Source organism: Micromys minutus (assembly GCF_963924665.1).
Source record: "Micromys minutus genome assembly, chromosome: 21".
In the NCBI taxonomy this organism is placed as follows: domain Eukaryota; kingdom Metazoa; phylum Chordata; class Mammalia; order Rodentia; family Muridae; genus Micromys; species Micromys minutus.
The window spans coordinates 18,273,392-18,345,480 of record NC_137956.1 but is presented as its reverse complement, the minus strand read 5'-3'; the positions used below and the strand labels follow the sequence as shown (position 1 = coordinate 18,345,480).

The 72,089-nt window shown below is 37.1% G+C and overlaps 1 pseudogene across 1 annotated transcript; it reads left to right on the top strand.

The window, feature by feature from the left end:
• The first annotated feature begins 14,325 nt into the window (after positions 1-14,325).
• On the top strand, positions 14,326-44,559 carry LOC308434199 (large ribosomal subunit protein mL40-like; annotated as a pseudogene). Its single transcript has 3 exons — positions 14,326-14,368; positions 15,963-16,039; positions 43,976-44,559. The product of its transcript is annotated as a large ribosomal subunit protein mL40-like (transcript).
• The last annotated feature ends 27,530 nt before the right edge of the window (positions 44,560-72,089 follow it).

The window sequence follows — 72,089 nt, the reverse complement described above, 5'->3', positions numbered from 1 at the left end:
ATCACCTAATTCTCACACTAATGCTGAAAGATAGAGATAACGTACATTGTCTGACAGGTTAAAAATGAGCCCTCTGTTACTGCTGTTGCTGGTCAATGTTATAAAAGTCACCCAACTGCGTCACATATGTTGCTAAGGAGATGTTTGTTATTTTAGTCATGATCCAAGAGCGCCTCTTAGGGAGACAGCTGTCTCTGTTTAGGAAATGATCCAACAGATTGCCTTATGGTAACATGATGGGATTACAAAGACATACTGCAGAAGATAGCAAAACACAGAAGTACTTGAATAGGTCAAGGGCAAATGGGGCTTTGTGGGGTAAGCATGGATTTAAAGTGACCTCGGGCTTCTGAGCAGAGGCTTCTCCAGTGCCCATTAATAAGGCATTGTTTAGCTTCAGGATGTAACTCTGTTGATATTCTTGTCAAATAAGGGTAGGCATTTATATCACCTCAAAATGGCATGCATGGGTGACACTTTGGTTGAAATCAATTGCAAGGGGCGTAGCTGGAAATCCTGATCATCCAGGCAGAAGAACAGCATTAGAAAAGAAAGTACATAAAGGAAGAAAGGAAAAGGTTTGCATCCAGGCCCACTCCCTGCACGTATCTTGTTTCTGCCTAGACACTAACTAGACATGAAGCGATGTTACTGCTGACCATGGATTTTATTCTGAGCCCCCACCCCCCATGTCCAGCCTTCAGATTCTCTCCTTCTCACTTAACTTTCAACTTCCAGTTTCATACTTAGAAACTTTTGGGATGGTGTTCAAATGTTTATCATTTGCAGAGAAATTTTTCATTTGCTGCATGTCTAAAGTTTTAGGCCACTTTTTTTTTAACCATGTTTATACAAATACAGTATGTTTTTCATTAGTAACTATGAAAGATATTCACACGTGCCATTTCTAATCAAGGCTGATTCTCTTGGTATTCTGTGTCATTGAGGTTAACATCAGTACTGTTTCTTCTTCTCAATCAAGAATTCAGACCTCTAGTTTATGCCAAAAGTATTCAAAAATTCTATTCCATTTATGCTTTCTTGGAAGTAGTATTAATTTTAGGAAAACAGTAGCAATTAAAATCTACTGCCCAAGCCAGTTGTTTTATGAAGGTGCATTATGTGATCAAAACTTAATTTTATGCTTGGCAGCTTACGTAATAATCATAAATCTGAATTTGTCAACGTGAATTTTGAGAATCAGTTTGCTCTAATTTCATAACAGGTAAAATAGCTTTCATATCACCATAAACAATATAAAATTAGAACATAGCTCTGCATTCGATATGAGCCCAAGTTTCCTTTTCAGTGAGTGAAAAAAATGAAAATATATTTCTAAAAAACACTGAATTCTACCCCATGTACAAATCAGTCATGGGCATTTCATTCTATGGGAAAGCACTGCATCGTTTATGTTTGTCATGGGAAAGAGAAAACTTCCATGGCACATGCTTCTGTGCACATAGTTTACAATGTGCCCTCTGGGTGGGGAATTTACTTCACAGATGTAGTGTCACAGGGTCAGCACTTGGTGATATGTGCCACTATCTTGGTGGTCTTTGGTCTTCATTAGCTTGCCTCTAGCTCCCTGGTACTCTTTCATTACGAGAGGTGTGTTTGCCTGCCTGCTGTCATGGGTGCTGCAACAGCCTGCCTGTTTCCTCCTGATTCTGTGGCTAATACCTTAGTTCTCAAGAATTACCATCTTCCTTAAACTTAGATAATTTGTAGAAACATGGAATATCTTGTGGAGCTGCTTAATAGCTGGTCAAGGCTGCCTAATAACGGATTAGAAACCCCCAGATTCCTGATCTTGGAGCCATGGTGTAAAATACTAGCTTCAACTGTCAACTGGCTACAAGTTACATGTGACCATCAGTTTTACATAAAATTTTAATATCTGGAAGACATATATTTAACCAAGAAATCAAATAGGCATGCACTATAAATAGCTTTAGACTCACACTGTGGCTACTGGGGCCTCTTCTTGATTCTAGCCTGAGACAGCAGGTGGAAGGCTTGCCCTCCCGTCTCAGATCCACTTCAGGTTTTATTGTTTTATATTAAAGTCGCTCTCCTTTTTGGTTACTCATTTTTGTTAAGAATTTAAGACCAAGTAGATTAGTTAGAGGATTTGACTTTAACATTTGAACAGGAAAAACAAAGCATAAAATAAAATCAGCTCTTCAAAGATAGACCAGCAAACTCTTGTTTACTATTGTATATGATGCAAATGATAATTTATTAATGCTGACTTATGTGACCATGAATGGGCTTGTGAAAAAAATGTTCATTTATAATTAAATATTAGCAATAAACAAGAAAGAAATCTTTATATATGTAGTAAAAATGACCAGAAATAAAAAATATTATTTTAGATGATAATAAAGAGACACGAAAAGATAGCCACAAGTAACAGCCATACAGTCCCTACTGCATGTGGAGATAAAACAGTTCCCCGGGGCACACACTAGTGATGAGTGTGGTAAAAAGGGTTGGGGCACAAAGAGTTAATAAAGGGAGGCTGAATTTGGACAGGCTTCACTTTTTAAATGTGTCGGCAATCATAATAAACTTCTTTAATATATAAAACTTCTACAAAATTAGATTTGATGACTTGTCAAAATTGCCTATGGAAACTAAAATTTTCAGTTTTAATCTATGAAAAAATAGCTAACTGTAGAGTTTATAAATTTATATCTCATTTTCATACAAAATGGTTTAAAAATTACAACCACAGACACCATTATTTCATCTATATCCTCCCCAAACAGAATATTTGGTAGCGATCATACGATTTGAATAATGGGACAGTGCAGGGATCAAAGGACATTTCCTAGTAAGATTTGAAGATTAGAAAGACTCAGATTAAAAACGTAACAATAGATCCTGATGCTTCTTGACTCTGACTGCATCTGCACATACTGAGAGATTCCTGCCTCCATACACATCACACAGAAGGGCCTTTATTTATTTATTGTTTTTCTTAATTGTATTTAGCCTCATAACAAATTCTGCAATTTCAAATATAACGTTGAGAGAAAAAAAAATTTGAACAAAGACATCAGTGAGCCTCGTAGGCTTCCTTCTTGGTGCCTGACTACTTTATTCAGTGTGCCGAAGGTCATTTTGGCATCTAAATCCTCTTTGTTCCTGTGTTTCTTATTCCTCCCTGTACCATTTCAAAGAAAGTTGTCTAATTTCATCCTGTCTGTCCAACTTACAGGGAGATGCTTCCTAGAATGATTTCCCAAGCAGTCAGTTCGTTGTGGTATGGTCCCTTTGGGAAAAGCCCTTTTGAAACTTCCACTAGGAAGAACCCTGTTTCTCTATGACAGGAATAAGAAAGTCAATAAGTAAAGTTCCAAAAAGATTGGTAGTTTCCAAAAGAACAAATAGATAAATTATAAACTTAAGAAAGGAAATGGGGAGGATGATGTGTAAGGAATGGGAACATTTGTCTAGAAGTGCATAAACACAACTTTAGCAATTTTTATCTGAATATATTAAAATGCAGTTCCAAATGTTGTATCCTGACTTTTGCAGTGTTTTTTACTCTCTCTTTTGCTTTACTTCTCAGAGCATAGTGCTATAAATATATCACTCACTAAAACTATTTATATAGAAGATTAGCCTTAATCTTTACATTTGGGGTGAGGATAAGAATGAACCCAATGAACAAATGGGCAGGAATGTTTTTTCTCTGCTAGAATTTAAGAATGGCAAGAATGGTATGAGTTTATATAGCAGATATATTGCAAATACACAAAACAAATATTCTTGTAGAAATTGTACATACATAAATCACAAGTTTCCAGAGATTGTTCCACCTAGGGATCCATCCCATCTGCAGACACTAAACCCAGACACTATTGCTGATACCAAGAAGTGCTTGCAGACAGGAAACTGGTATAGCTGTCCCCTGAGAAGCTCTGCAAGAGTTTGACCAATACATATGTGGATGCTCTCAGCAAACTATCAGACTGAGCTAAAATGAAGGAGATAAAGGACTGAAGGAGCTAAAGGGGTTTGCAACCCCACAGAAAGAACAGTAAAATCAACCAACCAGCCAGAGGGACCCATGGCTCCAGATGCATATTTAGCAGAGGATGGCCTTCTTTGGCATCAATGGGAGGGCAGGCCCTTGGTCCTGCAGAGGCTCAATGCTTCAGCATAGGGGAATGCTAGGGTGGTAAAGCAGGACAGGGTCGGTAGAGGAGCACTCTCATAAAAGCAGGAATGTCGATTGTGATAGGGTGTTTGTGGAGGGGAAACTAGAAAGGAAGATAATATTTGAAATGTAAATGAATAAAATAACCAATACAAATGAAGAAAAAAACCCCACAAATTTCTTGAAAGATAAAAATGCCTCAAAATTAACTCAAAAGAAATAGAAAATAAAATCAAAGTAGTAATATCAAATTAAAATGAGTTAAAAGTTGACAAATTATAAACAGTCACCTGTCAACTTCTCAACTGCCTACAAGAGCATGCTTTGTCACTGGATCCAAAACAGAGGCATAGCAATACTCAATTTATTAATTAGCTCTACTTTGTTTGCAGTGATGGGTCCAGGGGAGTTAGTGATGAAATTTTACCTGATGCAAAATGTGGTAAAAGAAAATTTAATTAGATATTAAAGGGCTGAATTTGGCCTGTTCTCCTAAAGGATTCCTCAGCAATACTTACTTCCTGAAAATTTTTAGAAGCAGTGTAAGTGACAATCACTGCTGCTTACATGAGATCTCTTCATGGGTCTCAGTACCATAAAGGAAGTCTGAGCAACACAGACAGTCTTCCACTCTATACACTCACACCACCTTTTTGGGTATTGCTACTTCCCATTCACTGACTTTATGGAACAAGTTTTAGCATTGGGAATATTAAGGACTGGAAGGAACCTATAGGTTTCTGAGTTGGAATGAGTAGAAGCTACAGAATTACTGCTCAATCCCATGTAAACACTTAACGGATCTTCAATGGGAATATATCTTTACCAACTATAACTCACGCAGGGGGTTAATAATTAGAATGTACCAAGAACTGCAGAATTTAAATACCAAAAAAATAAAACTGCTAATTGATAAACAGGCTGTTGAAATAAACAGCTTTCAAAGAAGAAGCACAAATACCCAATAACTAGTTTAAAATTGTTGAACATCCTTCAACATTAAGGACATTCTCATTAAAAATATCTTGAGATACAATCCCACTATGGTCAAATGGCTATCATCAAGAAATCTGACAATGATTATAGAGGGTGTGGGAAAACGAAAACTCTATCTTCTACTGGTAGGAAAACAAATTAATGCAAACATCATAGAAATCAACTTGAAGGTTCCTTAAAAATTAAAGAAATTATCATCTGACTAATTTTACTCCTTGAATATACCTAGGAATAACATATTTTACCATAAATATATTTGCACATTCATGATTATTATTGCTTTATTTAAATAAAATGGATCCAATATAAGTGTCATAAGCTCATAAGTAGACTATGTGTGTATGCATATATATATGTATATGTATATGTATATATATATATATATATATATATATATCCTATAGATTCTAGTCTATAGTATATACATTGATATATGTAAAATTGTGTGTATTCAGAATAACCCTTAAAAGGAAGACAACAAAGGATGATTTTAAATGAGGAAAAATTAATGAATGTAAGTTACAGGACACACACATCATAAAAGGGATTAAGAGCTATATTTGATTTTTCTAGTTTCATCTCTGTCCAAGATTTTCTTCTCTCTTTTGTGGTTTTTCAGCTTGTCATCTGGGAAGAGGAGACACTGAAACTTCCTCCATTAAATTACCTGTGAAAAAAATCTCTGAGACATTTTCTTGAATAATTAAGGTTGGAGGGCCCAGCCTACTGTGGATGGTAACAACCTTAGGGAGGTGGTACTTTTTTTTGTCACAAAAGCAAGCTGAGCAAGTCATGGAGAGCAAGCCAAAATGTAGCATTCCTCCATTGTCTCTGACACACCTTTCTGTCTTCAGGTTCTTCTTTTGAGTTTATGTTGACATCCTTGAATGATGCCTTTTAACCTGTAAGAGAAATAAACTAGGACAATATGTATAAATGAAATTAACTGATAGTGAAAATGAGCACACTGAATGGAGCTTCCTAGCTTTGAAAGGCCGGACTCCAGAGTCGAGGTTCCTCTGACTCTCAAAGTACGGGTTCTCTGCACCTCCCAGAAAAGGTGACACCCCAAATTACTTATGAGAAACGATCTTGATGAAAACTGCAAGAGGAGTTTTATTCCGAGCATGCTTGGGTCCCAGAATCTGCATGCCATGTTGGTGTAGAGGGCCGTGGACCCTCTCCTACCTCTCCCCAGGCATACAAGCAGCTTAGAAGCAAGGGCAAGAGCAGCTTCCATTCCCAACTTCCACAGGCCCCTTGCTCCTACACTGGCTGGAGTTTCTTGTGGAAGATAGAATTTAGTTGGGGTAACTAATCTCCCCAGTTGTTCTCACTTTTGTCCCAAACCATGTTAGATTTTTTAAAGAAAGGAATACACGTGGACTTTAGCCTATGTTTACCTGATTTAAAAAGCCAGGCAAGCAAATTTGAATTGCAGAGAAGAAGCAGAGGTGTTTATGTTGCCTCAAAAATGTCCCTCCTTTCTGTTTTTCTCCCTCTTTCCCTTCCTTCTCTCCAGTATAGTTTGCAGAAGCCAGATAAGTGGTTAAATCATCTTATCTCCTGTTAACTTACTAGGCCCTGCTCGAGTATCCAAGGGCCTGTCCTACACCCTTTTACCCAGTTTCATACAGAAAGCAGGCTCTGAAACAGCAAGGAGTATGACCTATCTGCTTACTGGCAGAGAGCAGGGTCTGAAATTTGAGTTATTTAGGGGTTCTTAGGGTTAAGGCTCCTTTATCTTGGGGTCCTTGGAGGGGTTAGACTATGTATTTTATCCTTTGAGCTTCAGAATGGCAGCTTTTACTGCAGAAAAATTCACAGAGATGTAATGTCTAGGACTGGGGAAGTGTTTGAGTGGCTATCTTAATCTAAATATGTGGGATTCTATTTAGGAGTTTATTAAAATAGGGCAATTTTGGCAAAAAAAGGAGAAAAAAACAAAAGAAGAGGAGAAAGAAAGTAGAGAAAAAATGCTTTGTGGTATTTATAGAACTGTCACTCCCAGCAGCTTGGTGACCTTGATTGACTTGTAATAAGGATTTGGACGGAATGTGGGTGTTGGGAAGGGTGACTCAGTCTCATGTAACATCAGCTTAGCCAAAAAACCCAAAGAAAGGATGAAGGGAATGCCCACTGTGTCCCAGGATTTTGAGTTTGAATGACCATAGGTCAGAAGGTGATCTACTCAGATGGACATCCTCTGTAAGTAAGTCATTTGATTCATGGTATTTCTTTGATTTTGAAGTCCAAATTGGCATTAGCTTTATCGAATAAAGCAGTAAAACTAATTTTAAACATTTTCCCCAATTGTACAAAATTCCCAGCTCAATCTTTCAAACATTTTTCGTTCATATTTTGAAGCTATAACCCTTTTGGCAATTTTAATTTAATTTAATTTTTGTTTAAAAGTTTATTTATACTCAATCTTCTAACCGTTTCAACAGACTATATTTTACCAAAGACAGAGAGATGCTAAACAGTGCTATTGAAGTTGAAATGTCAAGAAGAAAGTTTTCACACACATTGTAATTCAAGTTAATATCTACGTTGCATCTGAATATTTTGGTTGACATGGGCTATAGTACATCCTGTGACAGGTTACAAAGGGAGGTCCAGCTGGATTTCGTGTCTCATTTGGCTTTGGTCTTTGATTAACATACTTTGAATTAATTGCCCACTTCAGAGAATACATGGTTCTCAAAGTAGCAGGGTGATATGCAGACATTCTTGGAGAGTTTTTGTAGTACAGTAGAATGTTATTTTACATTATATTCTTGTAAAGTTGGATAGTTATGGCATATTCATTCTTTCCATCTTGATATGTAAGTAGACATATTTCCTCAAAGGTATATCATACTAACATTAATAACTTTAAAAAATTTTGATTTATTCACTTTACATCCCAGTATAAACCCTCTCCTTCCAATACCCTTCACACAAGTCCTCCCTTACCATCACACCTCTCTCTTCTTTTTTGAGAAGGGGAAGCCCCCTGGGCATCATCCCCTCAGTCCACCCCCTGCTGCACATCAAATTGTGGTGGGACTATGCACACTCTCTTTCAATGTCCTCTGAAACTAGGAAAAACATGAAGCTCTGAACTAACCAATGAGATATAAACAGAAAGTCCCTGAAAATCTCATGAAAGAAATCTGTGTTTAGGTTAGTTTTCTTAGTCTACTGTCTTCGGAGGGTAGAATATGGCAGACACAATTGCATATTGCCTGAATCATGACAATAAAAGTTTGTTTTTGTTTGGTTTTGTCTTTTTGTCAATGGAGCCTTGCAAGTTACATGAGAAATACTTTAAGTGTATTTTCTACTGTGTATAGTCAAGCATTCTAAATATGGAGTCGAATTTCTCAAGAGAGGTGAAGTTCTACAATAATAAATAGTAAACTGCCACCATTACATAGTTTAGGTACTAGATAATGAGAAGTAAGCTGTGGTCCAGAGGGTGATGTACCATATTCCTTGCTACAATGTGTAGAAAGAGATACCACACACTCAGAAGCTGAACATCCAGAGGGTGATGTATCATATTCTGTGGTACAATGCATAGGGACAGTGCCATGCAATTCAGAAGCTGAGCATCTTGACTTTTATTTGGTGTATTTAAAGATGTTTTAAGGTAGAACACACATGGAAATCCAAAAGTGTGGTTTGAACTCGCCATTCTCTGATGCATAGAAGTGTCAAACTTTCTTTTTCATGTAGTTGTAAGCTGTTTGTATGTCTTCTTTTGGAAAGCTGAACATTAAGTTCATTTGCTCATTGACTAGTTGGATGGGTTGATTTCTCCATCACTCTTTCCCTACTACTTTAATGATTCAAAAGCCCCACGTTCATATACTAGTCCTTTGTGAACCATACAAAATAACTTAAAACTCTAGTCTTTAACTTTCCTACCTATATATTTACAAACACATTTCTTCAGTTTCCTCTTTTGTTTACAAACCTTACAAAGGGGGAATGTTTTTCCTCCACAGGCTTTCTAAGGTATTAAGCAAATTTAATGTTCTCACCCTTCATATTTCCTTGACAAATTGCACATCTTCAGTAATATTATTGTCAATTAAATTGTGGGTTTCATGATATCATACAAAGCAGTGTGACAAAAATATATGTATATGAATTCGGTACATATTTTCCAAGTGACTAATAAATGTGTACCCTTAAAAAGTTATTTGTTATAAACACATTTGTAAAATAGAAGTAAAGTAATCCAAAGTGACAATAGTAACCCCCTTTTTCTTTTCTGTTGTAAAGAAATCTTTGAAGGATCCTAGATTGCTTGGGCAGTTACAACATTTTGTAAGACAACAAGTAACCTTCATTTTAATCTATTATTTCACAATGGCAAATAGAGCTCCAGCCACCCTCTATGCTGATGAACCACATAACAAGAGTTACATCAAACTCAGGATCCCCAAAGTCCACACATAGTATGTTTTTTCTGTACTAATATTGAGAATTTAGTAACATGATTACAAATCAGAAAGCGTATTTGCTATAGCATCATGCTTTGGAAGCTATTTATCAGATAAAATTTAAGGTTCTATAATTAGCAACATGATAAGATTGAATACCAGATATAACTAGACATCTTCCCAATTCTTCCCATTTTTTTAATGTGTGCAGATGTTTTGCCTATACGTGTGCCTAAGCACCATGTGAACGTGTGAAAGCAACAAAGGCCAAAAGAGTGCACGGATCCCTTGGAACTGGAGTTATGATAGTTGTGAGCCATCTTGTAGGTGCTTGGAATTGAACTCATGTCCTTTGGAAAACTAGTCAGTTCTCTAGACTTCTGAGCACTCTATTTCCTCAATCCCAGTGGAATAGAGCTATCAAGGTAAAAAAACAAAACAAAACAAAATAAAATAAAATAAACAAACCAACAAACAAAAAGAGATAAGCTGAACCCAGGATCAGTTTTTATGATTGACAGTAACTGGCAGACATTATAGTCTACTCACATAAGAACCTTGGATGGGAGCAAAGAATGTGTATTAGTGTCCAACCTCTTTCCAGCTCCGTTAGCTAGGGTTTCTTTCCACTCTGTGGCATGGACCCTCCATTAGTCTCTACTTTATTCTTGTGACCATTCCCCTCCATCCTTTTCCCATGCAGCAAACCAGAAAGGGACCCAGAAGAACCATCAAGCCTTCACTTACACATTTTCCTCCTTCCTCTCTTCAAGCCTGGCTCTTGCTTCTCAACTGGGAGGAGGCAGCAGAAGGAAGAAATTACATTAGATTGGCTGGACTGGATGCCACTTACTGTGTCTCTGGTCTTTAGACATCTTTACTCAGGTTCTGTTTTCTAAGTGAAGGCAATTGAAAAACAAGCCCTGAACTCTCAGGATAATTAAATAAGAATTGGAATCTCTAAGCACTTCGTTTGCATTTGCACTTACAAGATATTTAAATAAGTGTATTAAGGAATTACAGTTCGTTCCACAAGGTTGAACCTGTCATGTACTGTGTACCAGCCATCCTAATTAGTTTGTGTATAAAGAATTTAATCTTCCTTGCATCTTAATAAAATAGCAATATTGTTCTGACTTTGTAGATCAATGCACTGACATTAGGAGATGTTTTGCTGTTCATTCAAGATAAAGTATAACATCCTCAGAGCCAAAGTCCTCTGAAGGATACTGAGTTTCTGACTACTGTTTTTTTGCTCTTTTGGGTCTCTCCAGCATAGGACATACACAAACACAAACACATACACAGTACAAGAACATCTCTACTTGTCAGTCATGGTAAGAATTTAGTGTTGTCAGAACATGTCATAGTTTCTTCTATGCTGTTGTATAAGGCACTATGACTAAAAACAATCAGAAGGGAAGGGTTTGTTTCATCTTAAAACTGGCAAACCACACACCCTATCACTAAGGGAAGTCAAGGGAGGAACCCAAGGCAGGAACAGAAATGAAGCCATAGAGAAATATTGCTTATTAGCTAATTCTTATGGTTTGCCCAACAGATTTTTTTTTAAATAACCCAGTATCTAGGGGTGGCTCAGGATGCCAACCCAGACTGGGCACTTCCCCATAATTATTCCTTAGGAAACTACCCTTTAGACAATCTGATGAAGACTCTTTCTCAAGTAGGCGTAACTCTACTATGTGTTACTGACAAACAAATAAAAAACCCCAAAACCAAACAAACTAACAAAAACAACAACTAAGAAACACACACACACACAAAAAAAAAAACTGGCAAAAACATAGCATAGCACATTCTTGTTTCTTGGAAGTATTCAAATATTTAGAATTTTATCACAAACAAACTTAATAATTTTTTTTTTCTTGTAATAGGACAGAGATTCAAATTTGATATCTGTATGTCTGGACACACAGTTTAGTGTACTTGCAAGGTAAGTTGGCCTTACATATGGCCATGTGAATGAGTTCTGGTAAGTGAAGACAGGATCCAGAGCTACGCTGTAAGGGTACCCCTGTGTCTGCTTTTTCCTTCTTGGGCTGGGCATGTGGATGTGGGCTATCACACCCTACTTGTGATGATCCTAAAAGCCCCATTTGTGGATGGTGAAGAGCCTGGCAGCCTAGATCTCAATGGGCAATAGAAAGGAGTTGTATCTCTCATTGGAATGAAAAACACTGGATAAAATAAGCAAGCAAGAAAAGTCTACCACTTTAACGCACTGAAATGCTATGGTCTACTTTAGTTTTAGACAGTTTGTTATAGCTCAAATATTTGAAGTGACATGCATTTATACTAATATGACTAATAGCATATTATTCTTCTGAACATTCTTGGCATTTTCTGGAGTTTAATATGTTGTTTCAAATCTTTATGAACCCTAAAGTAAGTCATTAACATGAAGAGATGCATGCAATTTAAAAAATTAAGTTTCTACTACTCCAGGATTTCTCAAATAATTATAACCTTTTTTCCCTCTGAAGTTATTAAGTAGAGGAGACAAAATACAATCAATCTGATTGCTCCTTGCTTATATCCATAAAACAACAGATGAGTTGATGAATTCCTGATGGTTCTAATTTTCCTAAGCAAAGTCTTCAGAGACTTTGATACCATGTTAAGGTTTTCCTCCTCAAAACTTAGATTCTTTGTTCATTTTCTTATATATATATATATATATATATATATATATATATATATATATATATATATATATATATTATTTTTTAAAAATACATTTTTGTTACATTGTGTGTGTGTGTGTGTGTGTGTGTGTGTGTGTAAGTACATTCATGCAGGCATACTATTTATATGGAGGTCAGAGTTCAGCTCAGAGAATCAGTTCAATCTTGATACCACCCTTGGCCCAGGCACTGAAGTCAGGTGCTTAGGCTTGGTGGTAATTTTACCTTCATTAAATACTTCACCAGTCCTGTTATTCCTCTTCTGGTTGTTTAAATAGAAGGAGTTTAATTTTATGTTCAGTTTTAATAATTTCTTTAAATAATCTTAGAACACATATCTACAATTTTATCCCAGGAAAGCAGGCAAGTGCCCTTTCATTTTATGTGCCTACTCTAAATCAATAGCAATAAACCTGCAGTAAATATTTCTGGCAGATAAGGTGATAACTTAAGATATATAATATTTTCTGAAAGTAATAAGGGCGATCATTTTACATATTTTAGAAAATATTTTTCTCCTTCTTTACCTTTTCCTTCTCCTCCTCCTCCATCTTCTATTCCTACTCCTTTTCTTTTACTTATCCTCTTCCTCCTTTTTGAAATTATATTTTTGACAGGGTCTCATTGCATAGTTCTTGCTGTCTTGGGACTTACTATGTAGATGAGCCTGGTCTTGAACTCACAGATTCAATTCTCCCTTGAGTGGTGGGATCAAAGGCCTGTGCCCCCTCCCCAATCCAGCTCCAAAATAATCTATAAATGAACATTTTCTCAGTTGTTAATCTTATCAGCACGACATAAACATGTTCTAATGTTAAGCATATATTTCATTATTCTTTTAGAGCACCTGTTATTGTTGATTTGAAGAATCTAACATTGTATTGCTGCTGATTTTACAAACTGGAGAAGCTTCTGTGCCTAAGGGGTCATCCCATTAATGATTGACTTAAGCAGGGAATTATTTCTGTGCAGCTGGGAGAAGGCAGTGATTCCTTCCAGAGACACTGTAGTGCACATGCCTGTTCTTAATCTAAACTGAAATGTTAGAACTGTAGTGACAAAATCTGGGCCTTTTCCAATCTGGATATCATTTGGAATTGATTTAAACTTAACACATGCAAACAGATTTCTTGTTTTAATTTCCACTTGACAGCTGCAGATGCTTTGGAGATCATTGTACCACAAAATAAAGAACCTCCCCTTTTTTCCTTATTTCTCCCCCAGTGAATATGGATATTTATTGGGAAACTGGCCTTCAAGAACATTACTCTTCAACCCACTTGGCAGGACATGCAAACTATCTCACAGAGTGTACAAGTTTTCTTTGTGTACAAGTCATTGGAGAGTTTTAAACAGCACCTGCATTCATGGTTCAAGTAGTTATTCTCTTACTTTTGCTGTGCTATGTCCTTACAGTTCTCATCCATAAATCATTTTTACAGAATGAATGAACAACTTCTTTCATTGACCAAGTATGAACTCACTGCCTTGGTTACATTATAGCTAAAGCAACATATTGATAGGGTCTTGCAGAAAGGAAATGAATGCTGGTCTGTGCCTGGAAAAAAATGGAGTTTATTAAAGAACAAGCTAAATAAGACCCCAAATTCAAGCCTATTGACCTTTGATTAATAGTTATTTAAGAAGTTTACTAATAGTTTTTGTCAGATGTTATAGACAGTGGCTAATTATTGATGAACATGAAATAAGCCACTTTAATACTTTGTGGCAGTCACCAAGGTCAGAGAAAATGACCCGCAAAACAAAATCAGAGGTGTTTATTTTTATCTGACATTTAATGTGAGAGTTTATTTTTGAGTAATTAGTACATTACAGCTCCTAATGCTCAGTAAATGCTGTCATTACCACTGCATATAATGAAAGCAAATGCAGGGGAGAAGTACTGAATGGAGTAAAGGGGAGACTTCATAAATGTCCTAAAAGGGCCAGAGACTTTAAAGTCCACCAATGAATTTCTGTGTTGAAAAAGACAGTTGTATGGACATCCATCGTCATAATGACACTGTATGACATGTTCGCAATAGATGCATTTGAAAAAGGTGAGTTATTTGACCAGGCTTCAGTTGCAGAGTCAGAATGGATGTATTATGTTTGATTCTGTGGAGTCCGCAGTCAGACTGCATGGCTCACATTTCTCATGTAGTGATTGAGCTTTGTGTTAATCTATGTAGATGCTAATGTCTTACGTCATTTTCTTATTTAGCTATGTGCTATGACTTCAATTTGAAATGACACTAATGTAATTTTCATATTCAAGTTCCTATATTTTAATAAGGAACTTCTTAGATAATAAAGAGATTACAAAAGTTTCAGTTTCTGCAATGCCTTTTAATATATAATGTAGGAATTATTTGCTGACCTCAAACTATATATATCTTAAAAAACTCTAAATAATGAACTTCTGTAGTTGGAGATTTAACTGTACAATATTTGAATATTTAGCATTAAAGTGTATAAAGCCACTGACCACAAGGCATTTATAATTCCACTGATGAATAATTTGTTCCAAAAAATTTAAATTTATTTCAGTCCCATTATCAATGTAAAAATTGTTTATTAATCCCACCTTTGTAGGTAGACACCTCCCATCATACCTCTTCATCTAATCCCACCCTGGAAATCGCAACCTATCCCATTTAATATTCACTGTCTACTATTTGCCTCTCCTTCCCTCTTCCAACCCCCTCAGCTGTGGTGAGGAGGCTTGCTCATAAAGCCTTTCCCTCAGAGGTAAAACCCACCTTCATTAATCTTAGCATTAGCATTGTAATCTTCTATTTCTCATGGGCTGAGTCATTTTAAAATGAAGTGTTTCTATTTCTAGTTTGAAATGTGTCAAAAAAGATTGTGTAATTCAGTGAAGATAATCATCCACCATCCTCTTCTGCTAATACGCATGGTGGATAAACCCAGTGCCACGACACAATGGAGTCTAATCCACCCATAGCACCAGGAACTGTAGACAATATGGACTGTCTTCCTGGTTCCAGTTCAAAGTGAAACAATTGGGAGCTACCGGACCAGTGCTGCCTTTGAGGCCATTTTCTTGCCTCATCTCCTCTAACAGGTTAGACAAGAGTCATTTCTATTGTTTTCCAGTACAGGGGAGTAATTATGCCAGAAACAACTTTATAATGTGGTTTCAAATAACGAGAGGAATTTCCCAATAGAAAGATGATAAATGCCTGAAGAAATGGAAAAACTAATTACATCATTACACACTGTGCTATCGATCAATTTATTGTACTATATCTCATAAATATGTATAAATATTACACATTCAGTAAATAGAATCCCTTTCATGTTGGCATTCATCAACATCGCATTGTTAAGCCATTTGTAATTTTTAAGAAATTGGCAACAGAATGGAAGATTAGGCATATTCTAATTCAGCAAACAAATTTAGTAATAAATACGCAGAAGGTTAAGTCTGACATTGAGAGAAGCATTTGTCTGACTTGACAAAGAGTAGGGTAGAAAAGTAACTGCAGAGACCCTTTGCCTGGTGTCTGTTTACTTTATATTTTTATTCTTATTACTCTAGAGTTTTTCCAAGTACTACATTTTCCACTTTCTTATTCTCTAATTTCCCTGATCCACGAGGAATTGGATATTTTTTTGCTTTTTTTCTAGAAAATCCTTCTCATGATCGTAGTTACCAATTTCAGATTCCAGGAACATCCATCCATTCCCTAAGCAAGTTGCTCCAGGTTGGGTTGTTCTGGTAAACAGGTCTTCAGAAGTGGCTCAGAAGCTATCCAATAACTCTTCAGCATGAGAACCCTTAACACATTACAAGGTCACACACAGGTCTTCTCTCTGCCAATATGCTCCAATAATGCAAGATTCCAGGTCCTGTCATATAATTCTCATGCAATATGACTTCACAAGAGACAGGGACCTCTTCTGTATGTAGTGTTTTCTGTACATTGCAGATGATGGTGCCAAAACCAGATCAGGGTTCCAAATGTAATCTAATGGACATTTGTAACCTAATAAAACACGTCAATACTTATGCTGCTATAGGAACTCACGAACTTTTCAAGTAGATACATACATGTTTTTATCCATGGGGTGGAGATCAAACTATGTTTTGCTTGTGTTCTGGGAACCTGAATAAGGTTGAATACAAGAGAAAAGGACTAACGAGCTTGTGAAGGAAAATTTTCGGATAGTAAGATACAGGATGTGGTAAGATTGTTGGTTATTTCCCTTATCAAGGTATAAAGTAAATATATATATATATATATATATATATATATATATATATATATATATATATATACATACATACATACACACATGTATATATATATATATATATATAGACAGAGAGAGAAAGAGAGAGAGAGAGAGAGAGAGAGAGAGAGAGAGAGAGAGAGAGAGAGAGAGAGGAGAGAGAGAGGAAGGGAGGGAGAGGAAAAGAGAGAGGACAAGAAGAAGAGCAAAGGAAAAATACACATTTTGATGATGGAATGAATGTGAGAAAATTGAAGAAATATGCTTTTATTTTCTTCATTTTCTCAGTCTATCTGCTTTGAAGAAACATACTTTCCCCAGTGGAATAAACTCTCATTTGTTACAGATGACCATTATGGTCTTTAAAAAGTAACTATTCTTAAGACATTTTTTTCTTAGATTCATAATTGTATTAAAGTAGACTAAGAGTGTGAATTCCTAATACTAGAAGAATCTAAATGCACTTATATGACTTATTCATGCATTTGTGCTTTTAATTTATTAGTTCAGTATAAAAATTTATGAAACAATGAGTAAATTTTGTCCAAAAGTACTGCCTAAAATATATAAATCTTAAATATATGGAACCAAACCATTACCTGAAAAGGACACTGTGAATCTAAGGGCAAAACCTCAACAAATATACAATTTTATCTTTTTTTCTTCAAGGCTTTGCAAAAGCTTTGTTAGGTGATATCCATCTCTGTAAGTAGCATGCTAAAAGTGTAGAAATGTAATGGGGAATCTCACAGCTTCTGTTTCAAATACCAATTATAACTGTATATAATATAACTGTATATAGGTCTACTAAGCTCTACAGACTTTGAGTTTGGCTAATTTTTATGTGTTTGTGGCCTTTTATTCATTTGCAAACTTTTAATAATAAATATTATTTATTAAAATCTTTATAAGTGGTAAATCAACCTTTTGTTTTGCGTGAATAGTCACAGGAAATCAAAATAGACTACAGTCACGTGTCTGATAATGAAACTTAGGTCAGCAGCTGACCAAGTGGGCAACAGCAGTTTCATGAAACTAAAATAAGCTGAAAATTTGCTCCTACCTAATGATGCCATGGCTGTCTTGTTCATAGCACACCTGCCTGTGGCATGCTTTACTTGAGTAGACATTTTTGCTTACATCCATAGAAAAGCATAGCACATGTAACTATGTAAAATCTATGATATTTGATACTATTAATAATACTCTATTACTGTGTTTGTTGTAATAGTATATATTTAATCATTACTTATGAAATACTCTTAGACTTATAAAATAATGTCAGCCTACTTCTAGCAGTTTCTTTAGAAGAGATGCTAGAGGAAAGCCCTGTCCAAGTGAAAGGGGTCAGTACAGGAAGTATAATGATCTTTCTGTGCAGTATCAGCAGTACAAGGATCATCACTGTGCCTTCAAGGATTACAGTGGAGTAAAAACTGTGCTAGGAACACTGGTGCCAATGATCTTAAGCATTTGTAGGCCTACACTAATGTGAATTGCTGTCTTCATTCTTAACAATCCCAAAATCTTAAAATAAAAGAAAGAAGTTTATAAAATTAAAAGTAGAAAATAGTTTGGAGAGTTAGAATATAAGCTAAGAATACTTCTGAACAATTATCAAAATTGTTATTGTTTGTACTGTGTGGGGAGCTGAATGTGGACGCCATTACAAGATGGTGCTGGCTCCCTCACGGCTTGAGGTAAACAACTCCATATATAGTAATGCTCTTGTCAGCTAAGGCACTGCACCCTGCTCATGCGCAGTACATAACCTATCTCCGGCCAATCCCGAGGCCTCTGGTGTCAGCAGTCTGGTGACAACCAATCATGGCAAGCCTGTATGCGCTTCTCCCTATATAAGTGAACAGCTAGGGTAGTTTGGGTCCCTTTGCTTCCTGCTCTCCCCTTCAACCAAGAGGCTCCCACAATAAAGCATGATCTGAGAAGAATCCTCTGGTGGTTGTCGTCTTTCCTCGCTGGTCGAGGAGCGTGCTGCAGTACTGTGCTATGATTTTTAAGTTAATTGAATAAGAAGAGCAGGAGGAAGAGGAAGATCTTTTATAGGGTAAAAATACAAAACAGGGTTAGTTTATTATTGAAAACATTTTAATGAGGTTTGTCCAGCCCAGAGACTCTGTGTTCATAAAGTCTATGGCAGTGGAAAGTAAGGTCCTAGACTTTCCAATGTATCCTGTTCCCAGTCAAAGCAGCCATGAGGCTTGAAAACTTTATTTGTGTAAGTGCATTTATAGATATAGCTATTTTATGTTATATTTTAAACTACTTTTCCAGGCCCAAATAATCTTTATGCATGTAGATGCTCACCATTGTATTATAATCATCTACAGTGTCCATTCAGGTCAGTGATCTAATGCACAGGCTGCATCCTAGAGAACAGGTGAGACCATACAGCCTAGGAATCCAGTAAGTTTAGTTACATTCGTGTACTTCATGCAACCCTGTTAAAATGAAAACAATGAGAAGCTCTCTTAGTGAAATGTTTCTTAGTGCTATTACTTTAATTAGTTTATTTTATATATATTATATATATAATCTCATTCTCTCTTTATTTCTCTCTATATGTATATATTTGCATATATACATATATATACATACATATAGAAATATATAGAGAAATACTAAATATATTACTTTTAAAATTAGAAAAAAAAACACTTATAAATAGTAGTATCTCTAATATTTTCAAATATGTTTTCAAAGTTTGCATCAAATAGAATTTTACTATACATTGCAGAATCAGGATTTCAGAGTTCATGTTTTAAGTATAAAGAGAAATAAAGCAATTGATAAACATTTATATAAACAACGTGAAAGAACACAACCAATAGCAAACCTCACATATCTTATCTTCTTTTAACTTAAAGTGACAATGTCTTCCTTTAATTTATCATTCCCTGACAATTTTTATTCTAATGCCTTGGCTCAGTTCCCTAGGGTTGGGGTGGGATTCGGGAGATAGGACTAAAGCCCTGAAGTCCAGCAGAAAGAATAGAAGCAGGCAACCTTGGGAAGTGGGAAGTGAGAGGACCCTCTAGAATGTACCAGAGACCTGAGAGGCGAGAGACTCTCAGGACTCAAAGGGAGGGACCTTAGATGAAATGTCCTACAGTGGGGAGAACGAACTTGTAGAGCCCACCTCCAATTGTAAGACAGAGCATCAAGTGGATGAATGGGATTGCCATCCCACAGTCAAAAACTGGCCCAGAATTATTCCAGTCTGAAAGAACTACAGGGTCAAAAATGAAGAAGACACTGAGGGAAAGGAGGTCCAGAGACAGGCCCAAATTGGAGTTTAGCTCCAGGGGAAGTCCTAAGGCCTGACACTATTATTGATACGATGGTGGGCTTACAAGCAGGAGCCTATCATGACTGCCCTCCAAAGGTCCCAACAAGCAATTGAAAGAGTCAGATGCAGATATTTACACCCAACTAGTGAACAGAAGCTGCTGACTCCTGTGGTTGAATTAGGGAAAATCTGGAAGAAGCTGAGGAAGAGGGCGACCCTATAGGAAAGACCAGCACTCTTCACTAGCCTGGACACCTAGATTTCTCACACATTGAGCCACCAACAAGACAGCATACACTGCTCATATGAGGCCCCCAACAAATACAGCAGAGGAGTTCTGGGTCTTGACTCAGTGATAGAAGATACATCTAATACTCAAGATACTTGAGGCCCCAGGTAGTGCAGCTGTTTGGTGGGGTGGAGGTGGTGGGTGAGGACATCCTCTTGGGATGGGGAGAGGAGGTATGGGATGTGGAGACATCCTCTTGGAGATGGGGAGAGGAGTTATGGGACGTGGAAAAATCAGAGAGCACATTGGAGGGGATAAAGATCTGACTGTGTAAAAAGAAACCCTAGAACCACCCTCCTCCTCACCCTTGTTCTTTGTTTCCTTTCTAGAAGCTTGGCATGTTTCAACATTTGACTCAGATATAATAAACTGTTTCTTAGTAAGTGTCTGTTGCATGAAGTTCTGCAGTGAGTAATCAGATGAATGTTGTAAGATGTATTAGAAAGTTTTAGAAAACTTAGAGGATGGACAAAGCAAACAGATGGCTGTGAGCTATGTCAGCACTAAATTTCTTTTCCATAGAAACTATTATCCAACATTTAAAGAGGGTTTCTTAAAATATACCTTTGAGAGTTGTTCAAGGTGTAGAATATGGAACTGAAGTGTCTAATTCATGTAATTCTCATTAGAAAACATAAAGTAAGTCTCATATGAGACACTTTTTCATTTCATAATAAATTGGAAGCAGTTTTCCACTAACTCCTGTGGAAGCAACAGTTATTTTGTTGGAGTATGAGATTTTATCATACTGGTGAAGATAGACTTCTGGAGTTTTGATTTATGTCCCAAAGTTTATGAACACAGTCCCTAACAATGAGATGTGCATCTGAAGTTTATTACCTGGTGTTGGTGCTTTTGCTGGTGTCTGAAATTAGTTTCCTGGTATATTTATACATGTATTTTATTTGTAAAATTAAATGAAAATAAATTTTTATGTATTGCTAAGTTGTGTTCATTGTCTGAATTACTTGTGTATTAAGAAAGCCATGGTTGTGACAGCATGTCTCCTAGTATATTTCTATGTGACTCCAAATTTAGCTTATTCTCTTGACTAGACATTATTTCAGAACCATGTCACAGAAGTGGACCTTGCCATCCATTTACAGCACATGGTGCCTTGTGTTGCCTTCTGATGATTGGTTGAGTTTCAGCTCAACTCAGAGCCTGGTTTCTGTGCATACCTCTGCTACTTTCTCAGCGTTAAAAAGCCGCCAGTGGGTGCACTGTTTTTCAAAACAGAAGGACATAAGGATAATTTCATGTGAAAATGTTTTTCCTGCTAGTAAAATTGAAAGTTTGACTGAATCTTTAAATTAATCTCAAAATTTGGAGAGTATGCCTGAGTATGCCTCTTGGTGTCATGTCCCTTCACAAATGTAGAAGAGATTCTTTACAAACATCCATGTAGAACTGTCCCTTTTTAAAACTTAAAATCACCAGCTACTGATCACCACTTGTTATCCAGTTATTTTAAACAGATTTTCAGAACCTTTGGTAGACATTCTCTGAGACAAACACATCTTCAGTGAGAGGCCTGTCTGTATAAGCATCCTGAAGAAAAAGTCAGAATAGGTAACTCGATCACTATGAGGCTAGGGGATGAGCTAAAACATTACTTCCTTGACTACATTGCACAGATGGTAAGTCTTAAGAGATTTTGCATACATCATCTGTAGTTGACTTCGTGTCAATCACAAACTGGATTAATCTTGACAGGTTTGGTATAACCAAAAGTTCTTACTAGATCAACCCACATCACGTATGATGTTTTCCAAGTGTTTTTAAAGAACCAAGATGTCATTCCTTGAGATGCTCTATGAGAAGGCAACATGGCAAAAACCACAGGCATTCACAAAGGTAGGGGTTCACCATTGACAGAAAACTAGCTGTGACATTTCGTACTAGCACATGGACCTGGCTGAATACAGCCAAGCACAGGCTGGACATACCTTGGCTGTAGTTTTAGAAGTTTCTCAGAATGGGGACTATAACTAATTAGTTCTATACTTCAGAATCATGGAAACAACAAAATAATGCACTCTTATTTATTCATTATCAAGTACAGTAAATTAATATAATGTCCTTGTTTCACACTGTGAGATGCATCTATGATTCCATATTAGATATAAAATATATTTGTGTTTGTGTGTTTGTGTGTGTGTGTAAGAGTGTCTGTTGTGTGGCATCGTGTGTGAGTGTACACATATGTATGTATATGTGTGCATGCACACTGATCTATGTTGTTCTTTATTTTGCTCTATTTACATTTTATATCTAATATAACTGTTCACTGCCAAGCTCCCTCTCACCCTCCCCCACAATCCTTTTCCCATCCATTCCTTCTTCTTCTCTGAGCAGGTGGCACCCCCCCTCGAGTATCCCTTCTACCCTGGCACTTCAGGTCTCTGTGAGGCTCGAAATATCCTCTTCCACGGAGGCCAGACAAGGCAGACCAGCTAGTAGAACTTATCCCATGTACCACAAATCATTCTAAATCTGTTTAATTGCTTTCTAGAAAACATGGGGTTTCATGTTCTCAAATTCTATTAAAATTGTGTACTATCCTATTTCCTAAGCATTCTGATGTTGCATGCCCTATTCCCTTCACCATTGCTAATGAAGTAACTGCTTAGATCATTCACTACAGAGCAGCCTGTATTCCTTAGCTTTCTCAGTTTATTCCTCTTTAGCTAAAGGGAGGGTGGTGTTGGGATTAAGTCCATGGTGGACTTACCCCGACTACCTTGTTTTACCATTCTGCTTAGTCATTCATGATCATTGATAGTAGAACCCTATGTGTTTTTCTGGACTTTCTGACCTGTAAGTTGGAATACAGAGTACTAAGGAATACTTATGCAATAAAATATTGTGAGATGACATTGGACACACAGTTGAATGCTTAGATACAATTATTTTTGTGTTCATTCACTCCATAAATTTCCACACAGGCCAGTTTATGCAGTTTTAAATTTTACAGCAACACACCACTTTCTGGTAACGAGCAAAATAAAATTCCTCCTAAAACTTAATGTGTTAATTTCAAAGCGAATCTGTTTGTTATCTGCTGACAAATGTTTCTACTTGAGGGTTTGTTAGGTTCAAAGAAGAATGTGGTAATATGCTATCTATGATATCATTAAACAAACATAATTAACATTCATAAAATTGAGGGCATATTAAAATGGAAGCATATTGCTATGAGTTTAATAGCTCAAACTACAAAATGATATTTTTTTTCCAGCTAAAATAGAGTTCCTATCAATAATCTCCCAGAAACACTAGTTTTAGATACTCCATAATAAGTCTCTAAGACCTAAAACATTTCTCAAGGAAATGACTTTAAATGAAAAGGCTGTGGCAATGGAAAAATGTCTGCATATTAAGGCCAAAACATACTTCCGTGACTTTGGACTTGAGAGGCTGAGATTCCAGCAGGATTAACCAATTGGAGCTTTAAACTTGCTTGGTCATTCTGAGCCAAGTTGGAGTGTTCATTTTATAATCAGTGCCCTAGAATGAGACATGGTTTAATCTGTCAGTCAGTTTCAATTGACAAATCACTTTTTATTGAGACTAGGGCACCTAACAGACTATGGCGCTGTGCCTTTGGCAGGTGAGTAGAATTCCCATGAAGTAGACTTTGTGTGTCTGCATAGTAGAAACTTAACAAGCCTGTCCAGAGAATGTTCACTATGATTCAATCTGCTAATTTTGAACATTAGCTCAAAGTTGCCATTAAACTAAGCAAAAAATACAGTTACTCAATTACGAAAATATCCAGTTTTATGTTTCCAGAAATAAAAAAGGGAGGGAGAAGGTGATTCTTGAGATTTGAGTCAACTATTTTTCAATAGTTCAATAAGGTGAGTTGTATCTTGGATGCACTGAGTTCATTTACATTATTTGGTCTGTGGAGATAATGTGATGACATAAATCAGAAGCATGACAATCTTCAGAGAGAGATGAATGCATGCATGCTTCTTCGCCTCATCCCTCCCTCCCATTCCCCCCCTCTCCCTTTACCATCTCTTTCCTCTTCCCCTTGCTCCTTTCCTTCCTTCTTTCTTTCCTCCCTCCCCTTCCTTCTTCTTTTCCTTTCTCCCTTCCTCCCTCTCTCCTTCCCTGCCTCTCTCATTCCCTTCTTCTCTCCCTCCCTCCCTCCCTTCCTCCTTCTTCCCTCCTTCTTTCCTTCCTTCCTTTCTTTCTTCTCATCTTCTCTGCATTTGTTACTATAACAAACCTAAATCTGAACATACCACACCATAGTAAAGAATGATAGGCCGAGAATGAAGTCACAGATTTCTACAGGATAAAGTATGCCTGAGAACCAGGAACCGACTGGCACAGTGGTAGTGAGTGAGAAGCCTGAGATGGGGGTAGGAGATCCTCCACCCTTTACTTAAATTCATAACCTTAGGATTCATAAATGTGACCTGGGTTTGGCATATTTTCAATTTATTTATCTATTTATTGTGTGTCCATGTATTTGGAGAGGGGCATATTCCACAACACAGGTATGAAGGTCAAGAAACAGATAGGGAAAATTTATTCTTTTCTTCAAGCATATGGGTCCCAGGAGTCAGTATTTAATCAAACTTGCTGGCAAGCTCTTTTATCTGCTGGACCATCTTGCCATACTCAGGTTTGAGACTTAGATATACTGATGTCTAGTATCTTACTTGAGACACAATCTCTCATTTCTGAATTTACTGATATTGCTGATAGAGGTCTTGAGTTCAGTGCCCACACTGGGTAGCTCACAACTGTCTATAATTCCAACTCCAGGGTTGTCCAATGGCTTTGATTTCCTCAGGCACCTGCTCTCATGAACCCATACCTGGACAGAGAATATATACACATACTTAAAAATAATATTAAAAAGTATATTATTTAAAAATAGATATTATAAAATATATAATATGTATTATAAAAATAATATTATAAAAAATTTACAGTTACACTGTGAAGAAAGCACCTTTACTCAACACATGGGATTACCACCACAGGCTGCTTTTATGGGAAGCCCTGTTATAGTTTCATCAGAGTGAAAGTTAAATTTCTACCCTACACAGTAAGGTCCTGTGAGTACAGCTTCTGATGTCTCTAGTCTCTTTCCCATCTCTCTTGCTTTTTAAGTTCCTGTTTGTGATGAGCTGGGTCTAACACATACCTGAGCTACAGGTTTCTTCTGGCCAGAAATGGTTCTGGAGCAGTATTTCCAAGAAAAGGCAGCTACAATGTCACTTAAACAGGCAAGGCAAGTAAAGTCGCCAGGACAATAGTTAACTAATAAAAAAAATCTTTATAATATCTTTGGGAGTTTGTTTACGAATACAAACTTGCTGATAATTTCTATGTCTCTTTTATAACAGTAAATGTCCTTTTACACTCTCAGTCATATCTACTATGCTATGTTATGGATGCTCCCCAGCACCAAGCCTCTAAGGGTGATTCCCCAACAGCAAGCCTCTCCAATCTTCCTCACTCTTACCACTGTCTGCTGCTTCTTTTCCTTATAAACATCTCCACCTTAGTGCAGTTTTGCTAGTTTGGGTTTTGTTTAGTGTCCCAGAGTTTAACCGAGACTATCTATGTGATTGACTGTGAAATAAACCATAAGTCGCTGGAGAGCTAACCAGTGAGCGTGTAACAAGGAACCATGTTTCTCCCTTTTCCCAGAATCCCTTTGTTGTCAATAGATTAGCAGTAAGTATCATGGCCCTGGGAGTTGCTCCCTCTTCCACAGCTCACTGCTAGAAAGATGCAATCTCTGTGACAGGTGCCAGTACACACAGGTGCTGTGAGCACCCTTCTTGCCTAGAGGATGGTATTTAATTTATCTCTCTCCATCTTCTGACACTTGCCTTTTTTTCCTCCCTGAATTATAAGGTTGTGCTGTAAACACCTTGTTAAGGGCTTTCATCTGTCTTTTATTCTAACCACCCTGTAAACTGGCTCATGTTATAAGCCATAAGTATTTATTTCTTAAAGGGTATAGCTGGAGTCCTGTCTTGGTCATCACATTACAGATAACATTATCTTCTAGATTTTGTTTCTTTTGCTGTGGATTAAAGTAAATGTTTGTAAGTAGCAATGACAGGCTAAGAGACTGGAAGTGTTCTATGATAAAGATCATTAGTGGTTTCTAGTTTGATTTTCCTAGTTAGCCTAGAGCTAACCAGGATGATACTTCCATAAAGTCATGGTACTAGAAAGACACCAGATGACTACATCTGAGTTTTATCTGAGGGATTTCCTTTTCATTTAGAGTACCGTTTTGGACTGCAGTTTCCTCAAATGTAACTGGGAATATTATTTTGCTTTTCCTTGTAAAAATGTTATGTTAGTAAATATAAATCAGTATCCTTAGATGTTGCTAGGCAGACATATTGGTTAGAAATGTTAAGAAAAAATGCCCAGGCCCTGTACCTGGGGATTTATTCACCAGATCCAAAGTGAGAACCCTGATGCTGTATCTTAAAGAACTTTCATGTACTGTTGAAGAATCAGTATCTCACTTTGAGAGCCCTGAGCTGGAATATACACCATGTTAACAACAGTCAAACATTAGCGGGTTGTCAAACAGATGAATGTGTGTATGCAGCAAATTGATGTGTTCTCTAGAGAGATACCCCGGGATCCCAGACGTTCTAGCCCCTTCTATGGTCATCACAGAGGAGGAAGAGAACAGGAGAAATCATGAGCTGGCCCTCAGGATTCTCACTGGAAGTGTTCATTTAAAATGGGCTATTATTAGTAAAGTTTTGCGTAATTTCTGATTTCGATAAGACACTGGCTAGGGATAGGCAGCTTTTGAGAGGAGGGACACACTGTGTTCTGACACTTCCTCAAGTGTACATGTGTGGAAGAGAAATCCTGGCAAGGAGAGAAGCATGTTCTCCCCAGTGCCATGTTGTTGTGAAATCAAACTCATCTTGTTTTTCCCCATGGCATCCTTGAGTGACTTCAAACACTTTTCTTTTTACCAAGGATCCTGGCTTTGCATCCTTCCCAGTCTCCACTTCTGGATTCTATTTCTGCCCTCTTGCCTTCTTTGTCAACATGAGAGCTAAGAATGATTGATCTGTGAATTATTTTAACTGTTTGCTCATATTCTTTTCCATAATACGAAAGGCAAAGTTCTCCGGTGTTAGTCCCCTGTCCTCTCTCTATTGTTTGAGTTTCCTTTTGTTCTGAGCCACCCCCCCTTTGCTTTGTATAAGCACTTTATCTTTGATAGCCCAGAGTTCACATTCCATACTCTCTCCTTTGCATAGATCATTTCTGAGAAAGGCTTGTCCAGGGATGATAAAAATGCCAGACTCTGCATTCACCTCAAAGGTATTAGAGAAACATAAGACATTACACTGCGAGTGCTTTCGACTCTACAAAAGCATATCACAACAGAGGATTTATTTTCCTCCATTTTGGCTTTATACAGCCATTATTTCTTTGATGATCTCTTTGTATTTAGAAATTTATAGTGATAACATCAGCCAATTTTCCCTGAGTCTTTGTACCTTGTTTTAAATCACTTTTAGAGAGACAGGAAATTACAGCTGGAAGATCCCTGGCTTCAGGGCCAGGTGAACCTCCATCCAAGTCTCTGCTCTATTCCTTAACTACCTGTGGGACTCAGAGGACACTTGATCTCTCAGGCTTAATTCTTATCTATAAAGTAAGAACAATGGCACAAACCCTCTCAGTTTTGGGTTAAAAAAGAAAGTGCTGCCCTTTTCCTTATTGCAAGAGCCTGTTAGAAATTGAAATAGAAGGTGGCAAGACCAGCAAGAACTGATACAACTGTAATTAATTAATGAGACATGTGGGTCATCTCTAGAGGTTCTTTTGTTGTTGTTTTTCCAGCTCATTTGTGCTGCCAAAAGATGAACTCTCAGTCTCTGGAGGTTAGAATTAAAAGTATGAAGCTCTTGATGTGATCTTTCTTTCTTGGCAGGATCCTTTTCCTTCTCTGTTCAAGTGGTCAAGGTGATCTGTGTAATACTTCCAGATTCTCTTCTATATCTGAGTCTTTGCTTTGTGTGTGTGTGTGTGTGTGTGTGTGTGTGTGTGTATTGCATGGTGCATACTTTAACACACTACTAAGCATATTTATGACTATACCAAACATCAAAGAGCTTGTTTTTGCTGATCAGAAGCTTCTATGATCAGACAGTGCTATTCCAGGAACACTGGGAAAGAATGCATAACTATGTTTTACAGTATCTGGCTGTCTGTAGCCGAGCATCTGCAGTGTGAGAAAGGGATTTTTCTTGTTTTTAGAAATGTATTATAAGGGCACTGCAATGGGAGTGGTGTTATCTGGAAAATGGGGTCTTGGAATGCATGTTTATAAGATAGAGGTGGGGTGAGGTAGATTCCTGGCATGTTACCCGATGAGTCATATTGATGGTCTTATCAGAAGACCCAGCTAAGACAGACAGGAATAAATAACTTTCAGCTCCAGAGCCAGTTTAAAGATTTTTTTTTTTCAAAACACATCACTTTCTCCAATCCATTCTCCACCAGGCTTTCAGAATAACCTTAGAAATTGGAGTCAGTCCCTCACAGGATGTATTTTTTTTTAACTGTGCATTTTTTGTATGAAAAAAGTGTTTATTTATATGAACTTCCTGCATGCAGGGGTCTCCTCATTTGGGAATAGAGATCTTTTGTGGACTCTCAGGCCCAACTTTTATTTTTTTATTTTTTATTATTATTATTTTTTTTGGGGGGTCAGGGAAATTCCAGGGAAGGGTATGTGCCCTTTCACCTGAATTGGCTAGTTGTATCTCTGGGGGTCTGACTGATTCTATAGTTGGTTAGATTCTGGAGACCTCAAGTGGGTTGTTTACTCATTTGCAGCTACCCATTCTTACTTGAGGCCAGATGACGAGGTGTCCACTGATTGGCTACCCCTGGCTCCACTTGGCTGACCACAGGTTCCTGGATCCATGCTCTCATTTCTGGGAAAAAGAAACCTAGACCTAGTCTCCCAAACTGACAATTTTCAGCCTGTCATGAGGTCAGCCTGGCTCTGGCTAACTCAAGTTCTCAGGTAAAAGACATAGAGCTTCTTCATACTCTCTAGTGGACAAAAAGTGTGATGACTTTATGATATTAAAAAAAAAGATATAACATGTTTTCCTTCATTTCTGGCTCTTGGATTTTGCAAGCCTCATAAAATCATATATATACATATATATGTATAATATGAAAATAGAGATAAAATTTTTATAGAATATGACAGAAAATGCTGATTTCTGAAGACATAAAAAATTAAACTGTTTAAATTTTAATATATACACTTATGAAAACGTTTTTGGGGAATTCAGTGCCATGTGCAATAAATAATAATAATAATAATAATAATGATAATAATAATAATAATAACAATAATAATAACAATAAATATTAACTATAACCTGTTTTCATGTAATTAACTGTTAAAAGAATGGTGGTCCAGAGCAGGCACTTAGTGGTCTTTAGAGGGATTTAGAAGTTTCTATCACATTACTTCTTTTTTTAAAAATTATTAATCATTCAATTAATTTACATTTCAACTGATATCCCACTTCACGATTATTCCTCCACAAACCTCCCATCCCACACCTACCGTCTCCCCCTTCCCCTTTGCCTGTATGAGGGTGCTCCCCCACTCACCAACCCTCTCCCACACCATCCCTCCAGCATCTCCCTACTTGTGGGCATCAAACCTCCACAGGGCCAAGAGCCTCTGCTCCCATAATGGCAGACAAGGGCATCCTCTGCTACCTGTGTATCTGGTGTTATAATCCCTCCTTGCACACTCCTTGGTTGGTGCTCTAGTCCCTGGAAGCACTGAGTAGTCCGACCAGCAGACATTGTTCTTCCTATTGGATTGCAATCCTCCTCTGCTCCTCTAGACCTCTGGTAGCTCCCCTATCAGGGTCCCTGAGCTCAGTCTGATGGTTATCTCCAAGTATCCACATCTTCTTTGGTCAGTTGCTGGCAAAATCTCCCTAAGAAGCAGCCACACCAGGTTCCCATCAGTAAGCACCTCTTGGCAATAGCAACAGACATTGTGTATTTTCTTATTAACTATGGACAATGGGTTTATACCTACATACTCTTTTGTCTGTTTTTATTGTCAGTCTTCTATTAGAACAGAAGCTTCCAGGAGTCACTGTTTTATTTCCTTGCCTGAGGTAATCCCCAAATACATTTAATACTGGAAAAGATTAGTGAACAGAGCAGGGCAGTTTCTGATTATTTTGTCAGATGCACAGGGCTCTAAAACAGAGGCATTAGCATCAGCTGCTCGGAGGAAAGCAAAGCACAGCAGTGCATTGCCTTTCTTTCGTCAGAGGCCACATTTTAAGGAATGCTCTTAGTCAAGTGAAGTATTCTCTTCCCCGTGCTCAGGTCTGCATGCGCTTTGTAAAGGGGAAGAACTGGCAGACCTTCCCATTCAGTCTATGTGAGCAGGAGGAGGTAAAATTAAGAAGCCTTTTTCACAAAGGTAAATTTAATACATGTGTTAATATGTATATAAATCATCAATTCTGTCCAGTAAGCGCATATCGTGAAGACAAAATACTGTGGAACAATGGGATTATTTTTCTTCAATAAGATGTTTGGATCACATGGGCTTTAGAGAAAGAGAAAGACATAGGACAAATGCGGGACATAGTGAGCAAATTCTGAGAATGATCAGTAAATGGGACACAAAAACTTTGTTTAAAAAAAGACCAACCAACCAACCAAACAAACAAATGCTAGACATCCCCTACTTTCTGTCCTCTGAGTGCTGGGAGGAGAGTTTGCATACATTAAAGCCACCAGTACATTAAAGTCCTGCAGGCACTGCCAGGGTGGCATATAGAGTTAAGGTTAACTTCTAACAAGCCAGTTGAACAGTGTGTGTGTGTGTGTGTGTGTGTGTGTGTGTGTGTGTGTGTGAGCTTCCTTGATGCAGTATAAATGCAATGTGATTGCTCTTAAAATCGATGGTGTAGTACCTCTATTACAATGTTTATCCTGACGGATGGGTGGGCAACCGTTCAAGTGATCTTCTCCAGCCAATATCTGGTTTATCTGGTGATTCATTCAATGGCCTTCCATTCTTCATTCCCTCAGCGTCTTCGTTAAAAGTGAACCAAATGTCTTTGAAATTGTAAGCACTTGGTTGAGGATTATCCCTGTAACAAAGGGTAATTGTGTCTGTCTTTTAAAAAACTTTCATTTGATTAGCAGATGGGAGGCACTTCAGCCAAATCATGAACACAGACCATTTCTAAGATGAGTTATCTATGATAGAGAGGAGTAATTTATGTGGAAACTATGATAAGTCCTTTGAGCAAAGCAGTGATAGTGCAATATCAATTCATGTAAGTACCTTGGAGAACCAGACCTGATGCAGTGATGGACAAGACCAGAGCTTAATTGAGCATCAATCTTTCTATGTTGCTCTCTTTGTCCCAATTCTATTTAAACATAAAGTTCACACTAGTACCACAAAGATAAAATTGGGGCCACTGGACAACTCTTTCTTCCTCTTCTTAAGGTATTGGAAAAATACATTTCCTTCCCTAGTGTTTACTATTACTCATATCTAGAGCTGGTATGTTGGCCAAGTGTATCTTACTGGCGCAGAGAAATAGAAGCATAGTCTAGAGTCAGTCAGGATTTACTGAGGTTATCAAAAGACGTGGTGCTTGAGTTCATTGAAGTACTGGTGGGATTTCATCAGGGGAAGGCTTTATGTAGAAAAGTATAGGTCGGATTAGTAGGAGGGACCAGTTTAAGAAAGAGAACAAAAAGTATATATATATAACACAAAAGTTCTGAAATGAGTGAATCATAAATCATACTTTAACACATAACAAATACTTTGTAAGGGTTTTGGTAAACTTTTTGGATGTATTCTAAAAAGCATTAGGGATAAATCAATGGTTTCAAGCAGAGACCACCAAGTCAATTTATAGTTGCTTGATACTTTTGGATACTATGTTGATTGCTAGCAATTCTCTTCCTTGTTTTCTGGTCTCTACTTAATCTAACTGCTTTCCTTGTAAAGTAATTAGTTTCAGGTACTTTCTAAATGTAATCTTAATGTTACTTAATTTCTCCTTGACTTTTCTCTCTATCAATGGATCTGTTGTTATATTTTTATCTTTATAGTAAACCAGAGGGATGAGGCTTCTGACAGTAATTACAAGGAAAAATTAACGTGACATTTGTTGGTTGAAAACTCTTTTATTTTTTCCTTCAAATAACATGTATGTCTGTAAGTTTTGCTTAGGCCTTTAACTTCGTCATCTCTCATCCCTGTTTTTGGTATTTAGGACTTCCACCTCTGCCAAGAATAAGCAATCATAATTGGAGCTGTGTTTTGAGGTTTCTACAAATGGCCAAATGATTAACCCACTGTGACCTCCAGGTCTTTTCAGATGACCTATGTAGCCATTCCTTTGAGAATGCAGGCTCACATCTAGAAATGAAAGCAGAGAACCTGGAAATGTTGGCCCTAAAAACTAGAATTCCTTCCCATCCCCTTGAATGTCTGTGCCAGGCCCAATACAAAGCAGGAAGAAAAAAGATATCTTTCAATAGTAAAAAATGGATCTGGATATTTTTGTCAATGAAAAGAGACCCTATGGCATATTTAAAAACTGTTTTTCTCAACTAGAAGAAAGCTAAAAGGCTTTGGCCATAATGGAGATTGTGTTTAAAAAATAGGTATGCCATTTCAGATATACCTGTACTTTGGCCTCTATCATGGGTGGGATAATTCTGAGAATGCCAAAATAGTGAGCAATTAGGACAGAGTTGATTCAAGCCTAAACCTTACTCCACGCTTTACTGCGGGTAATGTTGTGCAACAGCTCTGAAAGCTACCTTTATAGATTAAACTGACCAGCCATCATCCTGAGTAATTAGTACATGAGTTCTATGCTATATTTTGCTTTTTACTTGTTTCTCCCTCCCTCTCTTCTTCCTTCCTGCTTTTTCCCTTTTTCTCTTTTTTTTAATCTGTCTCTATGTGTTTTTCTTTTCCTTCCTCTTCAATACTTATTGTTAATAAGCTATCTATAAGACATGCTTGTAGTTTGAATGCTTGAGAATAACTTATTTAAGCTTTTATGTTTAAATTTGGCCAAAGTACCAATGGCTCCCATATATTTTATGTACTTTAGAAGCTTGGGGTAGTTTTGGTAGATGTTAATAATTAGAGAAGAAACTAAATTTTTTAGTTTTCAGAAATGTAAAATAATGGAAATCTTATTTTAACTTTTAGAAATCAATATGCAGAAATGAAAAAATATATTTAATAAAAGTTAATAAATCTCTAGACAGCAATATTAACAGATTTAATTTGGTACTCATGTATTTACAATGAAAATAAAATAAATGTATAATCAGCATGTAGTTATTATTCAGGTAAAACATCAAATTTCATAAACCCGTAATGGAATATGATTATATTCAGGGGAATACTAAAAAATTAAAACTCTGATGGAATTAGATTTGGGACCTTGTCTAGATACATTTTGTTCCATTGTTGCTTCCCAAAAGAAAAGTAGATTTTGCCTATAGCAGCATGTTAGACAAATTTGGAGAATGTGCATACACTGGCACACAGTCACTGACATTCTGAAATACATACACACACACAGAAACAAACACACACATGTGTACACAGGCACACGAAGGCATACAGACATGCCCCAATTCTCTCTCTCTCTCTCTCTCTCTCTCTCTCTCTCTCAATTTCTCTCTCAAACACACACACACACACACACACACACACACACACACACACACACACAGAGCATGGAACACTTATTTAGCTTCCTTAAGTAGATGAGAGTAAGGAATGTTACATGACCTTTTAGCTTCCCACACAAATGGTTTTGAGGCAAGTAACAATCCCCTTTCACCCATTTTGGAGGCCATATTCTTTAGAGAGATAATTTCACAAAGAATAAAATATTAAATATAAGTTGTCCCAGAGTTCTTAAATATGACTGCAAGCCCAAAGTAATGAAAGATTTAATCTTGAGAAACACATGTTTTTAATGCTTTACTTAGGGGCACAACCCTCCTTCCTCATGCTACAGAATTCAGATACTTTGGGTGTTGAGTACTTGCAGGTGTTCATGCAGACAGCAAGCAGAGGGCTGTGATAGGGTGGCACTATCCTATCACATGCATGCTTCTGAAGCATTATTGACTTAAACTGACTAGCATACACCATTCAAGAACAGAAAGTTAAGTAAATGTACTTCCATATACATTTCCTGTGCTTCATAGGAATCAGAATCCCAGTGTCAAAGATTATGATATACAGACAACATGGGTATGGTTGTGAAAAACATCAAGTTTATTTTGTTTGAGGTTAAGAAACCTTGTTGCAATCAACCTAGGCATACTAAAAAAAATACTAAAAATACAAAAATTTTTACATATTCTTTCTACCTGACCCCAAAGTCTTCTTTCTTGTAAAAAGTTTGCAAAGGTGAGGGAAATTTGTTAGAATTTAGGGACCAGTATTAATATGCACAATTTTATTAATATCTGTGTTCTATATTAGTGGTGATTATATTTACCTGCACTTTGGTTCCTGGTCCTGATGTATATTCATCATTATAATCCATTGCAAAAGTGTTCACTATCCTCAGTAGTGGCTACACTGTGCGTAACCCAGTTCTCTCTGCCTAGACAACTGGAAATCCCTCAAGGTTTCTGCTGTTTCCACACCATTGTCCTTTCAAAACCTGTATTTTTACAGTATGCAGACCTTTTAGGGAGACTTTACTTCATTACATAGAAGCAAATGGATGGGATATTCCTCAGTCACATTACTCTCATCCAGAACAATGATTGCAAATGAAATACATAGAAATATAAACCAGTTTCTTTTCCTAATTCAGCTTGGACATCTTGGTGCCTAAGTTGGCTGATCTGGCATTCTTTCAGACAATACTGCCATTTAAAAAGTTGATATTAACCAAACCCCATTATGTAAAAAAATTACCACTGTGATTATTTTATTCTTAGGATAATTTGATGAAAGGTAGGTATAACATACAACTCATCAAAAGACATTTGGCTTTCAAAACACTTTTCTTCTATAGGACAAGCAGAGCATATAACCAGTGATAGTCATTAAAACTAGAGAAAAATTCTAATACAAATATCTGGTAGAAGATCTTTATACATTTCCCTGCTACATTTAAAAGGAACTGTGTGTGGAAGTTAGTCGTGTACATAAAATACTATATAAATATTTCAACAATTTTATTTTTCTCTATTAAAAATCAAGTACTGGCAGGAAACACTATAATTGAAATCAGTCTTTAAAATGAAAAATAATTAAGGATTTCCCAGATCTTCAGGGTGATGCTTTAATTGAACATTTCTTGATAATTCCTCAGTTCCTTAGAGAACCCCAGAATGCCACCAAGTGGATTCTGGCCATATACACAGTTCTAGACATACTCAACATATTGTTCACAAATGCTGCACAGTGTGTAAATGAACTGAGATTCTTGGTATATCTGGGCTTCCCTCTTCCTGATATTTTACAGAGATCAACAGATCAAAAATTTGCAGACTTCCATATTCAGTACCTATATTTCTCATCAATGCATGCCATACCTAACTGGACAGCTTAAAACAAGAACATTTCAATGCGTCTCTTGGTTCTGGAGGTCAGACCTCTGAAGCACAGTATTGGCCTACATCAGGCCTGCAAAGAATGTCACTTCCTGGTCACTTCCTAGATTCTAATGGTTTGTTAGCACAGTACACATTGGCTGACAATTTCTCTATTCCAGTTTCTGCCATATTGGATTAGACAGTCACACTGATCCATGATGACGACCTATTTCCTTAATTGTGCCTGTATTCCTATTTCCAAACGTGGTCGCATCATAAGACACTAAGAAATAAGGTTTGAATGTGTCATTTTGTGTGGGATGCGAATTCAATTCAGAATAGTACATTTTTCTTTTTCCAGGTATATCAGACAACTTTCTTCTTGTAGAAGATGGCCCTTATCTGTCTCTAAATTAAGTTTTTGTGCCTATCTAAGATATCATATCACACATACTGAATACTCGGCTATAGCAAACTTGTATAGATGTTGAAGGCCAAACAAATTTCTACACGAATCCTCACTTACAATGTTAAGGATTTGACTACAGAAAAAAAAAAAAAAAAAAAACCCACAAAAAAAGGACTCTCTGTTCCATTGGTAATAGAAAGTACATATAATGTGGGACATATCCATGCTCACTTCTAATATTCATAGAGGGAAACCCTTTACAGAGAAAACATTCAGCTAGTGTAGGCCATACGAAAGAGATTCTTTCCCTGCAGTTGTATAAAACTGACTATTGCTTCAGAGAGATTGAATAGTTCTTTTCTTTCCTTTGTAAAAATAAAACAAAACGCAACCAATACAATTATCAAGAGACCTCTATCTTCCAGAGTGGGACAGTTGCCAAGGTGAAGATGTTTTTTATGATGTGGATCCAGGGAATTGTGTGAGGAAAATCAAGTTTCACAGGGGATAAAAGAAGCTGGGCTTTCTGCATTTGTTCTCAGTTCACAAACTCTGGATTGCAGGTTAGTGAGGTTAGTGATCTCCACATTAAAGACCATTAACTATATGCTTCCATTTCTGCATGTGTGAAAAATGAGTTCTCATCATGTGCATTAGAGATGCATACTTCTTCTTGGCTTATATTTCCCCATGCAATGATTTTATTTGATGAACTGAAGTTATTAAAAGTAGCCTGGTATAAGGTATCTTTTCTTGGTTCTTTCTAAATACAGGAGGAGAGTGTGTCACACTCTATTCATGCTTAGAACTAGCTTGCTTTTAATCACAGGTTGTCTCCTCAAAAGTTTCATCTTCTACCTAGAACACAGAAGCTGCTTTCATGAAATCCCAAAAGAACCATTGCCTAAAGGAGATATGAAAAATGACAAAATCAGCTAATAGGCCATTGATGTGGGGTAAACCTACAAGGGTCCACCTGTTAATAAAGATCTACAAGCAATTAATGTAAATGAGAGAAAGTCACTATGCCTCAAGTATGAGACTCTAAATGGTTATCCACCAGCAAGTAGTTAGCCCCAAAGCCATGTGTACGTATATGTGTGTATGTACCTGTATATGTACATATAAGTAAAATAAAAAGCAGGATAATGCTTATACATTACAAATATTTAAATTTAAAGAGAGGGCTTGGGCAAAGTTGAAAGAAAAGGAGACAAGAATGATATAGTACTTACTCATCTATAAAATTCTCAAGGAACTGTAAAATATTTAAAAAGAAAATCAGTTTTTAAATAGAAAATAAAATGTTGATATATGAGAATCATGGGGTCTTAATTTTGAATGGAAATCATAAGTCAACAATTATACATATTTAGCTATTTTTTTGTGAATGACATTCTTAAATATAAATGTCCAGAAAGTATCCTACTAGTAGAACCTGTAATGAGATTTTGAAAAGTCTATGAAATGAAAGAGAAATTGTAAGGAGAAGCTTACACAGTGGGGTTGTGAGTTCCTGTGTCTATGTGGACTGTATTATTTAGTTGTGATTGGTATAAGGAGATTTGTTGTACAATGTGCTGACAGCTGCATTGTGCATTCCACTGTGTAATGGGGTGTTTCTTATTTCATTCAGATGTTCTGTTCTGTTCATATACCTTGGTAACAGCAGGAAACATTGGTCTCTCTGTTTATCGCACTATTTAGAGAGAACCAGGTAAGACCATCTGTCTGATAATCTCTGCATATCCTTCTTAATCATTCATAACTGTTTGTGTGTGTGTGTGTGTGTGTGTGTGTGTGTGTGCCTACCAATGCCAAACAACAGCCTTGGGTATAGTTTCTCAGAAGCCATCCACTTTGAATTTTGATATATAGACTTCCCATTGTCTGTGAATACATTAATTATAGACATTTTTAGCTGCCACATAGGTGCTAGGAATTGAATCTGGGTCCTCAGGAAGATCAAAAAGTACTCTTAACCACTGAATCAATTATCTAGCTCCACAACTGATGTTTTTCTCTCCTCCCTTACATTAAATTTTCTGACATTATTTTAAAAAATAATTCATTAAATCAAAAAGTCATTATCAATGTTACTGTGCTGTGATTATTGTTTCTCTCACTCTAAGAGATTATATGCTTATTCATATTTATTAAGTAGCAGAGAATATTGAATGGTTTAGAAATATTTTCAAAAAAACATGACAGCAACTTTTAATTTTTATACTATTTCTGTAAGCGCAAACCATGAGACTTTCAGCTCACAAATTTTTAATTTCAAATATTTTGTTCTTATTAAATTGAGAAGTACTTGATTTTAGGTTTTTCAAGGCTTAGCTTTTTTGTTGTTTAATATGACTAATATTTCTGGAAAAAAAGCACAAAAATGATTTGCTCTTTTTCTTGAGGTAAAACAATCTGATGATTCAGTCTTTAAATTATGTTCAGTGGGCTGCATTTCAATTAGCATCTCAATGACACAGTCATGGTTTGCGTAGTGAAGTGGTAAATTTGAGTCTTTGCTTGTTTTTGCCAAAATTTTAATGTGAAATAAAAGCCAAACTGTGATTTTTCTTGTGGACTTACAAAATGTAATAGATGCACACAATGCATATCCTCTCAATAATCTTAAGTTTAAATAAATAATGTTCAAAATGTCTTACTTAGAACAATGGAGCTCTTGGGTAGGATTCATGGTACAATGTGGAGATATATATATATATATATATATATATATATATATATATATATATAACTCAAATGTCATAAAATACCTTCATAAATGTTTCCATAAAGTTGAGTATGTACTTTTTCTACTTGTGTGTTTTTAAATTTTCCACTAGAGATGCATAAGTACAGAATTGAAGCTGGTTTTAAAGATGTAAAGTGGATGGATTCTCTTCAGTGCTCTCAAAGCCTTTATGAGTTGCTCTCCTCTGGACACTTGTGGTGCATTTCCAGGAGATTTTTTTCTTCTCTCGAACCTGCCTATTGACTCTCTACAACACAAAACCTTACCTAGTAACTTATTTTTGTTCAAATAATTGCTACTTGACAGATCAAATGTAAATGTCTGACCTATTGGTAATTTGATAAGAGTTTATTTGATACATGAAAATAATGGCTGTTTTGATAGTGGTTTAGTACCTAGGAACGCTGGTGGGTTGGTTGGCATTGTTGTTCTTATGGGGTTGCCAGACCCTTCAGCTACTTCAACCCTTTCTCTAACTACGGAGGATCTCATTCTCTGTTCCATGGTTGGCTGTGAGCATCTGCTTCTGTATTTGTCATGATCTGGTAGAGCCTCTCAAAAGACAGCTATATCAGGCTGCTGTCTGCCTGTACTTCTTGGCATCAGCAATATTGTCTAGGCTGGATCTCTAGGTAGGGCAGTCTCTGAAAGGTCTTTGCTTCAGTCTCTGCTTCAAATGTTGTCTTTATATTTCATCCTGTGAATATTTTTGTTTGCCCTTCTAAAAAGGACTGAAGCATCTGCCTTTTGGTTTGCCTTCTTCTTGAGCATCATGTGGTCTATAAGTTATATCTTGGGTAATCATAGATTTTGGGCTAGTATCCACTTATTAGTGAGTGCATATCAGGTGTGGTTTTTTGTGACTGGGCTACCTCACTCAGGATGATATTTTCTAGTTCTATCCATTGCCTAAGAATTTCATGTAGTCATTGTTTTTAATAGTTGAGTAGTATTCCATTGTGTAAATGTACCACATTTTCTGTATCCATTCCTCTGTTGAAGGGCACGGGGATTCTTTTCAGCTTCTAGTTATTATAAATAAGGCTGATATGAACATAGTGGAGCAAAGATTACACATGGAGTAACCTGTGGTTCCAGGTGTATATGTAGCAGATGACAAACTTGTTGGGCATCAGTGGAAAGAGAAGCCATTTCTCTTGCCAAGGCTAGATACCCCAGTGTAGGGGAGTATCAGGGTGGGGAAGTGGAAGGGGGTGGGTGGTGGGCACCCTCATAGAAGCAATGGTAGAGGGGATGGGATATCGGGTTATGGAGGGGAAGACAGCAAAGAGAACAACAACAACAACAACAACAACAACAACAAATGTTCGTGAACATATTCAGTTCTCCTATTTTGTAACACAGATCCCATAGCTGGTCTCATGCTTCTGGTACCATGTCACAGAACTGCAGGGTTCCTATGAATTCCAACCAGGTGTGTCTAAAATGCTGCATCTTCTCATCCATTGTATTAACTGTGTTAATCTGATGAATCATAATTTCTCTAAAGATCATCTCTCATAACACACAAAAAAGAAAAGAATGCCTGGATCATGAAAATTAAAGGAGTATAAATTAAGAGAACTAGGTTACACATTTTCTGTCTGTTAACTTTTCCATCTTTAGTCTTGCCTTTATCTGATGAAGATAAAGAAGGCTACCCTGCAGTATTGTAACACGAGCAACAAAGCTCACCATGTTTCTCCCATAGAACCTGCTATTCAGTGCTCACAGTACTCAGTACTGCCCTTGCTACTGAGTCACGGAATATACAGACAATGTTCTAGAAAAAAATAATTCTGATCATATTTGTAACCCGCAAAAATTAATCATTTATTTAATCTTTTAGAAGTGATTGGTCTCCACGGAGGGCTCTGTTCCAGGAATCTATAGTTATGCCCAGAATCCATAGTTATGGCTCAGCAGTCTTTTGCACTTTACATTTATTTATGTTCACATTTCTCTTCTGCTTGGAAGATGGTGCTCCGGGGTGTGAGAACAGTGGAACAGCATTTGCCCAAGATTGTTTATGGATAGTGACCTAGTTTGGTTGTTCCCAGGCTTGGTAATCTCTCAGTGTATCAGTGTGAGCACTGCCGGCTGCATGCTGTGGAACACACTGGAGGATGACACACTTCCTAAGCCTCCCTCTTACTGAATGCAGCCAAAACGCTGCACATGAATCTAAACAGATGTTTCTGTTGTTTAGGCCGATGAAGTTTATAGAGTGCATGTTTATCTTTTAAAAGAGAATGTGGAGAGTTCATTCAGTCTTGAGATCCAATCTTTCTGGACACTGGACTGCCTACTAAAGTTGGAACAGCAACTGGAAGAGCATATGAAGTCATTTGGGGGATATCAGAAAGGCTAGTCCTTTCCTAGCGGGTAGGAAAGAAGTTGTTTTGGCTTAAAATATTTTAAAAGATAGAATATGAAAAACAGTTTGCATTTTAATCAATTTCCTTAACCTTCAGTATAATAGGCATGTAGAAACCATTTCCCATGTTAGTTCAGTGAATGTACAATCAAAGCCTCAGAATTCCCAACACATACTTTTAAATGAAAGTGTCCCATATCATTATATGAGTCATCTCTGATTTAAAGTGCTGGCCACAGGAAATGAAGCCTTCACTGGTCCAATTCAGCATTTGCTGTAAGAGTTTTAGCAGAGAAGGCAGATATGAGAGGCAGTCACAGCGCAGTGCTATGAATTATGTACACAGGATTTCCCCTCGCAGATTTGTCTTTTCTTTACCACCCGTCAGATCACATTGAGATATTAGAAGAAATCAGGGAGAAGTGAGAGTGATGATGTTTTCCTCTAGGGTAATGACAGAAGGAATATCTTTGGGCCCATCTAAGGGTCTGTTTCGCATCTGTCACGGAGCGTGTCATGTCTACTCCAGCAGTGATCTGCACAGGAAGGGCCCTGCACTTGATCTAGTGTTTTGTTAGTGTTTTGAATTTATTAATGCTCTTTGATAAAAGGCCCCGAATTTGCCAACTCTTTTTGGGATCCTCAAGTTATGTTGGAAAAGAAGACTGCGTCACCGTCTTCTGAGAGAGTGGAAGAAACAAAGTTGCAGGGCTATTTGAGAGGATCTTGTGTTGTGTGGAGCAGAGATGAGAATCCACCTACCAGCCGAGGATGCTGAGAAGTCCAATAACATGGGGATTTCTCTGGATAAAGGTTGCAGCAAGAATCAGGGCAGATTATTAAGTGAGCTACTCCAAGAGGATGGTTTTGTCTTTGTCTTAATTCATCACCTACAGACTATAACTTAATGTTTAGATGGATAATGTAGTCTATGGTAGTCTTTCCAAGGGTTACTGTAATAATCATCACTCATGGAATCTTGAACTGCAGAAATAGATTATCTCATAGTTTTACAGGCCAGAGGTTTAAAGTCACATGTTGCCAGAGCTGACTTCTGGGGGCTTTAGAGAATCTAACTCTGGCCTTTCTCCTTGGCTTCCTGTGCTTGCTGGCAATGCTTTAGTCTGCAATTTGCAGATCTATTACTCCAGTTCCTCCATAACTGCACATGTATTAGGTGCTCCCCACAGTGCTCTCTGATTCAAATAGCCTTCCTTCCTCTATGAGGATTTCAGTCATTTCAGTGAGTTAGGCAATATCTTCCCAAGCATGGCCACATCGTAAATTCATCACAGCTACAAAGACCTTGCTAGAGACTTTGCTAGACTGCTTATCCCATTATAGTTTCTTCTTTTTAAGTATGTCATATTTTATTGAAAATGTTAGTGTACTATCCTGGCAACCATTTTCATCTGTATTATCAAGTTGCATGCTATACTGAGCCACTTAACACGATTACCGCCCACACCTCAGAAAACATGAATTCTACAGATTTGCTGTTAAAGCCAAATAAATATCCCAGAGATTTTCTTAAATGCTTTCTTTCAAACATACTATGGGAATAGCTGTTCTTTGTGCCACAGAAAAGGAAAATTAAGTAAAAGAGGAATATGGAAATTCTGCTTTCCAGCACTTCCCAGTGACCCCAAATGTAAGATGCATGAGCAACTAAGGTTCACTTAGAAACCTCAAGTTCTCATGAGATGGCTATAGCTGATGTAGAGCAATGCTGCTGTTTACTATCAATGCAAATACTGGCTTCCTAAGGCCTGCCATGTTCCCACTCAGGACAACCACCTGAACGAAGAACTCCTGCTTGCAGGAAGGAACCCAGGTAGAAAGGAACCGCATCCTGCTGTAATGATAATGATGCGGCCGTAATCATTTGTAATGCTCATGTGAAGGATTGCCCTGTTTGAGTTAGTTCACCCTCACTGCACTATTGCAACCATGAACCTTGATGACGTTGAATAGGTTTTGTTTGTTTCACAGAGATTTTGACTGGCTGGGTTGAGAGGAGTAGTGACTTATGTATTGAATATCAAATTTAAAATTTTAAATTTTATGTTCTCTCTCTCTTTCTCCCTTCCTTCCTCCCTCCCTCTCCCTCCCTCTCTCTCTCTCTCTCTCTCTCTCTCTCTCTCTCTCTCTCTCTCTCTCTCTCTCTCTCTCTCTCTCTCTCTCTCTGTGTGTGGTGTGTCTGCACATATGAAGACCCATACATGTCCTGGTACATAGAGGTCAGTTGACACCTTGAAGGATTAGGCTATATGGTTCTGTCATATGGGTTCTAAGAGTTGAACTCAGGTCATTTCACCAGTGCAAATAGCAAAATTTAATAAAAACACAAAAGGAAGAACAAAGTCACCAAGGCTAGTAGATAGCTAAACATTCAGTATATCTTAGAGAATTAACATATGGGGAAGGGGAGAAAGTCAGAGTTGAAATGAAGGGTTTGAAGCACAAAAGACTAAAAGGGAGTACCGGGTAGAGGCCTGACAGATCTTACAGGGTACCCCAGCTCGCACCGCCCAGGGGTGTCTGTGGTACAGACACCCGGAAGCTGTCTGCCTGTGTGGGGCATGAAAAGCCATGGCTGCCTCTGTGATGATGCTATGTGCTGCATAGGATCTGCGACCTAGGAGCAGGATCTCAGGAACCTTCCAGGCACAGGTCAGACACACCCAAGAGAGAACGTCCTTGCTGTCCTTCTGGGAGCTCATCCCCTTGAGAGCAGAATGTCTACGAAAGAGGACAGGAGACCCTAAAAGGATCAAGCATCAAAGGATCGCTTGAAAAAGAAGATCTGAAAAACTGGGGGGAAAGCCACCCAAAAACTCATTCCCGTTGAAGATTTTATTACCTCTGTGAGGTTATTGGATAAATCACACAGCGACCTCAGGAGGTGCATTCTTCTGAGGAGAATACGCAGAAAGCTCTTCTGCTGAAGAGGTGGACACTACTACGCAGCAGGAGCGTGAGAAGGAGAGGGACCATCAGAACCACCCTGGAAGCCCAGCAGGAAGCCCAGGAAGAGCAGAAACCTGAGTCTACAGAACTCTATGCAGAGGCCATAAAGCCTGACACCAGCCTATTTCCCCTTTGAGAGAAAGGGGCCACATTACCCACCACCTATCTCTAACTACCAGGCCCCTAAAGGCAGGAACAAAAACCTCACCAAGGTGTACACACAAGTAGAATTCAAAAGATAGAACTGAAAACTGCTATCCTCAGAACATGCTGGCCCTTGGAGTCTGGACTAGCAATCTAAAGTCTACTACTTTCTACAGTCATCCCAGGAACAAATAAAGGGTAATCAAAAGTTAAAAAAAAGACTAAAAGGTGTAAATGGATTGTTGAGGTGTCACAGCACTTGTCCCCAAGCCTGATGACCTGAGTTGCAAACTCACATAGTAGTAGGAGAGAAATGATTTCTTCTAAGTTTTCCTCTGACCTGGAAACACATGCTTTGATCACACACCCACACACACACACACACACACACACACACACACACACACACACACACACAATATGTAGTTATAATAAAAAATTCAAAGATAGAAGTATCAAAGGCCAGGGAAAGACAGGATCCCTGACATGAATATTATCTTTCAACAGTGGCATAGAAAAGCGATCTAAATCCATTTACAATTTTGGATAATCTCTGTGCAAAGGTAAGAAGCCCAATCAATGTGAAACAATGTGGAAAGAGAGATTAATCAAGAGAAACTATGATATGATCCAGGAAACCTTAAGCCTTTCAGTCAAAGCAGTGATGATGGAGGTGCAGGGGTTGATTGGATTTGAAATTGGTGCGACAGGTGAAAATCTAGTAGCAGGAAGCAAGAGAGAGAAGAAATGGAATGACGTTAAGGTTGGATAGTAGTTCCTTTGTTCTCTGAGAGTTAATCAATTAAGCATTATATTAACCATTTCATAATTATTTCAAGAATTATTCTTTCCAGACAATTGGTTCTATTTATGTCTGGGGACAGAAAAGTCTTTGTTGTGTATGTGAAAGGCAATTTCTTATAACTCCAAATTCTTCAGTAGTCTCCCAGGATTCATGAACCATAGCTAGGAATGCCACCCTGCCCCTAGTTGTGATCATTAAAACCAGCTCCAGACAATGCCAAATCTCATTTGCAGACAAAGCTGTCTTTGGTTGAAAATAAGACAGGAAATGAATGGTGCAGTTAGTTGAGATGTAAGAGAGGTCAGGATGTTAATATAGCATCTAAGTCTAACGCTGTGGTACCCAGAGATCTCGTGCTCAGAGATGATCATACCACAGTTGAGGGGTACCAACTGGTAGTTGTCAGATAAAAATCTGTGATGAAAACCTTAACTAGAGATTACTGACCTTTAAGCCATAAGGAGAACGTAAGTAAAAGCAGTCACTGAAAAGTTTAGAAGAAAGAGAGTGTAAGAAGACACTGGCCTGCAGCTTTTCAGGTCTTGGTAGTATGAAAAAGTCAACCAGCACCATGGTAACAGAAAAAGGGTTTCTTTAAATTAAAAGGGAGTGTGCTATTACAAATAAGTCAATCTGATATTTGTCACACAGAATGACAAGAACTGCACATTGATAATTCAACAAACTCACATAAAGTCTTTGAACCCCACCAGCAAGGAATATTTGGTGACAAGCATTTTGCATTTTGCAGTCTCAGTAGTTACATTTGATAGCTAAGGAGAAAAATGCTGTCTTTCATGAGAAGACCCAGAGAAAGATGTATAATGCTAGGACATATAAAATTATTATTATTATTATTATTATTATTATTATTATTATTATTATTATTATTATTATTATTATTTTGGATGTGTTTAGAGGTAGCATCAGATTTTGCTGGAAAGAAATATCTAGGAAGTAAGGGAGAATAATTATTTTCTTTGTAGCAAAATCAAAGAAAAGTACTTAGCAGAGGTTTTATTGTCATTTTTTCTATGTATTATTCTCCCCTTGAAAAGACTAGACCATTTCCTGGTCATTGACTGAGTTGGCTGAGGGGAAAGCCTTGACATTTACCGGATACATTTCTTTATTGGTTCTATGATGCTAAGCTAATACAGATGTGACAGATGGATCCAATGGGGAGCACCTACCAGAACTAATGTTAGAAATTCCTTAGGTCTGCCTCCTCCAGAAGCCTTGAAACCTAGCACTTCATTCTCGATACTGATTTTCATCCTTAAGCTAATGCCATATTGATAATATTGCTTATTATCTTAATATTAACATGTTTAGCATTAGAAATAATTTTGTTTATATGACAACACAGAACGATTCCTAAATCACTTACTGTCTACCTGATTTATCATATAAATTCCAGTAATAAATGGGCTGCATTCACTTTTGCTTTTTTATCCTTCCCATTTTATAGCTGAACAACTCTTTCATTCAGACCTTATGACTCACCTCCTGGGGCATGAGCATCCTCTTTTTTGGTGACATCAGCCACTCTTAGCATCTCCTTTCCCAAGTCAGTTCTGAATATTTTCTTCTATACAGTCTGTGGATAGAAATTCCAGCAGAGTTCCAGTGGCATCTGCTCTCCTCACACATGACTCCTGGGCCAGCCATTGTCAGTTTGAGTTCCTTCATCTTTGGAGGCAGGACGGAATACTGCCTCCTACACTATGTCCTTGTGTTTGTTTTGAGGGTGAGAAAGGAGAGGAGTCCACTTAATAGTGTAATTGCCCATTGAAAAATCACTGTGCAGCTATGCCATACCCAGTCTGGGTGCCAGGGATGTGTTTATAAATCCGAATTGAACCTATGGTGTCGAATCATTAGCAGAGTCCTCCAGGAACTTTGTTTTTTAAGACAGAAGGGCTTTGGGAGAACTTCCTGGTTTTGAACCATGTTCCTGCCCTCTGTCCTTAACTCCTCTCATAGCAGAGATCAGTCAGTACAAGGGGTCAAGCTCCAGGCACTAGATGTGAATGTTGTGGTTCTTCCACTGTAGACAGAGGGGACAAATACATAGAACAGGAAATGACCTCATTGGGAGCTACTTGGGTCTCCCCATTGGGACTTTGACTTTTGACTGAATGAAAAGTTTCTTGACAATGAATCTCTCCTCTTAACGATGCCTCTGGGTCACAGATGTGAAGCTTGATATTCTCAGCTAAGCCAGTTGAATGCCTGGTTGTTTCTGTGAAATGTACACATGAAAAATAAAACTTGTCTTATAGGGTTTTCCGATATGTATAAAATAGTGCTGCATTAAGTATTAGCTTTAATCTTAATGTTGAGTAATATCAAACAATCTCTAGCATATACAATGTGTACTTGGGAAAAAAACAGTTGTAATCTTAGGGGGTTCACCTTGTAGAGCTGCAAGATAAAAATTACTCATAGATAGAACATTTAGTATAGAACTAAACATGTTGGGAATGGTTAATAATTCTGTACTATCATTTGTTCTGTTAAAATGTTATAAATGGCAGACTGTATGGCTTAGCTTGCTTACTGTTGTTGTGAGAAATACTAAGACCAAAAACAACTTGGAAAGAAAAGGGGTTATTTGGCTTATGTGTTCTCATCAGTGTAGATCACTGAAGTCAAGACAATGAGTAAAGTCAAGGAATTTAACTTTGTCAGGAACTTGGAAGCAAAAACTAACTAAAGCAGAGACCATGAAAGAATGCAGCTTATTGGCTTGTTCTTTATGTCTTGCTTAGCCTGATTTCTTATACAAATCAGGATTACTTACTCAGGTGGGCTGGGTTTTCCCACATTATTTAGTAATCAAGAAAATCCCTTGTAAGTTTATTTATAGCCAATTTAATGCAGATATTTTCTTAGCTGAGATTTTTTTTGTCCCCAAATAACCCCAGCTTGTGTCAAGTTGAGAAAACACTTACCAGCGCATTATGTATGTGTTATTTTATAGGAGAAATTTTAACATACCACGTATCAAATATTTCTACATTACTAAATACATGGAAGAGATTTGTTTTGTTTATGCTTTTCTGAGACCAGACTAATTCTGTGCCCTGAACTTGTGGTTCTTTGGCTTCTTGAGAGCTGAGGTTAGAAGTGTGTACCACCACACTGATTAGAAATGACTTCTTTTAGGGCAAATGTCTGAATACTATTCAGGAATATTATCTTTATTGATAGATGCACAGGTTTGCTCAGTTTTTCAATGAGCTATCACAAACTACTTTAGAGTCTATTTCTGTGAATATCGTTTTGTCTCCTTATAGAATAAAGATCGCCTGTTGCAATAGTTGTACATGAAGCATAGCTAACATTAGTACATTATAAACAATGCTCATGGAAAGAGCAGAGCTGAAGCCACACTCTAAGTTTCTCTGTCCCCTAGCCAGAGTGGTATGTTACCACACGGTGACATAGTTGCCAATAAGATGTTATGAGCTTATGTTAAATTACATTTTATTGCCTTTTGACTATGAAACGTTTGCATATATTTATTGAACAATTCTAGTTTATCTTCAGTAAATGCCTATATTCTATTTGCTCTTCATGTATCTGATTTCTGTGATCTGTTTAATAGAGGATTCTTTCAGAGGCCCAACAAATATATTTTTTATTTTTTTTCGATCCACAATTTCTGATACTTCATGAGTGAAAATGAATCTTTGCAGAATAATCAAATGACAATTGTATTGGCTTCTTAACTATCAATTTGAACAGTGCTTTCTAAAGATTAGCAGGATCAGCCTCACTGAGAAAATTCAAGGACATTAGAGTATGTGTAAAAAGCCATTGTCAAACATACTCTATAATTCCATTTATAAACATCCTTAAAGTTTACTCAAGATTCGAATAGAAGAGAAAATATTTTGCTTTTGTCTTTCTTGAATCTGGGTTAGTGAAATCATGAGAATTTGCAGCTTTATCCATTCACCTGAAGAATTTACTTTCCTGTGTAGTGAACAGAATTTCACTATGTGTCTGCTCCATATTGTCATTACCCATTTATCAGTGGAAGCACATCTAGACTGCTACCATTACTTACTTATTGTGACTAGAGCAGCAGTGAACATGGCCAAACAACTGTTCACATAACAGGTCATTGTGTCCTTTGAGAACATGCTAAGGAGTAGTATAGCTCAGCCATATGGCAAATCTACTTTTAGCTTTTGACCATCCTCCACATTGGTTTCTATAGTGGCTGCATCAGGTTGAAATCTCAACAATAATGATTAAAGGTTCCCTTTTTTCTGCACCCTCTTAAGGAGTTGCTATCTGTTGTTTTGTCGATCTTAACTTTTCTCACTAGAGTAAGATGAACAACAGTAAGTGAACTCAAAAGATGTGTGCTACACACACAGACACACACACAGACATACACACAGACACACACACAGACACACACAGACACACACACACAGAGACAGACACACACCCAGACACACACACACATACCCACACAAACACACACAGAGACATACACACAGACACACACACACAGAGACACACACACACACAGACAGACACACACAGACACAGACACACACACATACACACAGACAGACACACACCCAGACACACACACACATACACACCCAGACACACACACACACACACACACACACACACACACACACTGGAAGGGGCAGGCAGAAAGTGTAAAGCCTTAATAATTATACATATAGAGGATATTATCATGGCTCTCTCGATTATTCAAACTAAAGGAAGAGAAGGGTGTTAAAGGGCTAGAAGGTGAGTGTGGTAAGAGAGAGTTGTGCAGTGAATCTTGATGCTGATGGCACAGTTCTGTAGGTACATGATGCTAAATGAATTGAAGTACACATCAGATAAAAGTGCCTAGAACTGAACTCCCACACTCGAGTAAGCACAGGTAAGTTGGAATTTGATTAAAGGAGTATATTGGTGCTGATGTTCTAGTTTTACTGTTCTCCACCTTGAAAGAGTTATCATTATGAGAAACCAGTAAGGTTCTCTGTGTCTTTTGTCGTACCTCAAAGTGATACGACAGTGGTCACAAAGTTAAAAGTAAAATGAAATATCACTGAAAACCATGAAAGTCTAATTAGACTCATTTGTCACCGGTTCCTACAGATACTGATAGAAAAATTTTTCTACCTGAATTTAGGAAAATGCTCCAGTTCTCTCCGTCACAAGCTTACCAACTAGAAAGAAAACCATAACATCCAGCTGAAACAACTGGACAGCAGAGTGCACTTTTAACCTCATTCTATTTCTTTAAGCAGTATAACCTCCCAACCCTCAGCCTTACATCTTATAGTAATTATTCTGAGATAATTATATGAGAGAGCTGTAAAACGTTTAAAGAGGAAATCGCTGAAATGTAAATTTTGAGAGCTTGGAGCTGAGTCTGTTTTTCTCTGAATGATGATCCTCTCTGGGAAAGTAAAGCTGCAACTGAAAACACACCAGGGTACAATTTCTGCAGAACAGACAGTAGAAGAGTTATGAAAACTCATGACTACACAGAAGACTACTAAGTTTCTTAGTAATTACAGAATACCAATGCTCAGTCCTCCCAGCATTAAAGATTTGTACATCTCTACCGATTATGCCAATGATCACACTTGAATAGAGTTTGCCCTATTACCACCCTAAATTGGCCAAGGGTAGCAATTTTGCTTTATTTGTCCTCTGGGCTTCCCTGAAGGTGTTACATTATGATTAGACAAACCTTTACTTCCCCTTCTTCCTGAACCTTGATCCTCGGGACATCTTTGACCTATGAGATGTCTATTTTAGACACAGAATATCTCTTCCGGGCTTGAGTGGCTGTCATTGTCTAACACGTATGTTTTACCTATGAAATAATAAACTAACTGTTAAAAATTTAGAAATAAAAGAAAAATGGAACTTTTATGTTCTAATTTTCTACAGTCCTAAAATCTGTAACTCTATAATTTCTATAATCTATAATTCAGATTTTCCTTTTGTTGACAGGCTTCTTTCGGAGTTTGTTGGAGAACTATTCTTTCTAATGCATATATTTTTCCTATGCCTTAAACCTTAAAACCTACCACAAAATAGAACAATATCTGACAGTAGAAATTATTATAATTATTTTTTAATCATGTTTATTTACTTACCCGTAGAGCAAGCTCATGGAGTGCATGTATCACTGTATATGCAGATTAGAAAAGAGCTTGTGGGAGTCACTTTTCTTCTTCTATCTCATGATTCCCAGGTGTCATGGGTCATTAAGCTCTGCAGTAAGCATTCTTAGCCCCTGATATGTCTGGCTGTCTCATATTTGTAATCTTTGAACCATAGTTACTAATTTGAGAAATCATCTTGTAGTTTATAAAACTAAAATCAGTGACATGTATATGTATTCGACATATGGTTAACTTTGGCAAATAGTTTGTTCTGCATTGATTTCCTCTTATCTTCTGTGAGCATTGAGTAGGAGTGTATTTGATAGATGACATGGATGGGAGCTGGAGGAATATATTATCAAATAGTGTTTTTTATGATGAACTTCCTTCCTGTTGGATTCTTCTTTCACAGAGAACTTCTTAACTATGTTTCTATGAAGTATACTTTATATAAAACTGCTATAAAGTGGTCATTTAATAAAGAAATCCCTTATTCTACAAACTTGAGAATAGCCCATATTTTAGTCTTTGTGTTGTTAACTATGTATATTTTAGAAATTTCTGTTCCTTGTAAGCCTAAGTTCTCATCTGTGGGACTTTGAGCTACTTTCTATAGAGATATTTATACATGTGTGAATTTATCTGCATCTACATATATGCAGTGTATGTGAACCTGGTGCCCTTATAGGCCAGAAGAGGAAATTGGATACCCTGGAACTTGAGTTAGGGATCTCTAAAGTCACCAAGTGGCTCCTGGAAATTAAATCTATGTCCTCTGGAAAGTTAATGAGTGTTTGTAACCTCCAGGTCATATTGAGCTACTTCTCGAACCCTAAGGAGAGAAGCTTTCTTTCAGTTTCTGTTGACTGAGTCTTGGCCCACCAGTTTGATGATCAAATGCACACCAGCTATGTTCTCTGTAAACAGATTCTAAAAACAGGTCAGTGAAGGGCTCCCAGGACTTTAATTTATGGAGCCTGGGGCAGTGATAAGAAACATTCTGGACTGAGTTCAGAAACAAGGGTCAGTTGGAACGATGAAGGGAAGTAAGTTCAGATTATTTTAGCTCAGGAACTGCTAGGCTTCTGAAAGACAATAGGGAGAGAGAGAGAGAGAGCGCACGAGAGAGAAAGAGAGAGGGAGAGAGAGAGAGCTAGAGAGAAAGAGAGAGGGAGAGAGAGAGCGTTACATGGGTATAGCTAATCCAACTTCCCTTTTTTATGTTATTAACAGATAAAAAGTCAGTCTTTGAGGGATTTGCTTATGAATCCTCATGTTCTTTCTAGATTGTTTAATGAGAGAAAACGATGATAGAAATCTTTCTTGTATTATTTGTAATATAAATCGTTTTTATTCTTGGTACAACACAAGGCAACCTGATGCTCCCTCCCTCCTCCTGTCACTCAACCCAGAAGTAGGGTTTCCTTCCAGTGCTCCCTAAATCATAGTTTCTCTCTGGGCATCAGCTTGACACCTGGCTGTCTCCTTTGCTTGTTAATCCTTCCAGCCGCCCCACTTTTCTATTACTCTAGTCTCTATAATTTTATAAGCCAACATTAGACAACGAACAGAAAGGAGAACAAAAGGATAAGCACTTGTTTTAATTATCTAAAAAAGAGATCTAAGGTTTGTGTTAATTGGAAAAAAAACATATTGTGAAAACCTCTTATAACACTAATATTTCAGTTGTTAAAAAAAAGAAAAAATAGAAAAGGAAAAGAAAAAACAGCACTTACTAAGCAACTCCCCCAAATAAAAACAACAGCAAAATAAAGCAAACACAAAAAGAACCCCCCCTCATGCATTAGAGTTTTCACCTTTGGGGTTGTAAATAAAGCAGAGACCCTTGTCTTCCTCTGGCCTGTCTGCCCAGGACAAAGCTTGCTGTACTCCAATGAGAAGGTGCTTGTCCTACTTTTTTTCCCCACAGGCCTTTTTTGTTATCTTACCCTCTCTAGAAGCTGTCCCTCTATTTCTATTACGTTATCTAATTTGGAGATAAGCAGAGTGGGAAAAAAAAAACCCAAAACAAACAAAAAAGCTGCCAAAGAAATAATAGAGCCTTTGCCTGTTGTCTGAATTTCTGCTCGGAAAGTCGTCTCAGAATAGTGAGTCATGGTTTTTTGTCTTTTGTCTAAGGGGCACCTGTTGTTCACCTTTGCAGGAAAAGGCCCCTGGAGAGCAGTGACTCATGCAGCCTGCCCTTCTTAAGAACTTTCTAGCTGCCCATGATTACCGGTAGCAGTCCCTAGTACTAATTTTTTAAAATTATTTTTAATTTTGTGTACACACATGTGTGTGAGTGCCCACATAGGACAGGGCCATCTGATCCTTTGGAGTTAGAGTTGCAAGAGGTTGTAAACTGCAGAATAAAAGTGCTGGGAACTGAACTCAGGTGTCATTGAAGAACATTGTACAGCCTTAGCTGCTTAGCCATCTCTCATCCTTAGACTTGTCTAGGCCCTAGAAGTTTCTAGGTTTGGAAGTCTCTGGCCAAGGACCTCATCAGACTTGTAATCCTCTCAGTAACTCGGGTAAATGATGCCTACACTATGTATCTGCAGGAAGAGCCCTGGATTTCTCTACACATGAAGGAAACCCCTTTAGGTTAGTCAGCAATAGAGAAAAAACAAAGCATCATCCATTCTCTGTCAGGATGACATTTATGAGCATTCTGCTGCTATTTGTCTTTATCACAGAAGTGTATTGTTATAAATTTGTGATTTTATTTTATTCCTTTGAGAAACATCAAGTGCTCTTTGAGAGGACAGTAGTAGTAAGTGTGACCTCCAAGACAAGGACTGATGTATTATTTACTTACAACTGTATTTGATCCTTTTCTAAGAGAATAAGTGCTGCTAGGTCTATTTCTCAGAACACAATAAGCTATGGGAAGACAAGATAGTTTATCATCAAATGACTAGCAGGAATGGAGGGATGACTTTATTGAAACAGTTCCCTGTGCTTTACAATACTACTCCAACATAGACATAATTTATTCAATCCGACCAAAATCCAGTGACTGAGTTGGCTAAAGTTAGCATGCATTCAGCTTTGATCCTGTGAAGAAGTTTATTATTTCAGCAAGCATTTATTGAATGAGAGTTTTTGCCAGGTGATTTCTTGTGTGTTTGAATCCTTCAAATATCTGCCAGTGTTTATTATATAGATGCTAAATTCCAGAACATAGACCTCGTTTACCAAACAGAAATCAGCAATTTTGTTTGTTAATAGCTGTCAACATGTAACTTAAATGTTTGATACAGGTGTCTCTTCCACACAGGCAGCTGTGAAGCTATGTGATTATTTTGAAGAAGATTTTATTTTTAATTCTTAGGTTCCTAGCTGGTAGTTGTTGTAACAAGATTAAGAAATATTTCAAAACTTAACAGAATAGTTACATTCAGTTATGCCAATTAGATCATCTTCCATGTCACTGTCAATGTCCCACCCCCAAACTGAAGTCTATTTTCTTTAGATTTGTGAAATCATTTTGACTAAATCTCCCAGGAAAACCCTTTTCTTTTTTTAATGGAATTTCTCTGTCTTTGAAATACAATTAATAATAATGTTTAGAAAATTCAGATTAAAATAATTTGATAAACATAACATTAAAGAACAAATAAAGGTGGACAGTAACAGGGTGGTCAGTGAAGTATCTGCCATGGTGCGTCCTTCTCATAGCAGAGATAAATGGGACATATCTGTTGCTGCCTCAAAAGACTCAGTCTCCTTGAGGGAACCATGAGCCAGCTCAGAGGATAAAACATGGAAAGTTCTAACCATCTCTTTGCTACTGGGGACCTGAGTACAAATGTTTACTTATTCAATTATTCATAGTTGTGCATTTATTTAAGAAAATGCTTATTAAAAGCTAGAGGTGGTGTTCTGGGCAGGACAGGAAATTTAAAAAATATAAAACTAATCACACCCGTGCCTTAGAATGTTCTATGGGACTTTCAACCTCTAAGAATAGATAGATAGATAGGTAGATAGATAGATAGATAGATAGATAGATAGATAGATAGATAGATAGATAGATAAAACCCAGCTTGCTTTTAAAAGCAGTCTCTATCAACTACCTCTGCCTCCCCCAAGCAAGTGTTGTCACTTGGTCAATGTGAAGACAACATATAATCCTTATAATCTATATAAGCAGCCTCAAAGCCACACATTGTTTCTTCGACTTTCTCAGTATCCATCTGGCGTCATGACAGACCTTCAACTCTGCATCTCCCTCTCTCCATCACCTGGACCTCTGGTGAGACAGGCTCCTGGTTTCTATCTTTCCCATACCCCTTTCTACCACTTTGTACACAGTGTAGTCTAGATGATTCTCCTAAAATACAGATGATTACTGCATCAGGGATGAAGGACAAAGCTTGGGGAGATAGGGAGGAGCACAGGGAAGATGGCATACACATGGACCAAAACTGTTATAATTTATAGTGTTTGGTTGATTTCGTGGCATAACAGTCACAATGGACAGGTGAAAAGGCAGAAAGCGCCAAACACTAAGTGTTCTTTCTTTCTTTCCTTCTTTTTAAAGTTTCAGAGCTTAGAAAGGCCTGAAAATGCAGCAAATGGCTAAGCTTGTAAATAAAAGCGCTTGTACACAGTATCGGTGTTACATTAGAGTGTAGCTGTGTACCTTTAGAGTAGCTTTTGGTCATTAGGCATTTGAACTGTTTCCTTGATTCAATTTTATGGTATTAAATTTTTGGCGAACATTTTAGGACATTTTTAGGAAGGAGTAAAACCTAAAGTAGTTTTCTTCTTCCTACTTTGAAGATTTTATTCTCAGAGCTGTATGGAGCCTTGTGGGAATAAATAAATAGAATAATCCCTGCCCTCAAAGGAAATCACAAACTCGATGAGGGTTTATAAGAAGCAAAACAAGAATTTGGAATTTAGTCAATTAAGTAGAAAATTTAGGCCCCAAATACTTCTCTCTTAAAGGTGTATAACCAAGTCATGAAGAACGGGATATTTAATTTGTTTTGCTTAATTTATTGGTTACCTACTAGAACTGGAGGCCACAAAACACTAAACAAAAAAGAGAGTATTCATGGGAAATATTCAACATGCAAAACATGCCTGCCAAGAAACCAAATAACCCACAGGGAGCCAATAAAGTAAAGACTCTTACTTCATACTCCAAGTGCCTCCCTTCTAAAACCGTATGTGGGGGAGAACATCTCACATCTGTAGAACCCTTGTTTAAGAAAGATCGTTTCCAGCAGTCTCAGAATTGTGTAGCACAAATTCGTACCTAAGGAATAACACCCAAACTCTTTAAACAATGATGGGAAAAGAGTAAAGATGCAATTTTGAAAAGTCAAGGAAGAGAATGCTCTGTTAAGCAAATAGTTACTTTCCAGCACTGAGAATTTTTACAAGATCGCTTTCATAACTGTGGTCAGAGTTCATGTAGCTGACTTAGAAGGACAAAAATCCAAGAGAGCATAGCTTTTGAGCTCAAGCAAATACAGTTTGCATGCTTGGGTTTGAGAACTTTAGCTGCAGTGTCTGTCATTAAAAATAGAAATGGTCGAAAGCACGCTCTTGCTATAAAACTGTACTTACAATACATTCTTAAAACTTCTGCTGTGGAACAAAATATGTTGGATAATCCATGTTTCTTGAACTTTAGTTCTCACATGTAATATGACAAGAAGCAACACTTACTAGGTTGAAGTAAATTCCTAGTGTCTCAAGTGCAATTTCAACAGTTTATTGCTGGTTTTGTTTTCCAATGCTTTCTCCATATATTTATTTACACATAATAATTAATTCTTTTTGACCTCTCACCAATGATTATTTTATCCTGCAATAGATATACAAAAGGAGAAAATAGGCAGTATATATTACAGGGTGTTTTTGGTGAAATTAACTTTTATTAAACAATAGATTTACATTTAGAGAACAATGCATCTTTATGTTGAAGGTCCAAACTGAATTTTACCAGTAAGTAAGTCGATTATAATAAAACAAATCCTAGATACATTGAATATGGGTTGGGCTTCATGACTAATATTGGACTAATATAGGAGGGAAGGAACATTTCGTAATGCTGGCAAGGCATTGTCTTAACTGATAAAGGTAGCATCATCTGCAATGGTGCATTTTTATATTATGCACTAAGGGACATATGATGAGAAGAAAGTTGGCCAGCGCGTCTGTGATTCTTACTTTAAGTCTGTGCTCTTGATCTAATACCTTGGCAAACATCACCCAAACTCCTATTGAGTGAGATTCTATAAAGTACTGATTCTTGTTCCTTAAAACTACCAGAGTCATTGAAAATGGAGATTGAAAAAGCATCACACAAGTTGAGAAACCCAGAGCAAGTATCTGTATTCTGTGCAGTACTCTGGTCTTGACCCTGAGATTAAAATGAAGCATTAGGAAAAACTGGTAGAATCTGAACACCAATGCTAGTTCAGTTAATAATGTGTAGCAATGTTCAACAAAGTCACTATGGCTTGTAAGAGGTTAGTAGTAGGAAAATATGCATTGAAACTCTCTGTAATATTTAATTTCAAATGTCTCAATCCATTGCTTACACCTCAACATCCAACCTTATCACACACACACACACACACACACACACACACACACACGAACACCCTCCTTCACCAGGATCTTGTAAATCTTGATATTGATAAAGAAACATTGTTCTAGCTTCTGAACCATTGTTTTTAACATGGACAAATAAAATAACTCATTTTATGACTTTTCAGGTTTTGGGACCTTGAGCTTGTATTTCTTCTGCTGCATCCTCATTGGTATTGATATTATATGTCTGTGCAAATTATATATATATAAAGTTTCTCCATCTTTAAGTCTGGATGTAGTATTGGAATATCTGTAAAGAGATATATTTCACTAGGCTGGCTGTTCATGGCACTGAACATTGTGTGATAGTGAATCTATCCATTGTGTGATAGTGAATTTGATCTGCAAGGAGAAAACTTGATGAGACTGCCTAAGCCACTGTTATATTAAAAGACTGGACAGTGTATAAGAAAATAGAATTTATTAGCCATATAGTTATGAAGGCTGAAAAGTCATACACTGAAAGTCACATCAAGCAAAGACATGGGTGTTAAGACCACCCAAAATAGAATGCCAGGGTTTGAGTGAATCAGGACCATTATGCATGCTCATCTGTAACTGACCCAGTTCCTTCCTTAATTGACTCAATTCCCCAATTTCTTCCTTAAGGCAGATCTCTCGTAGACTGAATTCTTCCTAAGAGAACACACTTCCCAACCATATTGCCCTAGAGATTAAGTTAGAGGAATACATAGGCTTAGAGGAATAGAGCTAAAGTGTAGCAGAGATATAATCTTTATTCTCAAGCTTTACCCTGTCAGAATTGTCGTATACCAGAACAGAGAGAAAAGGTTCAAGTCTCCTAAATACTCAGACAAGCCCACATTGATTCTGTGAATATACAGACAAAGTCTGTAGGGAAAAAAAATTCCCTCTTAGTCATTCTAGATATAAGCACCAAGATCCTTTGGAAGCTCTACTCAATGAACTTGAGAAATATTTATAGTATAGAGAAAACAGAAAAAATCCTTAGACCATCTTCTCACTGAGGTTTTTATGGTCCTACTGAAGTTCAACCTCAACTGTCTAGTGGTCTCTTCTTGAAATGTGGTTCCTTTTCTAGATTCCTAAGGCCACCTTTTCTGGTTCTTTCTTTCTCTGACTATGCTCTGGACTTCATTTTATAAATTTCTCATTACACTTTACATTGTCTTCTAGTTTTGTGTTGTTTACCAAGATCTTTACTTGCTAATGCCTTGACCTCATATTTAAAAATAACAGGATATATTTGAGGAGGATGGACATAATATTCTCTGTCCTCTAGTTGATCATGAAAATGTCTGCCTGATGCAAATTCACTCTCTATTGCTGAAGTCATGTAAGGTTTTGTAAGTAAAAGTAATTTCCCATGTCATATAGAATGACTGCTTTCTATATATTACATAAAGTGGTACCTATAGAACATATATTGTTTCTTTATAGAAGGAAACATGGTGTGAATAGTAATAATCTCAATTTAATTGCAATTTAGTTGTTTTCATGTGCATTATTTATAAGAATTGGGACTGGGAAGATGAAATGGAAAAGCTATGGAAGGAACCATTTTAACTCCAAACAGATGTGACATTGTTTAATTTACAAGTAGCTTAGAAATGATGGGTGGATATATGTCATATGTCTTATAAAGTTTTCAGCCCACGTAGTAAAGAGCTCTGTGAACCTTCTTCATTTTTGCCAGCAAAAGTGATATCACCCATTGCTGAAATTCAACTGTCAGTTTGAGCGTGAAACAGAGCAGCTGTTGGCATCATGTGACTTTGCCTGAGTAGGGAAGATAATCGGGGCCGAGTTGTAATGTGGGAAAAGTGAGCCAATCATGGTAGGGGGAGGTGCAGGTAAGACTGCTCTTACTACATCCGGAGATAAAGAATGACTTGTATTAACACACTTAACAATTTCAACCTACCAGTTTTGACTCTTTGTAAGATTTCTAGAAAAATAATAAGTAGTGTAAGATTTATTTAAAAACATTTAGGAAGAAAAGAGGCAACAATCATGGCACAGTAGATGTTTGGTAGCTCTCCATATGTACCTTCCTCCAGTTCCTACAGACCCAGATATCTGGACTTTGAGCCTTGCCTTCTGAAGTGCCCTCAGGCAAGGAGGTCGTCTGGTCTGAAGGAAGTTCTTCCTTCCCTCAAGGCAGCAAAGTATGCTTGTTGCCAAATGTTCTGTGTCTTCAAAACTGTTCTCCCATGTGTCTTCTCTGGAGTTTGGTTCAGTGAGGTTCATGTTGGACTGAGGAGAAGTTATGCTGTGTTTTAAACAGCTTTTTCTTGTTTGTAGTGATTCTATGTTATTTCCAGCATGACCCAATTTGAATTTTTAAGATGGAATCTGGAGAGAATGTTTATTTTCTTTTCCCACAAAAGTTAGTTGTTACAGCACCACTGATTAAAATGATAGATCCCATCCCCCAAGCCCCCATACACTAATTGTTTCACAGTGTCTGAAAACAAGTTGGACAGTCATGTGCTGAGCTTTGTAACTAATATTCTATCCCATTGAGCTATTGCTTCTTCGTTGATTTCAATATTCTTTAGTTTTTATTTTTAATTTGCTTTTTCTAGAGTATCAAATATATTCTACTAAAACACAAATTTATAGAAGTTTCCTCACAAGCTATACAAAATACTCACAAGCTTTTCCCCCTTTTTTCTTTTTCTTTTCTTTTCTTTTCTTTTCTTTTCTTTTCTTTTCTTTTCTTTTTTCTTTTCTTTTCTTTCCTTCCTTCCTTCTTCCTTCCTTCCTTCTTTCTTTCTTTCTTTCTTTCTTTCTTTCTTTCTTTCTTTCTTTTTTTCTTTCTTTCTATTTGTGATGATCGGGTAGGAGTGAATCAGAGAATCTGCACTTGATAGCACAATCAAAATGCTATTAGTGAGAACTTTGATGTTTATTTAATGTTCCCACTTTGGTTCAGACAATCATGCTTGTCCAGATATAATGCCTAAAGTTAGACTTGGCTAAACAACATATTCTAAGGCACTGGTTTAACAGCATTTAACCACTGCAATTAGATCCTATAAAGAGTGGGGAGGGAGGAGGAAAACACAAAATTAAAACAAAACCACTTTCCCTCCTAAGATATTAAGATAAACACCCCCATAGCCTTGGCAGCTAACCCCAACAATTGTCTTCATTCAGAGTGCTTTGTACTCAAACCAAAATGGGAATGCAAAACAAAGAGCTAGTGCTTTTGAACAGTTCACAACAACCCCAATGATATTTCCAAGGTCTGCTCATGTCTTACAACAGGGAATCAGAAGAAGTCACAGATTTGCTAATGCATATGTAATTACCAAAGATCTGGGCTTTTACTCTGCAAGGTTTATAAGACCATGCCTGTTAAATACAAACAAAAGAGGAAGAAGTCTTGATAGAATAGGAGAAATTATGGACACTTATTGATCTAATTAGCTCCAGTATTCTTCATAACATATAGCCTAGGTCATGTTGTAGCTACCTCTGTGGTTTGGGCTTCATTTGTCTTCCTCTGCTTGGCTGAATTATTTGCTAATGAATCAGGTGGATTAGAAAGCACTTCAGATTAGCTGCAGAGCCTTGTGGTTCTGCAGTACTTGAGATCACTGACCTTTCAAAATATCCAAGCGTATTCTTCCCAACTTGTTCACACAGGATGATTAGTTTTGGTCATGTACTCTATTTCATGAACTCCATTGGATATTCTTCTGAAAGGACTAGCTCAACATTAAAAATCCCTCCCTCAAAGAGGGAAACCTGGGAGCCAACAAAGACCAAATACTGCTGCTGCTACTAAAACAACAACAACAATTACTACTACTACTACTACTACTACTACTACTACTACTACTACTACTACTACTACTATGTGTGGTTCTCATCTATTTCTTCTTTTCAATGACAGGAATAGGCAATCTCAGAAAATGTTTGGCTTCCTGAACATTTTGTGAGATTTAATCATCAATATTTGAGAGATTTGATACACTCCTAGTTCAGTTTGTAATTGCTATGGAGAAACACCAGACCAAAGGCAAATTGGGGAAAGCAGGGTTTATTTGGCTTAAATTTTCACGTAGTAGGCCAGTAGTCTATCACTGAAGGAAGTCATGACAGGAACTCTAGGAGAACTACAACCTGGAGGCAGGAACTGATGTTGAGGCTATGAAGAAGTGCTGCTTAATTTCCCGGTCCCCATGGCTTTCTCAGCCTATTTTCTTATAGAATCACAAGGACTAGTAGCCTAGGGATAGCACCACCCACAGTGGGCTGGGCTCTCCCACATTTTAATCATTAAATAGGAAATTGTAGGGGCAGTTGAATCTTATGAAAGCATTTTAATTTCAATGCTGGTTTCCTCTTTTCAAATGACTCTAGCTTGTGTCAAGGCCACATAAAACTAACCAAAACAGATCTTAAAAGTAAATTAACAAATAGATTTTGTTTCAGTAAATGAAATCACAATTTAGTTCTAATAGCATGTTAATATATTATAAAAGGTTTTCCATTACACACAATCATACCATTAAATAGATAATGTGATTTTTTTTTTCTTTTTGCTATTCTATTTTTTATTTCCTTTACTGGATATTATCTGCATTTACATTTCAGATAGTATCCTCTTCCCCCAATTCTATCCCCCTTCCCCCTCCCATTGCCTCTATAAGGGTGCTCCCTCTCCCAACCACCCTTCTCTACCTCAGCACATTGGCATTTCCCTACACTGGAAAAATGAGCCTTTGCTGTACCAAAGGTCTCTCCTTACACTAACGCCAGAGAATGCTATCTTCTGCTGCATATGCACCTAGAGCCATGGGTCTCTCCATGTGAACTCATTGGTTGGTGCTTTAGTCCCTGGGAGCTGTAGTGGGTTTAGTTAATTGGTAAGTTTGTTCTTCCCATGAAGTTGCAGACCCTCTCAGCTCCTTCAGTACTTTTTCTAGCTCCTTTACTGGGTTCCTTGAATTTAGTCTGATGGTTAGCTGCTAGCATCCTCCTCAGTATAGTTCTGGCAGAGACTCTGAGGAGGCATCCATATCATGTTTCTGACAGTAAGCACGACTTCACATCAACAACAGTGCTTGGGTTTGGTGGTTGCATATGGGGTGGGTCCCCTGGTGAGGCAGTCTCTGCATGATCTTTTCTCCAATGCCTGTTCCTCTATTTGTCTCTTTATTTTCTCCCATGAGTGTTTTGTTCTCCACTCTAAGAAGGTCTGAGGTATCCACCTTCTGGCATTTTTTCTGTTTGAGCTTCATAAGTTGTGAGTTTTTTCTTGGGTAATCAAGCTTTTCAGGTTAGTATCCTCTTATACATGAGTACATACTACGAGTGTTCTTTTGTGACTGGATTACCTCACTCAGATACCAGTTGTGGTGGCACACACGGGTAGGATTTGCTGAAGGAGGCAGATTCAGGTGGATCACAAGGTCAAGGCCAGTCTGGGTGATTTGTTTTCAATATTTTCCATAGCCTTTTGTTCTATTACTTCTGTTCTTTTGCATGTGATCAAAAGTAGAAAATGGCTTTTTTGTCTCAACTTTGAGGTAAAGGAATGTTTCTCCATAGAGAATGTTAGCTAAACATTTTATATATAACATATCAGATTATAAAATTCATTTTCTAGTTTGTTCAAAGTGTCAACCTTGTGAGCCAGGCCACCACCATCTGTACTCACAGCCTGCCCACAGGAAACTGAGGACCTAGGAACACTCTCCCTCCTGAGCCTACGGTTGAGGGTTGAGACTCTACTCTCTCTCCTGTGACTATTCAGGGAAAGACCAACTAGAGCTCGCAGAGCAAGGGCATCACAGTGCTGCCTAGGACCAGACACTTCCAGCTTTCATCTGCACCCAAAGCTAGAGCTGGTGGAATACAGCTGGGACTTGCAACCTGCCAGTAGAGAACTGAATACCCAAGAGCACTCTCACTCCTAAACCGACAGGTCCACAGGTCCAAAGAAGGGATAAGCACTAGTCAGAGCCAACAAGAACAATTAGCATCACAGATAACAAGATGGAAATAGGCAAGCACAATAACCTAAGCAACAGAAACCAAGAACAGTTGGCAACATCAGAACCCAGTTATCCCACTACAACAAGTAGTGGATATCCTAACACAAGAAAAATAAGACTTGGACTTAAAATCATACCTCATAATAATGATAGAGGACCTTGAGAAGCACATCAATAATTCCCTTACAGCAATACAGGAGAACACAGGTAAACAAGTAGAAGCCCTTAAAGCAGAAACACACAAAAATAAAAATAAAAATCCTTTAGAGAATTACAGGAAAATACTATCAAACAGGTGAAGGAATTGAACACAACAATCCAGGATCTAAAATAGAAAATTGAAACAATAAAAAAATTACAAAGGGAGACAATCCTGGAGATACAAAACCTAAGAAAGACATCAGAAGTTATAAATGCAAGAATCATCAACAGAATACAAGAGACGGAAAAGAGAATTTCAGAGGCAGAAGATACCATAGAAAACATTGGCACAGCAAACAGAGGAAATTCAAAATAAAAAAGCTTTTAATCTTCAAAATCCAGGAAATTCAGGACACAATGAGAAGATCAAACATAAGGATACTAGTTGTAGAAGAGAGTGAAGACTCCCAAATAAAAGGCCCAGTAAATAACTTTAATAGTATAGAAGAAAACTTCCCTCACCTAAAGAAAGAGATGACCATGAACATACAAGAAGCACACAGCACTTCAAATAGATTGGACCAGAAAAGCAATTTCCTCAACACATAATAGTAAAGACACCAAATGTTCAAAACAAAGAAAGAATACTAATGCAGTAAGGGGAAAAGGTCATGTAACATATAAAGGCAGACCTATCAGAATTACACTGGACTTTGCAACAAAGACTATGAAAGCTAAAAGATCCTAGACAGACATCATACAGACCCTACGAAACACAAATGCCAGCTCAGATTACTATATCCAGCAATACTCTCAATTATCATAGATGGAGAAACCAAAATATTCCAGGACAAAACCAAATTTACATAATATCTGTCCACAAGTCAAGCCCTTCAAAGGATAATAGATGGAAAACTTCAACAGAAGAAGAGAAACTACATCCTAAGAAAAGTAAGAAAGTAATCTTCTTGTAACAAACACAAAAGAAGTTAAACAGAGAAACATAATTCTACCTCTAACAACATAAATAACAGGAAACAACAATTACTATTTCTTAATATCTCTTAACATCAATGGACTCAATTCCTTAATAAAAAGAAATAGACTACCAGACTGGATAATTAAACAGAAACCAACATTTTGCTGCATGCAGGAAACTCATCTCAGCAACTAAGACAGGCACTACCTCAGAGTAAAAGGTTGGAATAAACTTTCCAGGTAAATGGTCCCAAGAAACAAGCTGGAGTATCCATCCTAATATTGAATAAAAGATATTTTAACCAAAAGTTATAAAAATAGATAAGGACACTTTTTACTTATCACAGGAAATAGCTATCAAGTTGCACTCTCAATCCTGAACATCTATGCTCCAAATTCAAAAGCACCAACATTCATAAAAGAAACTTTACTAAAGCTTGAAGAATATATTGCACCACACACAATAATAGTGGGAGACCTCAACAAACCAATTCTATCAATGAACATATCATGGAAGCAGAAACTGAGCAGAGACAGAGTGTTATTTGTTTAATAACAGAGGTTATTACACAGATGGATTTAACAAGCATCTACAGAACATTTCATCTTAAAACAAAAGAATATACCTTCTTCTCAGCACTTCAATGTACCTTCTTCAAAATTGACCATATAATAAGTCTTGAAACAGACCTCAACAGATAAAAGAAGATTTAAATAATCCCAGGCATCCTACCAGATCACCATGGACTAAGGCTGTTCTTCAATACCAACAAAATACAACAAAAAGTCCACATATACATGGCAGTTATACAATGCTCTACTCAATGATAACTTGGTAAAGAAAAAATTGAAGATTATTTAGATTTAATGAAAATGAAGGCACATGCACCCAAACTTATGAGATACAATGAAATCAGTACTAAGAGGAAAACTTATAGCTCTGAGTGCCTCCAAAAAAAAAAAAAAAAAAAAAAAAAAAAAAAAACAAACAAACAAAAAAAAAAAAACCTAAACATAGCATACACTAACAGCTTTATAGAACACCAGAAAACTCTGGAACAACAACCAAAAAAAAAAAAAAAAAAAAAAGCAGGTACACCTAAGGAGAGAAGAAGGCCGGAAATAATCAAACTCAGAGCTGAAATGAAGTAAAAACAAAAAGAACTATACTATACAAAGAATCAACAAAACAAGAAGCTGGTTCTTTGAGAAAATAAACAAGATTGATAAACCCTTAATCAGACTAACTAAAGGGCACAGAGACAGTATTCAAATTAACAAAAATCAGAAATAAAAAAGGAGATATAACAACAGATACTGAAGAAATTTAAGGAATCACCAGATCTTACTACAAAAGCCTATACATAACAAAACTGGAAAATCTAGAGGAAATGGACAATTTTCTAGACAGATACCAAATATCAAAGTTAAGTCAGGATCCAATAAATCATTTAAACTGGTGCCATAACCTCTAAGGAAATAGAAGCAGTCATCAAAAGTCTCCTAACCAAAAAAAGCCCAGAAACAGACAGGTATAGTGCACAATTCTATTAGGCCTTCATAGAAAACCTAATAACAATACTCTGCAAACTATTCCACAAAATAGAAACAAAGTCACACTACCCAATTCCTTCTTCAAATCCACAATTACACTCCTACCTAAACCACATAAAGACACTACAAAGAAAGATAATTTCAGATCAATTTTCCTCATTTATATCGATGCAAAAATACTCAATAAAATCCTAAAAATGAATCCAAAACACATCAAAATGATCATTCACCATGATCAAGTTGGCTTCATCCCAGGTATGCAGGGTTGTTTCAATATATGAAAATCCATTGATGTAATCCACTATATAAACAAAATTAAAGAAAAAAAAACATGATCATCTCATTACATGCTGAGAAAGCATTTGGCAAAATTCAAAACCCCTTCATGTTAAAAGTCTTGTAAAGATCAGGAATTCAAGGCATATAAATAAACATAGTAAAAAGCAATTTACAGCAAATCAGTTGCCAACATCAAACTAAATGGTGAGGAAACATGAAGCAATCCCACTAAAATCAGGGAATAGACAAGGCTGCCCACTTTCCCGATACCTATTCAATACAGTACTTGAAGTCCTAGCGAGAACAATTAAAAACAAAAGAAAGTCAAAAGGATACAAGTCAGAAAGGAAGAAGTTAAAATATCACTATTTGTAGTTGACATGATAGTGAACTTAAGTGACCCCAAAACTTCCACCAGAGTACTCCTACTCCTAAACCTGATAAACAACTTCAGCAACATGGCTGAATACAAAATTAACTCAAACAAATCAATAGCCTTCCTTTACTCAAAGGATAAACAGGCTGAGAAAGAAATTAGGGAAGCAACACTCTCCACAACAGTTACAAATAATATAAAATGTTATGGTGCGACTCTAACCAAGCATGTGGAAGGCCTGTATGACAGGAACTTCATGTTTTTGAAGAAAGAAATTGAAGATCTCAGAAGACTGAAAGATCTCCCATGCTCATGGATTGGCAGGATTAATATAGTAAAAATGTCTTGCCAAAAGCGATCCACAGATTCAGGTGTAATCTTCATCAAAATTCTAACTCAATTCTTCACAGAGTTAGAAAGAGAAATTTTCACATTCGTATGAAATAACAAAAACCCAGGATAGTAAAAACTATTCTCGACAATAAAAGAATTCTGGGGAAATCACAATTCCTGACCTCAAGCTGTGTTACAGATTGATTGGTATAAAAACCTGCATGGTACTGGTACAGAGAGAGGCAGGTAAATCAATGGAATAGAATTGAATACCCAGAAATGAACCCTCACACTTATGGTCACTTGATCTTTGACAAAGGAGCTAAAAATATTCAAAGGAAAATAAACAGATTCTTCAACAAGTGGTGCTAGTCAACTGGCAATCAGCATGTAGAAGAATGGAAATTTATCCATTTTTATCTCCTTGTAAAAAGCTCAAGTTCTAGTGTATCAAAGACCTCTACATAAAACCAGGTACACTTAAACTAACAGAGGAAAAAATGTGGAAGAGCTTGGAACACATAATCACAGGGGAATCTTTCCTTAACAGAACACCAATGGCTTATGTTCTGAGGTCAAGAATAAACAAATGGGACCTCATAAAACTGCAAAGCTTCTGTAAGTCAAAAATCACTGTCAATAGGACAAAGAAGGCAACCAACAGATTGGGCAAAGATCCTTACCAATTCTACATCTGATAGAGCACTAATATCCAATATATACAAAAAATTCAAGAAGTTAGACCCCAGAAAATCAAATAATCCTATTAAATAATGTGGTACAGACATAAATAAACAAAGAATTGTCAACTAAGGAATGTTGAATGGCTAAGAAGGCCCTAAAAAAATGTTCAACATCCTTAGTTATTAGGGAAATGCAAATCAAAACAATTCTGAGAATCTGCCTCACATCAGTCAGAATGGCTAAGGTCACATCTCAGGTGACAGCAGATGCTGGCAAGGATGTGGAGAAAGATGAACACCCCTCCACTATTGGGATTGCAAGCTGATACAACCACTTTGAAAATCTGTCTAGCAGTTTCTCAGAAAATTGGGCATAATACTGAGGACCCAGCTATACTGCTCCTGGCCATATACTCAAAAGACACTCCAATATCTAACAAGAACACATGCTCTACCACATTCATAGCAGCCTTATTTATAATAGCCAGAACCTGGAAAGAACCTAGATGTCTTTCAAAAGAGGAATGGATACAGAAAGTGTGGTACATTTATACAATGGAGTACTACTCAGCTATTAAAAACGGTGACTTCATGAAATTCTTAGGCAAATGGATGGAACTAGAAAATACCATTCTGAGTGAGGGAACACATTCACAAAAGGAAACACATGGTATGTCTTCACTGATAAGCAGATACTAGCCCAAAAAAGCTCAGATTGCCCTGGAAACAATCATAGACCTTATTAAACTCAAAAAAGAAGAAAGACCAGAATGAGGATGCTTCAGTCTATCTTAGAAGGGAGAACAAAACACGGGAGGAAATACAGGGACAAATAGAGGAGCAGGGATTGGATAAAAGATCATTCAGAGACTGCCTCACCTGAGGATCCATCTTTTATGCAGACACCAAACCCAGTCACTATTGCTGATGCCAAAAACTGCCTACTGGCAGGAGTCTGGTACCTCCTCAGAGTCTTTGCCAGAGCCATACTTATACAGATGAGGATACTTGCAGCTAACCATAGGACTGAGCACAGTTTCCAGTGATGGGGGTTGTAAAAGAAATCAAGGAGCTGAAAGTGTTTGCAAACCCATGGGATAAACATTTTCAACAAACCACCACCCTTCAGCACCCAGGGACTAAAACACCAACCAACGAGTACACATGGAGAGACCCGTGGATCCAGTTGCATATGTAGCAGAGGAGAGCATTGTCTGGCATCAATGGAAGGAAAGGCCTTTAGTCCAGTTAATGCTAGTTTTTCCAGTGTAGGAAAACACCAAGGCACTGAGGTGGAAGAGGGTGGTTGGGAGAGGTGAGCACCTACATGGAAACAAGGGAACAGGGAGAAAGGTTGGGATTGGTGGGAAGGGGGATAACATTTGAAATGTAAGTACAGAGACTATCCAATAAAAAGTGTCAATCACAGGAGCCAAAGAGATAAATCAGTAGTTAACGAGCCCGTACTGTGTTTGCAGAGGAACTGAGTTCTGTTCCCAGTACTCACACAGTCAATCACCATCACTGTGACTCCAGTTTCAGAGAATGTGATGCTTTCTTCTGATCTCCATGGGCTGCTCTACACATAAATGCTCAAACGGACATAGGCACATACACATAAAGGACAGGGAATATCCCTTTAAGAGTATTAACTACAGATAAGTAAGACATTTTCTCATGTGACTTTCCCATGTCTTTTTTTAATTGTACAACTTTATTTTAAAAAACAAAGATAAATGTAAACATTTATTTCCGCATAAAAGTATATGAATATATTTTTTGTCAGTACTTGACCCTTTCAAAGTTTTGATAGTGTGCATCAAAATCCCACCAGCCACAATGAGCACAAAGTACATGTAAAACAACATGTAACCTGGAAATAGTCAAAGTTTTTTTGGTGTGTAAAGATTAAGCATAATGGTTTTTCATTTTCTTTTTTTTTTTTTTTTTTTTTTTTTTGGCCTTTGTTTTTTCTTGAACTTCATATAGTCTGTGAGTTGTTTCTGGGGTGTTCAGAGCTTTCTGGGGTTAGTATTTAATTATCAGTGACTGCATATTATGTCTGTTCTTTTGTGACTGGGTTATCTCAATCAGGATGATATTCTCTAGATGCAGCCATTTTCTTAAGAATTTCATGAAGTCATTGTTTCTGATGGCTGAGTAGTACTCCATTGTGTAAATATGCCACAATTTTTGTATCCATTCATCTACTGAAGGGCATCTTGGTTCTTTCCAGGTTCTGGCTATTATAAATAGGGCTGCTACGAACATTATGGTGCATGTGTCTTTGTTGTATATTGGATCTTCTCTAGGGTATATAAGCATCATTTTCTCCTTTAAGCTGTACATTGAAAAGTTTGCATTGTACAAGCATAGTGTACCCAATAGCTATTCCTTAGTTGATGTTTGTCACTCTTGCTCACTAATTCTTGTTGTATTTGATGTACAATCATTTTGTTAAGGATTTCATGAGAATTAGTTCACATCCTTCTAGTAATTTTGCCTACATTTTGTTCCAAAATATTCCAATGCTTTACCAATAGAGAAGATAGGGGATGTTTCTTCCTCTGTTTGTGATTTGTAACTAGTTTGGGGTAAGATTTGCATTATTTTTTAATGAAATAGATGATACAGTTCATCAAGGGAGCTTCTGAAACTAGCTTAATCAATGTGAACTGTTTCCCTTTAAAATTTAATTTTGTTAACAAATAATAGTTTTGTTTATTTTTTAGAAACTTGCTTTTTTGTTGTTAATAATGGTAATCTGTGGCTTTAAAGGTTCATGTCAAATAGCATGAACAGTGTAAATTCTGTCTCCTTGCTTTCCTGAAACAATTTCTGTTATCTGTATTTTTATTAATTTTTGAGGTTACTTAGTTTACTAAACTTTTCAAAAGTAATTTTGAGTTTATTTTCTCTGTCATTTGCACTTTTCAATATCTGTGTGCAAATACGTTAGTAAGATGATACCAGGATATAGAAATTCCCCCTGTCTTTTTAACATGAATATAATTTTTACGGTTACATTGGCCTTCTATTCCATAGTAGGACTCTCCTGCCTTAAATACAGCAATTAAAGTTCACAGGCTAGTGATGATTTGTATGTTTTTCTCTGACTTTGGAACTTTGTAAAGTTCTCATTTTTTATTTCGCCAGGGATAATTGGTTCTTTTCAGAGATTTGTGAATAGAGAATAAATAGATGCTTTTGTTTCTGCCAAGCCTCCTGCTCTTACTTTTCAATTATGATTGTATCCCAAGCTATAACTCTTTTTCTAAGCACTGCTTTTACACACATTATGATATTTTGTTTTCTTTTTTCAAATCAAAGCATTATTCTTCAAGTTCATATACTTTTCTTAATCTCTAGTGGCTTTCTTTTCAAATGTTATGGAAATTTCCAAAGCTATATAGTTTATGATTACTTATTTCAACTTCAACAATGGTCTGAAGAATATACTTTCTATAGTTAAAAAAAAAGGTTACATTTGGGGCTCATTTGATGAGCCTTTGCAATATTTTCTGTAAGCATTTTAAATATCATTGCAAATGAAATGTATTAATATGTCTAATGTTGCCTAATGTACTTAGCTCAGGTAGATGACCAGGACTCAAACCTTTATGTAGATCTGTAATCATGGTTGATATGCCATTTTTTGCCAGGTCCTTTTATTAGTCCCAACACTCATTTTTCATTGTACT